Genomic DNA, 52084 nt, shown 5'->3' on the forward strand with positions numbered 1-52084 from the left:
GTGCCAAATGAGTTGTCATCTTATGGAAAAACTTTGGGCAACAGTTAAAAGGATTGGACATAAAGTCAAAATTAAATTCAATTGAAATAAAAATCCACACATACAGTTGTGATGTGAAAAATTTTTGCGACTCGTCAAATAATTTTTTAAATTTGATTTATGTTGATGTGATATAATAAGTATTAATTTTTAATTTATCAAACACTCAATCATATAAGATTCTACTTTCTTATGCATCAGTATGAATAATTTGAAAGTTTAAATTGTGAGTTTTTAGAATTTTTCATTTGACAATTAATCATACATATAGCTCAACTACGTGTTTGGATTGAGTACTATGTTCTGGAAGAAGAAAAAAAACTTAAAATTCATAAAATTTTATGTTTGAATTTATCCTCAATTACTTCAACGTTTGTATGTTCCATGCTGATTTATTTAAAAATTAATCAACTAATACCTAATCATATGCCACACCAGAGTGAATAAATATTTATAAATGATATTTTAGATATTTGAAGTTTTACTTGTAAAAGAAACGGAGAAAAAAAAAAAAAAAAAACTTTCATGATTTGTTTTAATGATTGAGGACGTAAAAAAATTGAGAAAATGGAAAAACAAATTGGAGAAAAACAATCTCTTATTTTGTCAGAATTTGTGAAATTTGATAAGAAATTCAGATTGATGTGTGTAAAATTTTTATAAGATTTAAATTATTCACTTAAATACAAAATAAATAAATTAAATTATAAATACACTCAATATACTGACTAATAAATAATTCATCGTCAATGCAATTGCGGTCTCGCAACATCTATTAGGCCTCGTTTGACAAGTGATTTTTTTAGTCAAAAAGTTATTAAAAAAGTCAAAAAATCAACAACTTATACTAAAAAATTAAAGATTTTCCTTTCTCTCTACTTTTTGCACATCTTTCCTAAAAAGTCAAAAAATTATTCCAAATATATTAATTTTTTTTACATTATTTTTTAATTAAAAAATTAACAAATTATTAAAAAAGCCTAATTCCAAACGAGACCTTATTTCTGCTATTTTCTCAATACAAAGTCAAGTCACTTGTCAAGGACTGATATTATCATTCAAATGTCAAAACATTTTCAGCAAAAGACGCATTTTAGAAGATTCTATTCATTTTGTGTATTTTTGTCACAAAATGGCACTACGAGGCTAATTTATAAATAAATTGAGCCGAGCTAAGGAACAGACTTCTTTGAAAGTTAGGTCAAACGACGGATCGAGGTAGGAGTTGTTGTGGCTCGGTCTAAAAACTAATGAACTTGGGCCAGGTGAAGTTCGAGCCGAGCTATGGGCTGAGGTGTTTATGCTTTACAAGTTGGACCTCGCCTTGTTATATCGGTCGAATATTGCAGCAGATAGCTCGGTTTAAACAGACAACCAAGGTATAAGTAAACAAGGGCCGAGCTAGGTATTGCATATGAAGGCAGCGGATTTAGTATGACAAAGGGCTAGTGTTAGCTCGGTTATACTGCTATTCAACTGTGGTAGTCATCTCAATTGGCTGCAGTGATGAGACTCCTAGAAATATTCTGCTAAGGAAAGCAGAGTCCTACTAGAATTGTGTAAACCATCTCACTTAGTTGGTAGTGAGTGGCGTGTGTGATTCTTACGAGGACTCTTATAAGGAGAGTTGGAATCCTACTAGGGTTGTGCCAGGCAAAGTATATAAAAGCTCATAGCAGGACCTATGTACAGGTATCACAATTTTAACTCTCAGAAACACAGAACTTTCAGTCTATTGTCTATTTGCTGACTTAGGCATCGGAGAGGTATCCGGCACACACCCGTCGGCTAGTTCACATTTGTGTTTTCAAGAATTAAAGCGACGATGTTTGGAGGAGCGCAAACTTGATCAACAGGATTATACGAGAAGATTATTCTGCGCTCGTACAGGCACTCTAATAGAATAGACAATACCATACAGCTTGTTTGGTTTTGAAGTTTTAGAATTTACTTTTAAAAAATTAATTTTTTTTATTTTTCGTATTTGTTTTATTTTTATTGATTATTTTAATATTTTAAGTAATTTTTTTTAATTTTTAAATACACTTAACATAAGTACATTTAAAAAATATAATATCCGTGGAAAAAAAATCTTTAGAAAATTCACTAAATACCAAAAATATAAATAAAAAAATACAATAATTCAATACATTTTTTATATTATTGTGTATTTATTGATTTTTTAAAATATATTTTTTATAAATATTTTACTTTTTAGATACATCTAAATAATGTGCATCTAAAAAAGTAAAAAAAAAAAAATGCTTAAAATTTTAAAAATATTCACTAAAAATAAAAAAATGCAAAAAATAAAAAACTCAATCCCAAAAAAATTAAATTCAAAAAATTGAAACCAAACACACTAATAGATATTTAGAAAAATTACATTATAAAAAGGTTATGATTTTTTGTAGTAAAAGTTATAAATGTTTATGGTTTGTTATGTAACTTTTTGATGTAAATTATTACAAATGATGAAATTATGATATGTACCTTAAAATTATGAATAACAAAGTTACACTTTCAAGTTCAAAAAAAAAAAAAAAGAAAAAGAAAAAAAAGTTACACTTTCTTATAATGAGCAAAAAATTATTCACCCAAAAAAAAAAAAAAATGAGCAAAAATTGTAGATTGTTTGCCATGAGAAAATATTATGTCATTTTATGATTTATGTTACAAAATTTTGTGAGATTATGATGAGGTGCCTTTCCTTAGGTATTTTGTTTAATTATTTCTTGATTAGCTGTGTTTAAAAGTCTTAGAGGTTACGCTAATTAAATTGAGAAGCAGAAAGTGTTTGTATACATTAGGCAAAGTGGTTAAGCAAAATACAATAATATGCACTATCGTAGGGTAAAATGTCTATTAGTATTGGAGTTGCTCTTACATATATTGACAAGAATTAATGAATCACATTTCCAGATCACATTTCAAGATCACGTATATTTGTTAACTGAGTTTTAGATTAAGTGATTGTTTCTACCTCCTATGTTTTATTGACTACAATCATCTATTTCACATTTTATTTTATATTTATCATATATTATCATGTTACTAAAATTAATAATTAAAAGAATACATAATAGACAATAATAACAAGAGTTGAACGAATGATCTCATTGTAAAGCCTCATTAGTAGTGTTTAATCTAATTAGTAAGACCCCTTTCACTTTATTCCTAAACTATGCTTGACTATTTGAAGTCATATTTTCGTTATTACTGGTAAGTAGTCCTTGCAAAGGGCACTTAAATGACTTGGTATGACAGTCTCTTAGGAGTCATTTCAACTTAGATAAGGATTGAGAGTGTTTATGACATTACATGTTGTTACTACACTTGCCCTTATCGGTTGGGTTCAATTCAGAAAAGGATTGAGAGTGTTTTTTCTTTTTATTTCTTTTTATTTTTTTTGAACTAGACAATAAAGTGACTTGAGCTCATCCTATTTAGCTAAGAAAACACAAATATATCACTTCTGTTACCCTAAAAGATTAGTGTCAAGAGTGATGTAAATTCACGCTAGCAAGGTTGACATTTTTTATCCATATTATTATATTATTTTTTGAATATAGATATTTTTTGTACTCTTAGGCCTAGTTTGGAAACATGCTAATTTAGTAATTTTGTTGCTATTTGACTAAAATATGAGATAAAAAAAAAACTAGTATGTTTGAGATGACTTTTTGACTTTTTACGAAAAGATGTGCAAAAAGTAGAGAGAAAAAAGAATTTTGACTTTTTGGTATGGGTTGTTGGCTTTTTGACTAATTTAGTAACTTTTTGACTTTTTTACTAAAAATGAGAATTCCCAAACGAGGCCTTAGTATTGCAATTATCTTTACTATTTAGTTATTCAGTTCTTCAATCACCGTCACATGTTCATCGTCGTTACCTCTCTTCCCGCTTCAACCATCACTACCATTTCATATTTCCCTTCACAACACCCCCAATAACTTTATTTTTGTATATATAAAATAACTCTCATATTTGTTCTATATGTTAAGTTTTTCTAATTGGCAATCTCGCTTGACAAAATTTCTTTCAGTTATAATTTTATTCGTTCTTATGTTTTAGTGAGAATGTGAGTGTTTAGATGTGAATTCAACCTGAATTGTGTTTATGTAGAGAAGTTTGTGATCTTAAAGCTTTCATGTTTGTCACTACGCTGACTATATGTATGAGGATCGAGCAATTAGGTCATCTCACAAGGGTCCACCCATGGCAGGTTCGGGTAGCACCCAGGCAGGGTAGAGGGGTAGCGCACCTGAAGCCAAAGTTATTTGACCGCTTGAGTGGTCATTTATGCGCTTGAGCGGTGAATGACATCATCTAATATTTTTACAGAGTAGACTGAACTTCTTAGAGAATTTGTTTTGTGTTCAAGCGGTGGAGTCTTGGCTCTAGCGATTGGCACGCGTTTTAGTGGGTTCGCTTGAGCGATGAAGTGGTCACTCGAGCGGTCTTCAGAGCTCTGTTTTCTATAAAGTGCACCGTTCGTTGTTTTTAGGGTTTATACTGTCCAGAATTTTAGAGAGAAAGAAAAGATAAAGTATTTTCTATTAGAGGCTGTTTTATATGAGTTTTCTCAGCGTATAGAAGGTGATTGATTGATTAACGAACTGCAGGTTGTCAAACATCAAGAATTGTTCTTATTATTTCGTTTACAGAAGAAAGAGGTGTTCTTTGGTGGATTTCAGAGAACTTGGGCTTGAAGCTTTGGTGGATGGAGTGGCTCATCGTCATGGATTCAAAATCGGGGTTGTAGATTCAACGTTGGACAAGATAATTCCGTAGTGAAAATGGTGATGGAAGAGGCACATCAAGGTAGGTTCAATTCGGGCATGGATTTACTAGGTAATTGATAATACACTTGTGTAATTCACTTTTATTTTCTTAGTGGATAGTTTTGTTTTTTTAACTCGTAATTTTTTTTATCACAATTGAAAGTGTCCAATTGTGATTTTTTTCACGTTAAATCGTTGTGTCCTGAACTGCGTTCTGAAAAAAACAGCCTACTTAAAAGAAAGGGCGAGCACTTTTGTGTGCCTGACATGCTCTTTACTTGACTTCTTTCTTTTTCCTCAATTGTATCTCCACGAGAAGAAAGCCAAGAAGAAGATGACTAATTATCTTCCTTACTTCAGTCTACTATGCTTGATTACAGGCTAGCGATTGAAATGGTACAAAAGAGCTTGTTTTTATTCCTTAGTCATCAATAGAGTTCTAAAGGAATGGGAAGAGAGAGATTGAATAAAAGGAAATGATTCAAATAACTTTTTGGTATTTCGTTTCTCCGGATGACGTGATGGGCTAATCATTTGCTTCATTGGTTCCAACGGTGGCAGTTGTGGAATCTGCACACAGTTCACTTACTTGATTGGCTGGCTTATAGTATTATGTGTTTGCCTTATGTCAATTTGTCTTTGATTGTTTAATTATTATTTATTAGTTAAAATTAAAATATAATCACAAATCAATATCTCGAAAATTTTAAATTTTTTACTGTATAAAAGATCCCTCATTCTCATCAGCCATCAATCTATTTTCTTTCAATTCGTGAAAACAATTGATATTAACTTACTCGTTTTGTTACTTTCTTTTTTTTGGGTACATCGGAAAGTAGAAAGACAAACAGAGGAAAAAAAACAACAAAAAACAAAAACAAAAACAACTTATGGAATAGAAGAGCTTTGCCTACGGGAGTTGCGCCCAATCTTGTCCGCCACAACTTGACTGCGGATGCCATCCGGGGCATCTTCCATAACAACAAGTGGTTCATCTTGATCAGCACCCATCTTAGCCAAGCCATCAGCACTTAGATTGCCCTCCCTCAAAACGTGTTGGAGAGTATAGCCACATCTACGGATAAGAAACTTCGAGTCCTCCACCAGGCTGCGCAAAAAAGAAATAACCTTCACTTTCTCCTTCAGCATGTGAATGGCGTCCGTGGAGTCAGTTTCTATGATCAGATCCTTGTAACCTTTTTCAAAAGCAATTGTCAAACCACGATATATGGCCCAAATTTCTACCTCAATGCATGAGCAGTTCGTAAGCTTCCCGTAGAAACCGCAAATCCAGATTCCTTTCTCATCGCGGATCAAACCACCAAAGCCGCCACCTCTTGGGTCACCTCTGGCGCTTCCATCCGTGTTCATTTTTAAAGTTCCTGAAAAAAGAGGGAGTCCACACAACCAGTCTGTCATATAAAGAAAGAGCAAAAGAATGTTTAAAAGCATCTTTTATATCAGAAGCATATCTCAAGATAGAAAAGATACTGTGCTGCAAAAAAGTCTGAACATGTTCAAAAATAAACTGATTTCGGTTTTTCCAAATTTGCCATGAAGTAACAACAAAGGTTGTATGGCCAATAACAAGTGAATACTCTTCAAAATTGATTCTAGCCAAGCATTAAAGGAAAGATGCCTGCAGTTAAACAGCCAACTTGCACAGTTTAAATTAACCCAAATAGGACGAGCTTTGGGACAGTTTCTGAAAATATGATCAACATCCTCCAATTGATCACCACAACCCACACAAACATCGGAGTCAGACAGCCCCATTCCGACTCTTAATTCATTAGTCAACAATCTATGATGCAAAACTAACCAAAGAAATCCCTTGAGTTTTTGAGGAAGCTTCAATTTCCAAAGTCAAAGCCAATTAATAGACTCCACCTCAGAGTCACAAACTAAATCATAAGCTGAAACAGTTAGGGGTGAGCAGCGGATATACCGATCCGTCAAAACCGACCGAACCAAACTAATCCGTCGCATTTTGGACGGATGCGTGATGATGAGCGGACGATTGTGGATTGATTTTCTTCAATCCGCCAAATTGGCGGACGGATGGCGGATTTAAGGTTCATTTGGCCGCAACCGAACCGCCAAACCGCAAGCACCCTTAGTAATTTATAAAACTTTGTGTTTTCAATTTGTTTAAATATTTTGCTTGTGTTTTTAATTGAAAAAGAGTTCAAATATTCTGTTGAAAAAAAGGTTTTCAACTTGAATATATTTTTTGAATTGAAAAAAATAAACGTATTATTTATCTATATTTTTTGGTTTTTAAATCTAACTCTAAAAGTAATAAATAGAAAATATGATATATGTTGGTTGATTTTTATTTTCAAAAATATATATAAATGTAACAATACAGAGACATAATCTCTACTATTGCTCTATTCATAGTTTTGGTGATTTGAATTGTTTTTATATTTTAAGAACCACAAATTGTAATATTTTATGTGGATGAGACATGTTGTGATTGTAATATGTGAATGAGGCATGCAGTGATTGTGATATTATAAAGTTTCAAACTTTCTTTCGTTGGATGAGGCATACAGTAATTGTAATACTTTTTTAAGTCATTGACTGTAATATTTTCTCTCTTTTTTTTTTCTTTTTTTTTTTTGTGAGGAAGTGCACAAGTTGAATTATGTTAAAAATTTATAAAATTTCAAACCGCTAAACCGATTCGCATCCATCCGCCAAACCGCCAATCCGCTCAATCCACATTCGCCGGATTGGCGGACAGATGCGGATTGATTTTTTCCAATCCGTCAATCTAACGGACAGATGACAGATTAAAAATTTCGTAACCACAACCGACCTGCGCCCACCCTAGAAACAGTAGTAAAAAGACCACAATTCTTTTTGTTACTTTCGAAATTATTAAACAATTGCGTAAAGCTTCTGTCAAATGTCAGTGAGCCTGATGTCGCTTGCAAGTTGCAAAATTAAAATGTGTAGTCTCACAATTCTTTGGCATTATAAAATTGGACTTATAGTCCAGCCCATGTCTCACTTTGGACTTCATCATATAGGGCCCAACGTGGTCACCTTAAAATACCATTACATCTATATATATATATATATATATTATTTTAGATGGACCTCAAGATACTTGGACCGACCTAGTCATATTCCGAAACTCTCAAAAGATTTACCGATGCATTGCTCTCATTACGGAAGGCTTGTAAACTTAAAAGAGTTAACTCATGCCTCCATCGTTTGCGAATTACATATTTTAGTTAAAAATTTTAAAAATTATTTTAAGTTATTACATCATTTTTTTTTATTTATCTATACATTTTTTCGTAAAAAATTAAAAAGTTATTAAAATAATATAAATTATTTAAGTTTAATTTAAAAAAAATTAAACTTTAATGTGTTGAAATTTCATTTATTTATCTTTTAGGATAGCATAACGTAGATCTTGATAAATTAGAACATCAACTATTTGATTTTAAAAAAATTGTGATTTATGTACGCGCATATAAATTATGAAAAATGTTTGGGAGCCCTAATTCTGTGGCTCAAATGTGGCTCAAATGGCCAAAACGACGTCGTTTTGGCCATTTTGATGTTGTTTTGTACTCAAAACGACGTCGTTTTGGCCATTTGAGCCACATTTGAGCCACAGAATTTGGGCCCTCTACCATTGCTCTATAAATTATACTTAAAATTTTATATTTTATGAATTTTTAACTACTCTCTCATTGCAAAAGATGGGGCCTTCCACTCCTCATCCCTCCTGATTAGGCTTCGTTGGAGTTGTGGATTGATTTTTTTATTTTTTGGCTACTTTAATTTGGGATTAAAAAAATCTTATTTAGGATAATTTTTTTTAACTTTTGTAAGAAATAAAATAAAATAATTATGAATTAAATGTGACATTTTATTTTATTTGACTAAAATAACCAATTTCATTCTATATGACTATTTTAACTCAAAGTGATATCTCAAACGGAGCCTATTAGTTGCCTGTTGTATCAAATGATGGCACTGACAAATATCAAGAACCAAAAAAGAAAAAGAAAAAAAAAAAGGAAGAAAAAGAGGGAATATTCAAAAATGAAGAATGCATAGTACAAATATTTTGGCAGTGTTTGGAGCAGCTCTGAAAACATAATTCCAAAACTTTTTTTCAACAGTTTATTTGGTTAAAATTTTTAAAAATTAATTCTAATATAACATCTCAAAACTCATTTTAGCTTTTGTTTGGAGAAGAGAGTTTTTTTTGAATTTTGAATTTTGAAAAACGTGACGTGGGTCTACCCGGTCATTCCCCCGGATGTCCGGACAGTTGATCGAAAGGTTGACCAGAACAATTTTTTTTTTTTTTTGGCAATTGGTACCTGTTATTTAGAAGGAAAAAAAAAGAAGAAGGGAATTTTGTTTTTATTTTTTTTAACAAAAATAATATATATTTTTTATATTTTAAATCAAAAATATTTTTAAAAAATAATTCCAACCAAATATACAATTAAAAGTTATTTTAAAGCAGTAATTGAATATTTATTTTGAAAAAAAAATTATTCTGTTTGCAATGTTTTCAATTAAAAAAAATTATGTTATTTTTTTAATAATTATTTTTTTGAATTGAATTTTAAAAAGAGTTTGGTTATGAGTTTTAAACATAATTTTCAATAAAGTTTTGAGCAGTGTGTTTGATTATGAGTTATAACTTTTTTAATTAAATTTTGATTTTTTTTTTTCAAAACTCATAACCAAACAAATTTTCTTATTTCACATGTCACATCAAATATTTAAAACATAATTCAACGCTCAACTCAAAACTCAATTTAAAAGTCTTTTCAAAACTCATTACCAAACACATTTTTTACTCTCAAATCATAATTTCAAAACTCATAAATTCAAAATATAACTCTATTCTCAAATTGTATTTCTAAAACTCTATTAAACACTATCTTTATTTTGAGTATGATTTATAAATTGATTTTTTTATTCATTACGAAAAAATACACATTAAAATATAGACGTAATGTCATAAAAATAAGTCAATAAATTAATAACCAACTTGTTTTTGTTTGAAAAGGGCTCAAAATTCCTAGTGGTTTGGTCTTTTAATGACAATGCTATGTAACTCAAATTTTGTGGCTCAAAAGTGGCTCAAATGGCCAAAACAACGTCGTTTTGAGTACAGAACAACATAAAAATGGCCAAAACGACGTCGTTTTAGCCATTTGAGCCACTTTTGAGCCACAAAATTTGAGTTACGAGACATTTTCCGTCTTTTAATTGACCAACTTTATAGTGAACAATAGGATTTGCATACAAGGACTCTTGCAGTGATAACTTGTTTGGTATAATTTTTTAAAATTGAAAATTATGAAATGGATATTAACATTAAATAATTAATTTTTTTATAAAATTTATTTAAGTTATAAAAAAAATTAAAAAAATTAATAAATTACAGCTTTGGAAGTCAAGCTGTGTGACTCTTTTGCCATAGAATTCAAAGTCATCTAGAGTATCTTTTTAACAACCACCACTTTGTTGTATGACAAGGCCATATATGCGTGTGTTTGTGTGTTCACATGAGTTATTCATATTATATTATTTTTATTAGGGATGTCCATGGTTCAGTTGAGATTGGAGAACCTCCAATCCGTTATTCGGATGTTGAATTGTCAGGTTGAAAAAAATTAATCTGCATCCATTTGTCAAATTGGTGAATAGATGAGAATCGATTTGGCAGTTTAAATTTTTATAAATTTTGAACATAATATAACTTATCAACATTTTTTTTTGTAACAATCTAACTCAAAATAATTAAAAGATTATTAAGTAAATTGTCAAAATACCAATAAGAAAATCATACATTATCAAAACTATTTAATTACTGTTTTTTTATTCAAAAACTATTTAATTTGATTTTTTTTAAAATGACAAAATTAACCCTTATATTTTCCACACAAAAAATTTTAAATATCAACATTTTTCATTTGATAAAAGTATTTCTAAATTGAAAACACAACAGAATATCTAAACTCTCTTTTAATTGAAAACATAAATAGAATATTTAAACAAATTAAAAATACAAAGTCTTACAAATTACATGGAGTACTCGCAGTTTGGCTATTCGGTTGCGGTCAAATGAAACTCAAAATCCGTCATCCATCCAAAACTAGGCAGATTGAAAAAAATAATCCGCAACTGTCTGCTTGTCATCACACATCCGTCCAAAATGCGGCAGATCAGTTTAGTTCGATCGATGTGTACGGATCAAAATATCCGCTGAACACTCCTAATTTTCATAATTGTAGGTTACGTTATAAGTAATAAAAAAAAATAATTTTATTATTTAATATAAGATGTGGGAAGTAATTTTACATGATTACCTTAATCTATCTGTGCCACAACCTAACCCTATGGGTTTAGGGTTAGAATCGCAACTTGATTGATTATCAGTAAAAAAAAAAAAAAAACAAAAGGAAGAAAAGAAAATAAAGAAAAAATAACGGATCAACATCAAATTCTTGTGTGGGTTCCACTACACGAGATTACAGATCTTCCTTACATCTTATCACCTAAAAGGGTAACAGCTATGAACACATAACAGAGTGAGAAATATTATGCCAAGAGTATAGGGGATACAAAATAACCATGGATAGTTAGTTAAACTAAAATATTTACATTGCTTAATTTGAATAAACAAATTATTTAAAGTAACAGAAACTGAAATACGAAAATTATGTAAATAAATAACCATGACCACGGTACAGAATAGAACAGAACAGAGGTCACAAGAGTGACAATAAAAAAAGAGGTCAATGGTGCTGGAACAATCTTCTATGTAAAATAAATAAATTGAAACAAATCAAACAAATAAAACAAATTATTTACCGAATTTATTTTATCGAATTGAATAAATATTTAAAAGATCAAGTCGAGTGTGTGACACTCTGTCCTTAAGACAGATTCACCCCGCTACAGTGCTTACAGAAAAATGGCGTCTATCTCCCAAGATACAATGATCTTCACATATTGTAGTAGCACTCCAAATAATTTGTATAGCAAACCGAACCTGAGTTCTATACTCTCAAATATTTCTTCTAAAAATAATATGAAGAATAGATAATGCAAATGAGACAAAGGAAGACAAGAAGAAGTATTTCGGATTGAAGAAAAATGCTGGAAGATGGTATGTACTTATAGGGCCGAACATGTATGGATTTAAACCTGAATAGGTATAATTTCAAACTGAACAGGTGTAAAAACTGTTTGAACCCAGTTTTGAACTTGTTGAAAAATCGAATCTGTTTGGATTGGTAAAAAATCTGTCTGGTTCAACTGGGTAGTTTCTGGCAATTTATCTGTTGGAATTTTGGACTGGAAGAGGCACAATTATGGACACAAAATTTGAATTCAAATTTAGTGCAAATTTTGAATTAATTTCCCGCAAGAATTTTTGAAAAAATTCAAATGAATTTTGTCTAGAAAATTAACATTAGAACCAACTCGACCCACAACCTACACCCGAGCCCGGTACGGTTTGGCTTGGCTAGCTGGTCGGACAGACGACGGCGGTGGCGCGCGCATGTGTGGTGGTTTGAGCCAAGATCCCACTTGTCCATAATTCCTCCTTTCTACAAACTTGGAGTGCCCCTTGGGACCCAACCCACGTGTTGCCACTTAGAACTTATATACACACATAAGTTCTCTTAAATTTCCAATGTAGGACAAGCCTTACAAGGAAACCCACATATTACTTTTTTAAATGTCCAATTCCACGAATCTGAAAACAGCGTCAACTTCTCATTCGCTCATAAATGGTTTTGACGAACCGTCTTCACTGTGTCACTTGCTAAGCGATAAGGAACACGTCACTTCTTTGGATCCACCCCAAAAGACGTGTAGGACCCACTCAATTTTGGGCTCAAAGTTGGCCCAAAATAAGCCTATAAAAACCAAAATTTCTAACAATCCCCCACATGAATGGAATTTGACGGAGAGAAAATGTAATAACATGATCTAATTACAGAGAGTACAGAAATTGGAAATATTTTGCAAAGGGTAAGTAGCTTTTGGCTTTGAACCTTCCATTGTGAGACACTATCGGATTTACTAGCTAACGAGTGAACATGATATCTTGAACTGTTCAGCCATTTATGTAAACTAAGACAATAGAACTCACACAGTATATCCTCAGACATAGTTTAGTTCTCACTATTGTGTTCATTTTGGCCCCGAACAACCTGGTCTTTCATGAGTGCTCTAGAGAATTGTAGTCCTTCACAAATCTCATAGAATCGGCCCAATTCACACTCATATAGGTGATTCTTATGAAGAATATCCTGTCATGCTCCACTAGGTATACTTAGATATAAGAATCATTAAAAGTAGTACTTAACCTAAAACGCTGCAGACATCACTATTTCATCATAGAAATAGGTAGGAGTTTGACTCCCTAGTGATCCTTCTAAGTCATACACAACTCGGTTGTCCCTTTAAACCTAGATCTTGAGATATCTAGTCAAATAGGTTGGGTTGCCATTGTGGTAACTCTTATTTAATAGGCTTAAGTCTCATTCCTCTTGATGAATTCTCAACTAACTCTCTTGTTAACCCTTTGGTTAGTGGATCCGCTATGTTATCTTTAGACTTCACATATTCAATGGAAATAATTTCATTAGAGAATAGTTGTCTCACGGTGTTATGTCGACGACGAATGTGTCGCAACTTACGGTTATACATATGACTCTGTGCTCTATCTATTACTGATTGACTATCACAATGTATGCATATAGCAGGAACCGGTTTTGGCCACATTGGAATATTTTCAAAGAAGTGACGAAGTCGTTCTGCTTCTTCCCCAACTTTATCTAAAGCTATGAATTATGATTCCATAGTAGACCTAGCAATGCAAGTCTGTTTGGAAGATTTTCAAGATACAGCCGCACTACCAAGAGTAAAGACATACCCACTGGTAGATTTTGAGTCTCTAATATTTGATATCCAATTTGCATCACAGTATCTTTCAAGTACTGCTGGATATCTAGTATAATTTAACTCAATGTTATGAGTAAATCTGAGGTATCTTAGAACCCTTATAATCGCTTTCCAGTGTTTTATTCCTGGGTTACTCGTATATCTACTTAATTTACTTACTGCATAAGCTATATCCGAGTGAGTGCAGTTCATCAAGTACATTTAGCTTCTAATAATTTGGACAAACTCTAATTGAGAAACACTTTCTTGTACATTATTAGAAATAAACAAATTAACATCCACAGGTGTTCTAGCAAGATGATCACCATCTTTGCTAAACTTGTCAAATATTTTCTCAATGTAATGTGATTGTAACAAAGCATATCGTTCTGATGTTTTGGTAATTTTCATACCAAGAATTACATCAGCAATCCCTATATCTTTCATGTCGAAATGTTTATTCAACATTTTCTTTGTAGTTTTAATCATGTCATTATTACTACCTATGATGAGCATATCATCCACATAAAGACATACTATAACATAGTCTTTGTTTGTGTTTTTAATATAAACACATTTGTCACATTCATTAATTTTGAATCCATTTAACATCATTGCTTTATCAAATTTCTAGTGCCATTGCTTTGACACTTGTTTTAAACCATATAATGATTTAACCAATTTACACATTTTCTTTCCTTTCCTGGAACAAAAAATCCTTATGGTTGTTCCATGTAAATTTCTTCATCTAACACACCATTTGAGAAAGCAGTTTTAACATCCATTTGATGAATTTCTAGATTATAAAAAGATGTAATGGCAATTAGCATTCTAATGGATGTTATTCTAGTAACTGGTGAGTATGTGTCAAAGTAATCAAGACCTTCTTTTTGTCTAAAACCTTTGATCATAAGTCTTGTCTTGTATTTGTCAATTGATCCATCTACTTTTATTTTTCTTTTGAAAATCCACTTTTACCTAAGAGATTTACAACCTGGTGGCAAATCCACCAATTTCTAAGTATGATTTTACAGGATGGATTCAACTTCGCTGTTTACAACTTCTTTCCATAAAGGAGCTTCGAGAGTGAACATAGTTTCTTTGAAAGTTAAAGGCTCATTTTCTAACAAAAATGTTAAGAAATCTGAACCAAAAGATTTTGAGGTTTTAGCACGTTTACTACGCCTAGGTTCCTCTTCTTCATTTTGATCTATTTCTTGCTCTTGTTCTTGATCATGTTCTTGATCTTGACTAATAATAGCATCATGAGATCTTTGTTTGTACTAGTCTCTTGTTCAGTTTTATTTGGATACACATGTTCAAAGAAAGATGCATTCCGAGATTCAGTAATAGTATTTACACGCATTTCGGAATATTCTGATTTATGAATCAAAAACCAATATGCACTACTATTCTTGGCATAACCAATGAAAATGCAATCAACTGTTTTAGGACATATCTTAGTCTTTTTAGGACTAAGAATAGTCACTTTAGCCAAACACCCCCACACTTTTTAAGTATTTGTAGGATGGTACTCTCCCATGCCACATTTCATAAGGTGTTTGATTCACTTTATTTCGGGGTACTTTATTTAAAATATAATTAGTAGAAAATATTGTTTCTCCCCACAAGTTCTGAGGTAATCCATAATTTATTAATATGACATTCATCATTTCTTTTAAAGTCCTATTTTTCCTTTCAGCAATTCCATTTTGCTGAGGTGAGTAAGAAGTGGTGGTTTGATGAATTATTACATGTTCTATACAAAACTCACCAAAAAGTGATTCATATTCACCACCTCTATCACTTCTAAGTTTCTTAATTTTCTTACCAAGTTGATTTTCAACTTCATTTTTATATTGAATGAAAGTTTCTAAAATTTCATCATTGGTTCGAATTAAATAAACATAACTATATCTAGTATAATCATCTATAAAAGTGATAAAATATTTTTTTTCCACCTCTAGTTTGAATTGATTTAAAATCACAAATGTCACTATGAATTAATTCAAATGGTTCTGTACCTCTTTCAATTGAATGAAAAGGAGTTTTGGATAATTTTACCTAAACACAAATTTCACATTTATGATTTAAATCAATGTCAAATTTAGGTAAACATTCCATATTAATTAATCTACGCAAAGATCCATAATTAACATGTCCAAGTCTACCATGCCATAAATTTGAAGACTCAAGCAAGTAAGAAGAAAATGTATTTTTATTAATAACAGAAGGTACAACAATCATTACATTTATTTTGAAAAGGCCATCAGACATGTAACATTTTCCTACATACATCTCGTTTTTGGTAAATACAAACTTGTCACTTTCAAAAACTAGTCTAAACCCATTTTTACTCAACAAAGATCCGAAAATAAGGTTCATGCGAATGTCTGGTACATGCAGCACATTATTGAGACTGAGTTCCTTTTCGGATATCATCTTCAGAATAATCTTTCCTTATCCTTCAACTTTGAAAGTTGAGGAGTTGCTCATAAAAAGTTGTTCACCGTTGTCTACTATAGAATAAGCTGTAAACATCTTTTTGTCAGCACAGATGTGGCGAGTAGCACCAGTGTCCACCTACCACTCTTTAGGATTTCCGACAAGGTTTGCCTCGAAAACAACTACAGAAAGATTTATAACATCTATACCATTGGAAATTTTATCTACTTCAATCATATCGACTTGAGCAACTTTCTTGCTTGATCTTCGTTTGCCTTTGAAAAAATCAGTTCCTAATAACTTTTCTGGTTTTTTACCATGATTCACTGGCACAATCCTAACATAAGGAGGGGTTGGCGCAATTGCAGGCACCATACTAGTACTGGTTTGAGCATTAGTTTGACTAGTTTTCTGTAGCCATGAATTCTAAATTATAAAACAAAATTATAATTAGAATTTTACACTACACAGAAAATTAAATCATAAACACAGAATTTTAAATTCTGTAAAATAAAAAAAACAAGAATTGTAACTTTTATTTCAAATTAATTTTGAAAATAAAATAAAATTTTATTTAAACAAATTAATTCCACACAAAAAATTAAGTTTCTGTAACACTTCAAAAATTAAAATACTGAAATCAGAATTTTAATTAATGAATACTCAAAAATTATTTATGAAAATCAAAATTAATTTCTGACAAACTTCACAAATAAATATTCTAAATTGTTAATGACACCAGGGCCGGCCTTTAGATTTGTGGGGCCTAAGGCGAACTATGAAAATGGGGCCCTTCTAATAGATATTTTTTTAATAAAAAATTTATGATTAAAATGATTAGTATTCACAAATTTTTTATTTAAGTATACTTGCACATATAATTATTAAAATTATAAACTAAAATTTACTTTCATATATTAAGTGAACAATGTTGTATATTGTATGTATGGTTTGGGTTGGTCCCAAACACTTTATTTGTTTTTTTTTTTTTTTTTTTATATATATATATTTTTTAATAAATATGGGCCAAACCACATAAATATGGACTAAACTAGACACGGGCCCAATCAAACATTTTGGGGCCCTTTAAATTGATCCTAAAACAAAAAACAAAACAAAACAAAAAAAAGTTGGCCCTATAACAATTTATTAAATTTGGGAGGGCCCTTTTTTTGGGCCAAAATTGTGGGGCCTAAGGCACAAGCCTTATTGGCCTTAGGCCAAAGCCGGCCCTAAATGACACCAGTAGATTATTACTAATTGTTAAAGAAAATGGACAGTATATTACTACTATTTGTCAAATAGTATATAACTACTATTTTTTTTTTAACCAGAATATTATTTTGTAAAATTATAGAAAATAATTTTGTAAGAAGAAGAGAAAAGGAAACAAACGAAAAATTTTATATAAAAAGAATTATTCGAATCTGTTTTGAGATTGTTGGAATAATCTTCTGTGTAAAATAAATAAATTGAAACAAATCAAACAAATAAAATAAATTACTTACCGAATTTATTTTGCTGAACTGAATAAATATTTAAAAGATCAAGTTGAGTGTGTGACACTCTGTCCTTAAGACAGATTCGCCCCGCTGTGGTGCTTACAGAAAAATGGCATCTATCTCCCAAGATACAATGATCTTCACAAATTGTAGTAGAACTCCAAACAATTTGTATGGCGAACTGAACCTGAGTTCTATACTCTCAAATATTTCTCCAAAAAATAATATGAAGAATAGATAATGCAAAGGAGACAAATGAAGGCAAGAAGAAGTATTTCGGATTGAAGAAAAATGCTGGAAGATGGTATGTATTTATAGGGCCGAACATGTATGAATTGAAACCTGAATAGGTATGATTTCAAACTGAATAGGTGCAAAATTAGTTTGAACCCAGTTTTGAACCTGTTGAAAAACCCGAATCTGTTTGGACTGGTAAAAAATATGTCCGGTTCAACTAGGCAGTTTGTGGCAGTTTATCTGTTGGAATTTTGGACTGGAAGAGGCACAATTATGGACAAAAAATTTGAATTCAAATTTGGTGCAAATTTTGAATTAATTTCCCGTAAGAATTTTTGAAAAAATTCAAATGAATTTTGTGAAAAAAAATTAGCATTAGAACCGATCTGACCCACAACCACGTTCGGCATAGCACGGCTCGGCTAGACGGACGGCAGCGGCGCACGCGCGTGTGGTGGTTTGAGCCAAGATTCCACTTGTCCATAACTCCTCACTTCTACAAACTTGCGGTGCCCCTTGGGGCCTAACCCAAGTGTTGCCACCTAGAACTTATGTACACATATAAGTTCTCTTAAGTTTCTAATGTGGGACAAGCCTTACAAGAAAACCCACATATTATTTCTTTAAATGTCCAATGCCACGAACCTGAAAACGACGTCAACTTTCCATTCACTCATAAATGGTTTTGATGAACCATCTTCACCGTATGACTTGCCAAAGGAACACGCTACCTCTTTGGACCTACCTCAAAAGACGTATCGGACCCACTTAATTTTGGGCTCAAAGTTGGCCCAAAATAAGTCTATAAAAATCAAATTTTTCAACAAATGGATCTATGACAAACAGAAAACTACAAAGTGGTCAAATAGAGGCCAAAGATATTTAAGTCCCCCAAGACATGAGACTTCCATGGTGGTACTTACAAAGCATACTTGTTTATAAAACTATTGTCAAATAATTTTTAAAAGTTAAACAAATATATCCATGAATTTTAATTTAAGAAAATAGAGTTCAAAAAATAATTAACGTAATCAAAATATTAAGATAATTTATAAAACATAAATTATATAAAATAATTTATAATAATCCAAAATATACATAAAATATATTATAATAATTTAAGATATAATATAACTTATCTTAATATTGACCCTTAACCATTCATCTCCACTGTCACAAACCTTCTCTTCCTATCTCCAGTATCTCTTTTGTGTTTTCTCATCGATTGTTTTTTCCTTTTTTCCCTATTTATAGGGAGACAACCGTGCCAACAAGTCAACACGTGTCCACAACCAAATCTCCTTAGATTTTGATCATAAATCTTCTTAGGTTGATAGTTATCTTATTAACATTTACGGTAATAACATTTACGGTAATAATCCAGGGGTGAGTGGCAACTTGGTAAGGGCTTGGGGTTTAAGTTGTTAGGTCCTGGGTTCAACTCCCCTCTGGGTCAATCTCCTGGGCGTAGCACAGTTGGTTAGGAGGTTGACCTCAAGGATGCCTTATCAGCTATTTGGTGTGGGTTTAATTCTCCCCCGCTGTGCGAGTCTTGACTTAAGCGGAGCTTGTCTTGGGAGGTCGGGACAAGCTTCCAGGTTATAGTCTCTTACTCGGAACGGACAACAGGACACCCTGGTGATCTCCTCGGGGCGCTGCCTTGGACCTGCGGGAGAGTGAGAGGATTTCCCTGTAACAAAAAAAAAAAAAAAAAAAAAAAAAAAAAAACATTTACGGTAATTACACTTTGACCTAATTTTTTAACATCATTATATACCACTCTTTTGATAAAAATAAACTAATTCCTAATTAAATTACACTTTATCGCATACTAATAAAAAATAATTATTTATTTTACTGTCACATCCACTATTATTATTATTATTATTATTATTATTATTATTATTATTATTATTATTATTATTATTATTATTATTATTATTATTATCGTGACTGGTTGTAATATTAATTAAATATTTAGGATGTTATAACAGTTGTTTAATCAAATATGTGATCAAATATAAATTTTGAATGGACAAAGAGCACATTGTGAAATAAGTCAAGGATAATTCACAAAAAATGAGATAATGCTTGTCATTTCTTTAAGAAGGATACGATCCCACTTAAAGATAAACCAATATAAGTAAGCAGCTACACAAAATTATTAAAAATAAAATAAACATGTACAAAATAGTACTCAATTTCAGATCCATGTATACAATGACTTCCACTCATTTGAATTCAACATGTAACTACTGAGTTAAGTAATCAGAGTGACTACAATCAACTAGAATTAAGCCTCGTTTGGCAAGAGGCTATTTTAGTCAATTAGTCAAAAAGTTACTAAATTAGTCAAAAAGTCAACAACTCATACCAAAAAGTCAAAGATTCTCTTTTCTCTCTACTTTTTGCACATCGTTTCGTAATTAGCCAAAAAGTCATCCCAAACATACAAGTTTTTTTTACCTATCTTTTTAGCCAAATAGCCAAAAAATTATTAAATTAGCCTGTTCCCAAACGAGGCCTTAGTTCTCATGTATTCATACTTGTGTGATGGATTTTTGTATCACACGTAACAACCACTTCATAAGAAAAAACAAATATGTTGTTGTTGAGGGGCAATAATCCATGGTGTAACACGAAGTGGGTTAAGGGAATAATTATTCAAAACCATTTATTTGCATGGATCTCATATAAATTTCACACAAATAAATGATTTAGGTTTAACTTGAAAATTAAATATTTTAATTAAAAAAATTATTATAAATTATCATATTATTCTTTTTATTTTTTTATATATTTTTTTATAAAAAATTTAAAAATATTTAAATAATTTATTCCCAAATGAGACTTTAGATTAAGATATTATTTGACATAAATTAAATAAATATACTTATTTAGATCACGTTTTCTCTTTATTTTTTTATATATATTTTATAAAAAAAATTAAAAAGTATACTTAGGTCCTCTCTAACAAGTTAGGCCAAGTTTGGCAAGTTGGAAAAAAGTTAAAAAGTCAAAAAGTTACTCAAAAAGTTAAAAAGTTATCATTATTCACCAAAAGTCAAAAAGTATGGCTGCACAACTCTCAATTCTAATTTTTTCCTACACACTAATTTATACAATTTTTTAATACATATTTTTCCATAAAAACTCAAAAAGTTAACCCAAACATCCATATTTTTTCCCTCTACATTTTAGTCCAAAAAAATAAAAAATACACTTATTTAAAACACCCCAAACAACCCCTTAAACTGCTATATGGGTCATAAAATAATGTTTCGTTAAAACGTGGTCGGAGTCAAAGAGGACGACTCTACCCAGGCTTCACACCTTATACACGTTTAAAAGTCGTTGACAACAACCAAAATTGAGAATTACTATTCACACCCCTCTCTTTCTCTCTATCTCATTAAAATTGAGAATTGCTATTCACAACCCTCTCTTTCTCTCTATCTCTAAATGAGATGTGAGAGGCTAAAAAATAAAAGACAAATTACCACGTTATTTATTATACTTTAGGCTGTATTTCTTTGGATGAAAATTATTTTTTAATATTTAGTATAATTAATGATAAAATTTAATGAAAAATATTTTTATAAGTAATAGAAAACAAAATTATATGGACAAAAAATGTTTTCTATTTTAAAAAGCTAAAACTATTTTCAGAACTAAAATCTTATTAATGTCATTACGTTCCTACCACCATTTTCACCTTCACCGCGACACTACCATTATCACAGCCACTATTACTATTATTGCCACCCTATCACCATGTTAGCCCCATTTGGTATAACTGTTAAAATAGCTTATAGATTATAGCTTAACAGATTATAGATTATGACTTTAATTAGAAGTTGTTAATCTGTTTGGTGTAACTGTTGGATTATAGATTTAAGTTGCTGAGTAGTATTTGTTAAATAAGCTGTGAAATAGTTTTTTCAATTAATTTTTATTTTTTGTTTGTCTACATTTCTCATAAAAAATAATAATAATAATCTATAGTCCATTTGAGTCTTTTTCTATTTTTAAAAAAATAAAAAATAAAAAAATTTAAGAGTATAACCATAAATTAACATGTCCACAGAAGAAGCTGATAATCAGAAGCAAGGGGTGAGCAGCTTCTCAGAATTAGTTTTTTTGAGTTAAAATAAGCTGTTAGAATCAGAAGCTGTTTGAAATAAGTTTAACCAAACAGTCCGAAATAACTTTTTTAAAGGTAAAAGTCATAAGTTAGCTCTGAAAAGCTGAAACAAACACCCCCGTTACCACCTCCACCTTCGCTTTCGTTTCACCACCACTATCAAACATAAAAAATTATTTTCTATTTGAAAATAGTTTCCGCCAAAATAAACAAAGCGTTAGTGCTTCCAATTGTTTTAACTTTAATATATTTTATAAAAAAATAAAATAAAATATGCACATAAATGACAAATGTCACATTTTTAAGGCATTATTTGGTTCAAAAATTTGGAGAGATATTTAGAAAGGGAAAGGGAAAAAAGACGGTGAAATGTAAATAAAATACACTTACATTTCACCTAATTTCACACACATTTTCCCTTTCCTTTTCTAATCTCTCCTTAAATCTTTTAACCAAACACAATCTAAATGTAAAATTATAAACTTACTAGTAAATTTAATGAGTTAATCTCAACTAATTCAGTGATCATTTTTAAACATCAATCAGTGTGTTTGGTTTGAATTTTCTGGACTAAGTTTTTTGAAAATTGCGTTTTTTAATTTTCGTGTTTTTATTTTTATTTTTAGTGAATATTTTTAAAATTTTAAACATTTTTTTTAAACTTTTTTAGATGCATCTTACTTAGATGTATCTAAAAAGTAAAAAAATTATGAAAAAATATTTTAAAAAATTAAGAAATGTATAAAAATACAAAAAATGTACTGAATTCTTGTATTTTTTTTTATATTTTTGGTATTTAGTGAATTTTTAAAAGATTTTTTTTACAATTTTTTTACTTTTTAGGTGTATTTATGTTAGGTGTGTCTAAAAAGTAAAAAATTTGCATAAAATATTAAAAAAATTCAGTAAAAACAAAAAAATACGGAAAATAAGAAAGTAGAATTTTTTGAAAACTGCTTTTAGAAAATGGAAACCAAGCAAGCTGAATTGCATTATATATTAAATTGAGTTAACATAAAATTTAAAATTAATGACACATGCAATAAAATGTAAGGACCACCGTTTTAATTTACTGTAAAGTAAAACAAATACCAATATTTATTTTTTCGGTAAATTACACTAACACCCATTGAGGCTTCTATATAATACAAATCATCTCACACATTTGAAAAATTACATTCATTTCCCTATGGTTTATAATTTCATTGTAAATTACCCCTGAATTGTTGATGTCACACCCTAAATTTTTCTAAATGACCATTTTTTTACAACTTTCCATGAATATATTCTTATTGACTGATGATATACAAACATAAATTTTATATATAATTTTGGACAAATTACACAAATAGTCCCTATAGTTTGGGGCTTGTGTCACTTTGGTCCCTGACTTTTCAATTGTGACACATTTGATCCTAAATTTTGAATATTGTTCCAACTAAGGACAATTGAAGTTATCATTGTTTAATTTCAAGGGCAAAATCGTCAATTTAATAAAATATGAACTAATTTGACAAAAATAAATGACAAAAAAATATTTTTAATTTTTTAAAAATTATTTTTATCTACCAATGATAAAATTATGTAAAATTGATAAAAATTAATAAAAATTACATGATTAATTTTTTTAAATTAATTTTACATGATCGTCATCCAAACACATAATAAAAATTAATTTGGTAAAATAAATAAACAAATGTTTAAAAGATTTATCAATTTTATATAATTTTATTTTTAGAGAGTAGAAATAATTTTTAAAAATCCAAAAATATTTGTTTGACATTTATTTTTGTCAAATTAATTTATATTTTATCAAATTGACAATTTTAGCCTTGAAAAATCTGATAATATTTTCAATTGTCCTTATTTAGAACAAAATTCAAAATTCAGGGTCAAATGTGTCACAATTGAAAAGTCAGGTACTAAAGTGATACAAGTCCCAAACTACAGGAGTATTAGTGTAATTCACTCTATAATTTTTAAACACAGGCTATAGGTTAGTGGTGACATTTCACTTTAAATCAAAACACGCATAAACATGATTTATATTTACAACAATATTACTATTACAACATTTTTATAATATTTTTTGTATAATTTTTTATATATGAATATAATTTTTCATTTTTATTTCCACTATTATATTTAGATTAGATCAATTTAATCTAGATATATTTAGAAAGTATAAAATTTATACAAAAAAATTTTTAAAAAATCCATGGAATACAACAAAATAAAATAATATATTAAATTTTTTGTATTTTTTTTATATTTGGTGAATTTAAAAAAAAATCACAAAATATTATATTTATTAAGTAGATGTATTTAAAAAATAAAAAAATTACTTAAAATATTAAAAAAATAGTAAAAAAATACGAAAAATAAAATAAAAAATTCAATTTTTTTGTATAAATTAAACTAAAGAAAATGATTGTCATTTCTCTTAAAATGGTATAAATAAAATATCTATATTATTTTATTATTTTATATATATAAAGATTAAGAGACAAATATATTATTTTAATATGATAAATGAATAAATGTAACTTTTCAAATATAAAAAAATTTATATTAAATAAAAACATCGAGGGTGTCAGTGTAATTTTCTCATATTTTTTTAGTGGGCACTGGAAGCAGCAAAAAATGGAGCGCACGTAGCAGCGAAAAACGTGGAGATATTTCCTTGGCACTTCCGAAGCAGTAACACCTACTACCACTACTGCTGGTATTGGAAAAGTTGGTACAATCACACAGAAACACAATAATAGCTTCCACTGAATTTCGTTAGAGGTCAATTAATTGCTTGGGTTTTTAGGGAAATTCAAGCTTAAATCGCAGACACATCGCCTTCCAACTTCCACTGAATTTCGTAAGAGGTCAATTAATTGCTTGGGTTTTTAGGGAAATTCAAGCTCAAATGGCAGACACTCGGCCTCCGTTGGGAGTAAATATTTTAGTTAACTTTTTTTTTTATAAATTGTTATTTTATTTATCTATATTTTTATATACTATTTTTATAAAAAATTAAAAAATTATTAAAATAATTTATTCACAAATAAAGCCTGACACTCATCACTGGTTGTTTGAAATTTTGATTATTTTAATTGATTTTTTTGATTTTTAACTATCAACATTGCTGCACAATTTGAATTTGAGTTTATGGTTCAAAATTCATCTTACTGTTCGTTCGATGAGAAGGTTAAGAGCCGCGGTAGACAAGTGTTTCACGCGGTTATCTGGGTGGTCATCCGATAAACACTCATTCGAGCCATTCAAATTTCTCGTTTTTCGAGTTACAAAGCATTTTTCTTTAACTATTTTAACTTGGTTAAAAAAATTATGTTTAAAAAGTTAGTTGACTTTTTTTAGTAATTGATTTGTTAATTGTGAAAAAAAAAATTTAAAATAATTATCATTTAAATGTAATATTTTATTTTATTAGTTATTTTACTCTATTTTATTTTTATTGATTATTTTAACGGATAAGAAAGAATTTTTTTTTTTGGTCAAACATCCCTATATATACATATAGTGCCGTTGCTTCCGAATTGGACATGCGAGAGAGAATTGCATAACATATAGAGGGAGAGAATTTAGAGAGAGAAATGGAGAAAGCCATTAACAGACAAAGAGTTCTACTGGAACATCTTTGTCCCTCTTCTTCTTTCCCTCATCAAGGCCTTGAATCTTCTCTCTCTGTAAGTCTATACTTTCATTTACTACCACCACCACCAACCTTCTTCATTCCAAATTTCTTTTTAAATCTGTTTTGTGTTCGTAGCTTGAGTTCGTACACTGATTTCTAATTGGCGATTTTTATGAGTTTGTTCGATTTTCACTCTCTCTTTGTAATTTGTTTCTTTTTCTTTGGCTTTGATTAAAGTGTAGATACATACTATGCTAGAATTATTGCTGGAATTCCGATTTTGCTCACACACAGTCGAAAGAATTGACGATTGATTTTTTTTTAATTGCGTAGATAATTTGCGTAACATTAATTTGTTAGTAAATATAACAGTTTTTCGATTCATCAAAACTACAAATAAAACTGATATGGAGCAGAATTAATGTTTAAAGAAAGGAAAACTTATCCAGATGGCTCTGGGTGATCTTTCTCAAGGATACAACAATTCAGGTTATGTTTAGATTAATTATGAATTTGAAATTGAAAGGATTTGGCACTATTAATTCAAAGAGAATACCTCAAATTTTATATTTTAATCGTTTAGATATGAATTTCAAGATTGAATTTGAGAGCTTTGTCACGATAGATTTAAAATAATAATGTAAAAGTAGTTATTAGAAATCCTTCACACTAAAGTTATAATTGAACTAGCAAAAGAGTTAAATTTAGAAACTTTATGGACGTTCTCCACAAATAGATGATCTCAAATCCTAACGTTTTGGATTTGCAATTTTTTTTTACCTTCCCATACATATCAATTTTAATTGTTTGCTGCTCCATAGCCATCTTATTTTTGTTGTTTTGAATATGAGGCTCTTTTGTTCTTAACCAGGCTTCAGTTTGTCTTGCTGGGGATAGTGCTGCTTATCATCGGACAGCTTCTTTTGGAGATGATGTTGTGATTGTGGCGTAAGTTAATTTGTAACATATGGAGCTCCAAATATTTAGTTGTTTAAAAACACTGCTTTGTACTTAGTTTGTAACATATCAAAACTTTAATTATTTCATTGTTTGAAAACACTTCTATTTGCTTGATTCATTTGCCTTGTCTTTTAATGTTTTTCTCCTTTCTGACAGTGCATATCGGACTGCCATTTGCAAATCAAAACGTGGCGGTTTCAAGGATACCCTTCCGGATGATCTACTTGCTCCTGTTCTGAAGGTAACTATACTTCCATAGGAATGAGTTTGTACGGTGTTGTGGGCCTTTTAGTTGAGTAGTGGATATGGAATTGGATTTTTTTTTATTTTATAGTTTGATCGAGTTAACAAAAGTTAGAATCATATTCATGGTGTTTTGAACTTACAAGATATATCTTTCTAGCTTCTCATGTGATAATTGTCCACTGTAGGCATTAATAGAGAAAACAAATCTGAACCCCAATGAGGTGGGAGATATAGTTGTTGGTACGGTTTTGGCACCAGGTTCACAAAGAGCAACTGAATGCAGGATGGCTGCGTTCTACGCTGGTTTTCCTGGTACTTCACCATTTTGTTCTTGTGATTTGTTTTTTTATTTATATATATTGCTGTATGCAGTGGCACGCACATCCTTTCTGAATCTTGTGGATCTCTAGGCACAACATAGAAATGATATAGTTCTACTGAAATGATATATCTATGTCACGCAGAAACTGTGCCCATCAGAACAGTCAATAGGCAATGTTCATCAGGCCTCCAAGCAGTTGCTGATGTTGCTGCCTCTATAAGAGCAGGATTTTATGATATAGGTAAGAGTAAAAATCTGGCAAAAATTAATCTACTTTGAGTGTTTTCTCCATGCTTTGCTTTAACCTTCGTTGTTTTCAAGACAGGCATTGGTGCTGGATTGGAGTCCATGACGGCAGACATGATTGGCAGGGTTCCCAAAGTTAACCCAAGAGTATGTGTGTGTGTGTGTTTCATATTAATCCAATTTGTCTGATTTGAGTGGCTTCTAAAACTGGATGTTATGGTATTAACAGGTGGACAGTTTTGCACAAGCCCGAGATTGTCTTCTTCCTATGGGAATTACTTCCGAAAATGTTGCACAACGCTATGGTGTTACAAGGCAAGAGCAAGATCAGGCTGCTGTGAGTCCCAAGAATCCATTCATGTGATTTTATATCCCAATGAGAAATTTGTACATTTTTTTTTTTTGAACCTTTTAGATTAAATCAACAGGTGGTATCTCACAAGCGTGCTGCTGCGGCAACTGCATCTGGAAAATTCGCTGATGAAATTATTCCAGTTTCTACGAAGGTACTGCTGAAATTCACTTGTATAATTAATATCTTTTCTATTGACATTTCTGACTGTTAAATATTTTTCAAAGATCGTGGACCCCAAAACTGGTGAAGAGAAGCCTGTTACGATTTCTGTGGATGATGGAATTCGTCCAAACACAAATATGACAGATCTGGCAAAATTGAAGCCTGCATTCAAAAAGGATGGATCCACGACTGCTGGTATTCAAATAATAGCCATTCTTCTGAAAATATTTACTTTGGAGTTCATGCATTTGTTGGATGCCATAAATTTGTAACTTTGACCTGAATTGTCACTGCTGCATTTTCTAGGGAATGCTAGTCAGGTGAGTGATGGTGCTGGAGCAGTCCTGCTCATGAAGAGAAGTCTCGCTATGCAGAAGGGGCTTCCAATTCTTGGTGTGTTCAGGTATATTATTTCCTTAAAATGTTATCCCAAAAATGAGGGGAAAAAAAAATAGAACCACAAATGGAACACGACAGTGACCTTTGTTAACTTGCTATCCACACTTCACAGATCAGAATTCAAATTTTTTATGAAGGTTTCTGGGTATTTAATTTTATTAGCCTAGTCAGTGTCTTTGTAATGATCCAAGATGTCTTGAAGTTGGAGGTGATCTTGTGTATCAAATGTCCAATGAAATAATACAAGTAGCCATCATTTTCTTCACTTGAATAAAATTCAGTAAAAACTAAAAAGTTTGAAGAAGGTAAATTCATGGATGTACTGTCACCAGCTTATGCAATTTTGGGTTTCTGAGTGTGGCAAATCTAAATCAGGGTGAACAATTTGTGTTGGAAATTCATTTTGATCTCTTTGTTTAAATATTTATACATTATTGAGAGGCCTAAATTATTATTAAGATAGTCGAATGTTGAAGTGTGCTATGCTGTTATTTAAAATGCAATCTCGTGCTATGCATGCAGGAGTTTTGCTGCAGTTGGGGTAGATCCCGCTGTTATGGGCATTGGCCCAGCTGCTGCAATTCCAGCAGCAGTGAAATCTGCTGGTCTTGAGCTCGATGATATTGACCTGTTTGAAATAAATGAGGTAGTGGATTCTCTTCATCATTACAATTCCCATGTTCAGTTCAGTATAAACACAGGAATTCATACATTGCAATTCTAATGTTCTTTCTGCAGGCATTCTCATCCCAGTTTGTATATTGCTGTAAGAAACTGGAGCTCGATACTGAAAAAGTCAATGTCAATGGCGGCGCAATGGCTCTTGGGCATCCTTTGGGTGCTACAGGTAAGCAAGAGGGCTTGTAGAAATTTATACGAACTTCTTAGGACCTATTATACTCGATACCTTTCAATATTAGCTAGATATAGTCTGCAAGTTAACCTACCTGCTTACCTACCTTATGTATCAGGTGCACGCTGTGTTGCAACTATATTGCACGAGATGATGCGTCGTGGCAAGGACTGTCGATTTGGTGTGATTTCCATGTGCATAGGTCTCTCTACTTGCCTTCTTCTATGTCATGGTTCTTCGTCTTTGACACCTGAGTAGTTCACTTATTTCCTTTGGTTGGCTAAACATTTATTTGTATTGGTGGTTGCAGGTTCAGGTATGGGGGCTGCTGCTGTTTTTGAAAGGGGTGACTCAGTTGATGATCTTTGCAATGCTCGAATTGTCAGAGAACACAATTTCTTATCAAAGGATGCCCGTTAGATTCATTATTCATCTAAAAGATGGCACTTGAACACTTCATTAGCAATCTGATAGTTTAATGGAAATAGTTAGACAATTCAATGCCGGTGCACTTTTTGATAATCCATGCATCAATAATTACAATGGATTCAATGTAATCTCAATTTCATAAGTTTGAGTTCGAGAAGTCATAAATAAATATTAATTTTCTTTTTGTGATAAAGTTTTGGATTTACCTTAATCATTTTTATCATACTTCCTTTAGCACAATGCAATTTTCCAATTTTGAGGCTGCTAAAAAACAGAACACCATGTTCGATGGCCTCTAACCACTTGACTTGCATTTCAGTTCAGGACATTCTTATATGTTTTCCTGGAAAATAACTTTACCAGCCAAGTCACTAATAAAGAAATGCATTAGGTGCATAAATTTTATTCAAAACTATGGAATTCATTCCCTCTTCCCTTCTCTTACATTATGATACCAAGAATACAGAATTGCATTAAGGTACAATTAACGGTATGGGTTTATACTACCATATCCTCTCGATATAATACATGTCTATCTTTAGAACCTCATCAGTTCACCCTATAGACCAAAGATTCAGCTCTCACACATCTTTATATAGCAACTGGAACTTTGGTATTTGCTCCGGGGGCAATGGACAACTTACTATCAGCTTGCCTTTCATGGCACCTCTATATATTGCCTGCGAGGAAGAAGGGAAAACAAAAAAAAAGAAGAAGCAAGGTTTAGACATTCGTGCAACCATAACATAAATCCGGAAGCATATTTGTCAAATACGAGGAGAACATTACTGATTGGAACTACTTCCAACACACCTAAGAACCTTCTATACAAAAACAAAAACAAAAACAAAACAAAGTGAAAGAGTCACTTAAAGGGCCATTCCTACCAACAAACCAATCATTGGCAAAGAGCAATCAACAATAACAGACTAATTCCAACACTCAGACGTAGTTTTAATTTATCCTTGAATGTACCTAAAAAATAAAAATAAAAAAACCACTCATGAAAAACACTCAAATGATCTGATGCATCTTCACAGCCATTTCAGATAAATTTAGAGATATCTTTTAAAAACATATCAATACCATGTCAAATCTTTGCATGTGATGACAGCATACCCGTAACAAGTAAGGATGACTACATGACAATGGTGTATGAGAAATCAGTACTAGCAGCATACCTCTACAACATCAATGAAGTCCTGTTTTTCATGAAATGCACCAACCCACTTGGTGTGATCTGCACTTCTGAATAACAAGTGAATGGCATAATGATGTGAACTTCAGGCCCTCCAAATAAAAAGGGAAATTACAGATAGTATTGCCACACTATTTTCTTGCTCAGAAAGAACACTATCAGATAAAAATGTAATAAAATGATGTAACAGAGTAACCCAAAAGAAGCAGTGGATGATAAGAAGAAACTGTACCCTGAATCCATCTTCATGTGATGAGCATTGAAGAAAAAAACTGTGGATGGTATCAAGGTGATGTCAAAATACTTGACATAGACTTGAATGTCCTCTGAATCTATATCTACCAATGCTATGGTTGCAAACTTGGACACCTCCCTTGCTGATTTAGAAAGCTGTTCTCAAACAAGGAGGAAAATATAACAAAGGAATCAAGATAAGCAACTGTACAAAATTATGAGCGTCTTCAACTTTCCAAAATTTAAGTTTGAAATTACTATGAGAAACTACTTTTATTTCCAAAAAGGTGGGTGTTTCCCTTTCCAAATCTCTATCAAAATTGATGATCCAAACACAGGCTTATGAGAAATGCTACACACTCACTTTTTACCTACTGTTTTCTTACCCATTAAACGCAAGGAATTGGGAACCATATTACTTGTTTATTCCTAGTAGATAAAAAAAATATGAGAAAGTAATGTGATTTAGGCCAGCAATTTTCTACTTCTAAATTTCAAATGATAAGTCATTTTAGCAAGGTTTAATGCATTTTACACATTTTTTATTTAAAAAAAAAAAAAAAAAAATTGAATCAAACTGTATCGCTTCATGATTATATGATAATTTCGGGATATAAACAAAACTGAGTTTCTTTTTTATCGGGTGCGTTTGAGATTCAAATTAGGTCTTCCGTCAACAAACATATAAGCCATTATTTATCTCAGAAAGAAAATTAAACGACTCCATAAAGAAATCGAATTGCGATTATATATTTAATTTTGTAGGTGAAGGAAATTCAGGAGATGAACAATGAAGAGAGAGAGAGAGAGAGAGAGAGAGGAAGACCCTAGACGTACGATGTCATCGAGCTGGAGACAGAGGGGGTCGGAAGATCGACCGAAGCGAAGGACGAGAAGCTTGTCGATGGTGTCTCTGATGATGGAGTCCACCTCTCTCTTCTTCCTCAGCGTTCTTAATTGGTAACTCATCTCCATCTCTTCCAACACGATAAAAGAACAGTGGGGGTGGGGGCTCTCTATACAGGCAAATTGATTAAATTAAAACATTGAATTAATTTTTTATGTTTTTTAGAATGGAGTGTCCGACAAACTTAAGTGCAACTTGACGAAGAATAATGTTATTTATATTAATTAATTTATTAATTGATAATGTGTTATAATTTAAGAGGTTCTTAATATTTGTAATGTGATTAATGAGTAGGGTCAATAATAATAATGTCATAACTAATGTTGCTACACTAGTTAATATTAATGGTGACACTATGCCTCCGTTTGGGAAGTGGGTTGGCTTTTTGACTTTTTTGACTATTTTAGCCTGGGCTAAAAAGTTTGGTTTGGGAAGGACTTTTTTGTTTTTTAGTTTTTTTGGCTTTTTTGTGAGAGAAGAATGTAATGATTATGAGTTGGATGTGATATTTTATTTTTTGTGGCTAAAATAGCCAAAAAAGCCCCGTTTAGCTCTTGCCAAACGGAGCCTATATGCACCAATTAGTGTACACACTAGTGTACTAACTAAGACTGTGCAAAATACCGCCTAATCTGCTAAAACCGCACCGATCCGCATCTATCCGTACCGCTCTAACCGCTAACCGCGGTTTAAACTTAAAAATTTATAATCTGTCAACCGAATCGCTTCGCTCCGCTATAGTTAATACATATATATTTTTCAACTTCCAATGAAATATCAATGTAAAAATGAATGTAAGATGAGAGGGTAATTTTTGGGAAAGAATTGGGCCGAGCTGTGAGTTGGGCCCTGCAGCCCAAAGTGTGAAGGAATCGGTAAGAAGCCGTAATGTTATTTCGGCCCAGTAGAGGTATAGATACTCCGGCCCAGGAGAAGTGAAGTTATTCCGGCCCATGAGAGGTGTGGTTACTCCGGTTCAAGAATGTGTAAAGCAACTCCGGTCCGGTGGCAGTTTGAAGTGAGTCCGGCCTTGCATTTAGTCCGGTCGTGACATATTATGGTTAGGTCGGTCAGAACTTGCTACTTAGAAGTTTGATCTAAACACACCATGTTGAATAGGGGAAAGCCGAGATAAGGAGTTGGAGGAGAAGACCGAGCTAAGGACAGTTCGGCCTTCTCTGTGGCTCTGCGTAGCCAAGCTTATTTCGGTCATATAGTAGTTCGGCCAAAGTGAAAACCATCCCACTTGGTTTAAGCAGTGGGGCAGGGTGTAAAAGGATAAGCATTATCCTTAGGAGTATGAATCCTAGGAGGACTCTGCATGGAGAAATAAAAGTCCTACTAGGATTGTGCCACAGGAAACTTATAAAAGCTCACAAACATCACATTGGAGGAGGTAATTGAATACAATTTTCCTGAGAACTTAGAGCTTTGTCTATTTGTCAAGTTTTCTGACTTAGGCATCGGAGAGGTTTCCGGCACACACCCGCCGGCTAGCTCACGTTTGTGTTTTCAGGTGACAAAGCGACGTCGTACGGAGGAGCGTGGACTTAGTCAACAGGATTATACGAGGAGAATTATTTCCTCCCCGTACATAAGAGAAATTTAAGATATAAAATTTATTATAAATTAGTGGTTATATATATGAAACATATTATTTAAAATTACATTGTGTTATATATCTAAAAAATATTATACAAATTAGTATTATTTATTATGTAAATGTATGATAATTAGTTAGAATATTCTTCAATCAGTCAATTCGCCAAAAATCGCCCAAATAGCAAATTGTCAATCCGTTAATCCGCCAACCCGCTATGCGGTTTGTAATTTTACTCTCAAACTGTTCGAACCGCACCGCGCACACCCCTGGTACTAACTAGTGTCATAATATCATTAATGACCTTATTTATTGTACAAATAACAAATATCCAAAACCTCTAAAATTATGTCACATTATCTATTAATACACTAGTGTATACACTAATTAATACATATAGTGTTATTTTAATACTAATTAGTGCATGTAACATCACCGCTTAATTAATCTTAACAACTTAATTAAATCCTGACCCGAAGTTAATCAAGGACCACTTCAGGTTTTGTTTGGCATTAATTTTTTGGGTTAAATTAGTTATAAAAAAGATAAAATAAATTAATAAAATAAAATATCACATTTAAATTATAATCATTTCATTTGTTCTTTTATAAAAATCAAAAAAATTAATCTCAATAAACTTTTTAATCGGAACTAAAATAGTCAAACAAAAAAAAAAAAAAAAAAAAAAAAACCCCACATGCCAATCGGCAGTTGAGCGTTGGGATGTTTGGCTTAATGAAAGAAAAAGACAGCAAAGGATTTATGGATTTCGCCTAATAATTCTATCTCAATAAAATGGAATGTGATCCATAAATTAAAATTTATAATTTTAAAATACCAATCTTAACTAATTAAGTCTGTCAAACAAACACGTTCATAGCACCGGGGATGGTGGCAATGTAGAAAGGTGTCTTCTTTTTTCACAGGTGAGCACAGCTCGACTCATGGGGCACAATTAGCGTTTCCCTTAATTGGTTGCAAGTGAGCACAACTCGATTTATGGGACACAACTAGCGTTTCCTTTAATTGGTTGAAACTTATCGTAATGTATTTTAACCGTGACTCTCTCTCCTATGTTGAGAATAGATACATTCCTCATTTGGGTTAGGTTAACAACTGATTATCCTAAGGATAGGACTCAGATACTATAATATTCTTACGAAACGTCTTTTTCTTTTTTTTGTTAGTTTGAAAAAAAAAAAAAAAAAAAAAAAAAAAACAACAACGTTCTTAATAAAGTTAAATGAGAGACTTTGGCAAATTGATTAAATTATAAAATTTATAAAATTTTATCAATTCATCCTCTTAAATTCTGAGTTAATCAAACAATGTATGTTACATAATTTAAAGAGATTAATAATTCCAAAATTAATAGCTGTAAAATGTTAATCTTATCTAATTTAATTTACTTAGTCAAACAAACATATTCTTACGTTCTTAACGTTCAGAATGAATTATCATATATATATATATATATAAGTAAAAAAGTTCACCAGCTAAACTCAACTCAACCTAATAAATTTGTTGTAATTACTTGATTTTCTTTTTTAAAAACATCTCCAACGGTTACTCAGATTTTTCACCAAATTTGAGTTAAAAATGACTCATTTTACCAATTTGATACCACTCGCTCCAACGGTGCATTTTCGTCAAATTTGTGCCAGGGACAACCGGTTGGTCGACCGGCCGGTCGACCGGTTAAGCGAAATTTTTTTTTTTTTTTTTTGATTTTTTTTTGAACTTTTTGAACCTTTTAGTGGTCAACCGGCTGGTCGACCGGTTAGGCAAATTTTTTTTTTTTTTTTTTTTATACTGTTTGAACCTTTTTTTTGAACCGTTTGAACCTTTAGGCGGTCAACCGGTTGGTCAACCGGCCGGGCAACCGGCTGGTTGACCGGTTGGTCTCTCCCAACGGTTAGGAACAGTGATTTGGTAAAATGCTTCGCCTGTTCTCATTTTGGTACAAGATTTGCTGAATTCTGGATTTGATATCGATTTGGTGAAACGGTTGGAGCTCAAAAAAGCGACTTTTTCATCAAATTTTGAATTTGATATCACGTTTGTTGAAGCGTTGGAGATGGTCTAAGAAAGGGAAAACTTTAGTGCACAAGGGTCAGATTTACAGTTAGCATCTTGATGGCCCTATACCTACATGCTCTTCAAATTGTTTCATATTTCTCACACCCTAGAAATCTCCATATGGTCATTGGAGAGTTATTAAGTCATCAATGTAAATAAACTCTCTTTCAAATACAAGAACCAACAAAAAAAATAAAAAAATAAAAAAAATAGTCATAACAACTGATAGTAATATTAGTCCTTGGACTACCAGGTCACCAGCTAAAGTCACAAACACCAGACTTTTTTGTTCATCAGCATGCTTCTTTAGATCTGCCACTTTGACGGTACTAACAAAAGCAATCTTGCACACCACCACACTCATTCTGGATCAGGAGAACCACCAGGGACAAGCTGCATGATGCACAAAATGTTAGAATTGTAGAGTACAAAATCAATAGGACTCAGCTTCTCAAACAAATTGTCAAGCCACAAAAATGATGGATAGCTATATATATATATATTAAAAAAAAGAGGAAGCAATGATGACTTACAATAGCAATGTTGTTTCCATTAAGCAATATCTGGTCAAGTTTTGTTATTCGTCGCCCTTCATTGGTAATTTCACTGTCATGTAGGAATAGATGTGCAAAGGAAACAGGAAAAGGATAATTACAGAAAGCCTTTCAACATTAACAGATCCCACTGGAACAAAATGAACACAATATGTAGTAGCAACTACACTGCACATGCGACAGAGAATTTGTGACACACACACACACACACACACACACACACACACACACACACACACACACACACACGCTCTAAGAGAGCTAGTGGAAAATGTGCGATGGTATTCAGGTCTGTACAAGCATACAAATCAAGGCAGCAGCGTTTGTCATATTGATACCAAACCAAATCAGGTCAAGTCTTAAGTCCCATCAAATATTCTTTTTCACTCGACTCTATCTAAAGCTATTTCGTTAGTCAAATTAAGAAAATTCATATCTCTATTTACTACACTAGTCCATGTCAATCTAAGTAGTTGTTTGGGATGTGCTATATATGTGTACTTTTTGACTTTTTTGTTTAAAAAGTAGAGAAGAAAAAGATGTATGTTTGAAATAATTTTTTAACTTTTTACGAAAAGATGTGTAATAAAATATTGTAGTAAAATTAAAATAATCATTTTATCCTTTTGACTTTTTGACTTTTAACTTTTTGACTTTTTGGGTAGTTGAATTTAAAGGGCAAAATCCCCATAGGCTACCCTTGAATAGTATAGATTTTGTAACTTTTTTAACAACTTTTTAATTTTTTGACTTTTTTAATTTATCCCAAACAAGGCCGAAGTTTATCCCTTCCCCAAACACTACCATCTACCATCACTATATCGCATCTCTTCACTAATACCTCTGTTAATCTCCGTTGTATATAACCAAACCATCTCAATCTATTCTCTCTCAACTTATCTTCTATCGGTACTACTCCTACCCATTCTCGAATATATTCATTCCTAACTCTATCTTTTCTAGTCTTGCCACACATCTACTTTAGTATCCTCATCTCATCAATACCTATCTTATCTATATGTTGTTTCTTAGTTGCCTAACACTCCGTCTCATACAACATCGTTGGTCTAATAGCCGTTCTATAGAACCTCCCTTTTAGTCTAATGTGTACTTGTTTATGGCACAGTATTCCAGACGTACTCTTCTACTTAAGCCACCCCGCCTTAATTCTATGGACTACATCCGCTCTAATCTCCCTAGTCGTTGTGATAATTGATCCTAAATAACGTAAATGTTTACTCTTAGGTAGTTCTTGGTTCTCAATCTTCACTTCTCCTTTACTTCCATTGTGACTGTTACTTAAATTACACTTCATATACTCTGTCTTAGTTCTGCTTATTGTAAATCCTTTAGATTCAAGTGTTTTTCCAAATCTTCAGCTTAGTGTTAACTCCTTCTCTAGTCTCATCCACTAACACGATATCATCTGCAAAAAGTATACACCACGGCATATCATCCTGAATATTGCACGTCAATTAATCCATAACTAAAGCAAAAAGATAAGAACTTAAGGTTGATCCTTGGAATAATCCTACAGTAATTGGAAATTCACTCGTCTCTCCAGCAGGTGATCTAATAGTGGTCACCACACCTTTATACATATCCCTAATCACATCAATGTAACCTTTTGTCACTCATTTCTTCTCTAACACCTACAAGATTATATCCCGAGACACTCGATCGTATGCTTTTTTAAGATCGATAAAAACTACAAGAATGTCTTTTTTTTTTCTCTATACTTTTCTATTACTCAACTCAAAAGATAGATTCACTTCCATTGTTGACCTACCAAGCATAAACCCAAACTGATTCTCTCACACCTTTGTTATATTTCGCAGTCGACGTTCCATCACTCTCTCCCACACTTTCATTGTATAACACATTAACTTGATTCCTCTATAGTTGTTGCAATTCTGGACATCTTCTTTATTCTTATATATTGACACTAAAATACTCTTCCTCCACTTCTTGGACATTTTTCTAATCAATAAAATCTTACTAAATAACCTAATCAACCAAACAACCTCTTCTTACCCAAACATTTTCACGCTTCAATAGCTATATCATCGGGTCCTAAAGCCTTATTCGATTTGGATTATCTCATTCATATTAAAACATAATTCTGATGCTTTCCTGTGAAAATTAAAAAAGCCAATATTTGACGAAGTTTTATCCCAAGACATAGATGGTAGAATTTTTTCCTATATTACAGCAATTTGGAGTGTGTTTTTGTTATGCCAGCGGAAGCTTTAGTACCACTTGTTGGGATTTCCAACACAAACACACACGGAAGCAAACCACAGTCACACACGCAGACCACAGAGAAAAAAAAACACAAAGAATTACTTGGTTCGACACAAACTTGTCTACAGGCATGGGTGAGATAGATCAATCTACTATGTATATATCTGATCAGTAAAATCAATCCACTACAAACCGTAGAGATTACAAATATAAATAAGACAGCCCACTGCACGAGGTCCCATCACTGTGAGGGTTTGGAAAGGATAGAGATTACAAATATGATTAAAAAAACTAAAAAAGCAACACCAATACCCAAGCGCTGAAACAATTTCCCAATCAAAGGTAAGTAAGCCCTAGGCAATCCACTGCCTCCATGCTCACTCCCGTTTAGCTTTTCAACATGTTTACACCCACCAGTGAAACTCTACAGTAGTTTTCTAGACCTCAACTTATTACATTCAAGCTTCAGTTGTTTTGGTCGCCAAGAAAAAATAAAATTTGGCTCCATGAAGGATATAACCGTAATTTCTTAACCAATGAAAATGATTCCAATAGTTTTGTTATTGAGAAAACTTATACAGAGGCAGATTTTTTTTTTTTAAATCTAGATTTAAATTAATTTAGAATCAACAAGGGAGTAGATTTCTTAATGACAACAAGTACAACATATAAGTAACACCAAAAATGTGTTTGTTGGCATGTTTTAAAAATGGAAAAAGACCTATGTCAATTCCAAACATAAATTATGCCTAAAAAATATGAAAAGTAAATCCAAAAAAGAGCCAATTGTGCAACATTAATGATACTCCATTTCAGCCAAATACAAAAGCCCGTCTGCCTCCCCCCAACAGGAAAAGAGATATTGGATGGGGAAAAAAAAAAGTTCATGAAAGATCGACACCAAGTCCAATAACAATAATTTTACAACAAGGATCGGCACTAAGTCCTTACATTTTTGCAATAATTATGGATGAATTTACCAAACAATCAATAGGATATCCCTGGACAAGTGTATGTTATTTGCTGACAATATAGTTTTAGTTGACGAAGTAAGAGAAGTAAACTTTAAGTAATAACTGTGTATGGATAGTTAAAAATATAAAGCATTCGGATTAAGTACGACTAAAACATAATATAGAAAGTGTGACTTCAATAAAACTAGAAACAGAGATGAGAATAAAGTAAAATTTGATGGGCAAGAGAGACCATTTTTGTATATTTTAGGTCAATTATTCAAAAAGATGGGTGAGGATGATGTGGCCCATAAAATTAAAGTGTGATGGATGAAATGGACGAGTGCATTAGAAGTAGGAATTTTTTTTATAAGACTGCTATAACACCTGTTATTATAATACTGAATGTCGGTGGTTAAGCAAAAAGCATCTTCAAAAAATTAGTGCAGCCAAATGATTGAAAAGTTTACAAGAAAAAATAAATAAATAAACAAATCAATTAAAAAGTTAAAAGTATACCAATTTGATATTAAACGAGGGATTATTGTTTGAGATGGAATGAATGTGAATGCAGCAGTCAAGTGGAATTCTTTGATCCAAATGGAGGAGATAAAATAAATAGAGGAAGACCAACATGGTTGAGGCAATAAGAAATGTCATGATTACCTTAAATGTATTTCTCTTTGATTTTGAATGAAATTGATTGAAGCAAATAGATCCATGTAGCCCGACCCTAAATAATTGGAACAAGGGTTTGTTTAGTAACCTACTTTGGTACACAACATGGTCTTCGCAACCTTAAACTTTACTATCCCCCATGTTTAGCAAGTTGGGAAAATACATTCAATTCAAGTTCATTTTGAATATTCTAAATCTATTGCGCTTTTGGAGTACTTACAAAAAGATCAAAAATAAAATCATAATTGTTAGCCGAGCTAACTTCTTTAAATTTTCCAATTATGAAGCCAACTTTCCCTAATTTCAGCCTATTGTATTCAATATATACATGTATATGTAATGAAAAAGGCCAAATTAATGAGAAGCATGATAAATTCTCTATTTTTTTTCCTTCTCCTAAACATAACTTTGCTGCTAATAGACTAATCCCGAGCTAGGGCTAAACTTTTCAAGCTTTGTCCAAATCAAACACATTGATCAATTCAAACATCAAATTCAATAAATTAAAGCCAATGTTGAGGGAACCTAAAAGTCTTGCTATCAATCCAGTGTTTTACTCTATGTTCAACAAAATAAAGAATAAATCATATATATTGGTCTCAATTGTGAATGGAAAAATTGAACAGGTAGAGAAAGAGGTACAGACTATTCAGTAACGTCTTCGAGAACCATGTTGACGTAGACGTCGAAACCCTTGAGAGTACCAACAAGTTCTTTGTCACCTTTCATTATCACCCATATTTTCGACCCTATACATCGATCGATCAGCTCTGCAACGCATATCAACAATCTTCTGTTTATTTTGCCCTTTTTAAGTTACATCTATATATATAGAGATAGATATATACACAAACACATACATGAGAGAGAGAGAGAGAGAGAGAGAGAGAGTGTGAACCTGAAGGAAGGAGCTGCGAAGGATTGTTAGCCATGGGAGTCTCTTCAAGCTTTGAAGGTCGGTCGAGAGTGGGGACTTTGGAGTTTTTTATTATTATTATTATTATTATTAGGCTTTTTTGGGAGATGGGTTGGTTTTTTGAATTTTTTAGTTATTTTAACTTGAGTTAAAAAATTTGGTTTGGGAAAGATTTTTTGATTTTTTAGTTTTTTTGATTTTTTTGTGAGAGAATAATGTAATGATTATGGGTTGGACGTGATGTTTTGTTTGTTATGGCTAAAATAACTTATTTTATTTTTTGTAGCTAAAATAGTCCCAAACCTATCCAAACCCACTTGCCAAACCATGCCTTATTTTTTAGGAAAATTTAGCTATAAACCCCCTTTATCTTCCTTTCATTGTTAAAAGAACTAAGAAAAAAATTATACTTTCTAAATCTCCTCATAATTATAAAGTCTTACATATATGACAAAATTTATTATTTAAATATTTTATATGACTATTACACCCTCAGCTTCTGCATATATAATCAGCTTTGTCATTAACTGTATCATAATTACCATAGTTGCATCTTTCAAGCTTTAGCAGAAGGTCGTCGACAAGCTGCCGCCATAGTCGCGTCTTCCAAGCTTCAGCAGAAAGTCCTCTCTTCATCTTCATAATCAGCAACGTCATCATCATCACTCTTCTAGCCAAGATCGATGAGGCTTTGAGTATGTTGAAATTAAATGAGGATGTCGTTGGAGATTCGAAAGCTAGGGTTTTGGAGGAGATGAAGGAGATTCTGAGTGCGGTGGAGATGGCTCAATTGGAAGCGGAGAAGAAACATGATGAGGTTGTTGATGAGATGCTGGCAATGTTGAATGCGAAGGCTGAAGCTTCGAGATTGAAAGAAGTTGAATAAGAGGTTGGGAAGGATGTGGATGAGAATTTTTTTTTTTTTTTTTGGATCTAATTTCATTTGATTTTACTCTGATTCTATTGCTCTGTTTTTTTCATTTGACAAAATCAGAGTAAAATTTTATTTTTATACAGAGTAAAATTTTACTTTTGTGTAGAGTCTAACATTTTACTATTTTTTCAGAGTAAAATTTTACTTTCATACAGAGTAAAATTTTACTTTTAGTTTCAGAGTGTAACATTTTACTCTTATTCAGAGTAAAATTTTACTTTTATACAGAGTAAAATTTTACTTTCATACAGAGTAAAATTTTACTTTTAGTTTCAGAGTGTAATATTTTACTCTTATTCAGAGTAAAATTTTACTTTCATACAGAGTAAAATTTTACTTTGAAATATATAGTGAAGATGGCTTAATAGGAGAGCTGATAGATATGAGGGTAATATAGTAAAAGAAATAAGTTTTAAAATATTAGGGGGTTTTAAAAGTACTTATATAATTCTTGTCCTTTTGAAAGACAAATTAGATAGTGAGGAGGCTATCACCAAATCCCCCTATTTTTTAATTTACGCTTGTGGACTAATTCAGTTAAAAAAAGGGAAATGATTTTTTCCCCAAAATCCCCCCGGCGGCCGAACAGTCCGAAATTTAGATCAAGTTTGGTAATTTAAAAATAATCTATCTTTTTATCTTTTTTTTTATCACATCACTTCTTTATTTTTCTATACATCTTTTCGTAAAAAAATAAAAAGTATACTTATTTAGGTCATCCTAAATAACCCCTTAAGAGAGAGAGAAAGAGAAGAGAGGGGAAGAGAGAGAGAAAAAGTCAATTTGTTCTCTTTATTTTTTATATATTTTTTTTTGTAAAAAATTTAAAAATTATTAAAAAAATAAATCATAAAATCACCTCTTAATAAACAAATGAGCATATGGATATAACATTGATAAGTAAATTATATGTACCCAATTTTACTTAATTGGTGCATTATGTTTGTTTTATTAGTTACTTTCAATCACAAATATTAGAATAATGTTATATTTGTAATTTGTATAATAGGTGAGATTAATAATAATATCATTACACCAGTTAGTATACTAATTAGTATATGTAGTACTACGCAAATACTATTATTAAGCATTAAATTAAAATAATAAATAAAAATCTAGGTTCATTCTTGCCCATATGTACTCGTACCTCTCATTCTATCACCAACGCTTATAGCTTCTCTCTTATCTGTTTCGTCGCTTTTCAAAGCCCCTCTTCTTTCATCCATCGTACCTTCTTTCATGGTATATAGCACAGACAGAGAGAGAGAGAGAGCTTAAAGCAAGCCTGGAATAAAAGGTGAAGGGTATCACTTCAAATGTACATGAAAGAGAGAGCGAGAATGCAGAGTTGGGGTGTGAAATAAAATATGAAAGTGATGTAAGGCTTCATATATGTATAAAAGATAGAATGACAAAAGGAATAATGAATGGCGGCACTTGTGATCCTGGTATGATGATATGTAAAGAGTGAAAATGTTTATGGATTAAGATAGATATAGAAAGAAAAAAAAAAATTACGTTTGATATACGAATGTTAACAAAAATAATAATAATAATAAAAAAATGATAAAATTTGAGCATATATTAATAAATTATATAGAACTCAAACACAAATACTACACTTTAATATGTGAGGGCCTCATTTATGAAGTTAAAATTTTAGGTAGCATTTGGTAGATTTTTTTAAATATAATTTGAGAATAGAGTTACATTTTGAGTTTGTGAGTCTTGAAATTATGATTTGAGTGTAGAAAATTTGTTTGGTTATAGTTTTTTAAGAGACTGTTGAATTGAGTGTGGAAATGAGTTTTGAAAGTTTGATGTGATATGTGAAATAAGAAAATTTGTTTAGTTATAAGTTTTGAAAAGAGTTTTCAAAACTTAATTAAAAAAGTTATAATTCATAATCAAACACAAAACCCAAAACTTGATTGAAATTTTTGATCAACATTCATAACTAAACTCTTTTTAAAATTCAATTCAAAAAATGAATTAATAAAAAAAAATTCAATTAATTTTTTTTATATAATTTTTTTTCAATTAAATTTTTTTTCTATTAATTTTTTTTTTCAATTACTTTTTTTCCAAATAAATTTTTTTGAAACAATTTTTATTGCAATAATTTTTTTTCAATTAATTTTATAATTAATTTTTTTTCAATTATAATGTGTATGATCCCATTGTCATAAAATAATAAAAAATAAATATAAATATTTTAGACCTGAATAAACATATTTTTTTGTTATGTTTGTTAAATTTAGACAATAAATATTTTGTTCAAACCAAACGCCTTTATAATTTATATTTTTTAAAAAATAAATAAAAACTAATTAATAAAAAAATTTTGTAAATAAAAACCAAAAATATAAACGTTACCAAATGCTACCTAAACATTTTTCATTGTTAAATTTTATCACTTTTATGAAAAATCCGTGAATCTATATTGTTGTCTTCACCTTCATTATTGTACCTTACATGTCCATTTCACTGTCAATTGCACTCGTGAAGGTCTCACCCGTGAAGTGGAAGTACCATCAATAATATTAGTGTGTGATGTGTTTGAGATTGAAATGACCACATTACCCATCTTTCAGTGAATACTAAATTCATATGTTAGGAAAAAAATAAAAAGGACAATATGGTAATTTAACTCATATTCTGCAGAGCCCTCAACCCTCTGCAAAACCTCAGTTGGTCAACTTTGATAAAAGAAAAAAAAAAAAAAAACCAAAATAGTTGGTCAGCATTCGATCAAAGTAAAAAAAAAAAAGAAATGAAAAGAAAAAAAGTCAAAACTCAGCAGTATGTTTTTGATCATTTGTTTGACCGAGGCTGTTTATATCACTCTACTAACCAACAATTTCACTTCACAACTTTTAGCAACACCATCTTCATTCCAACAGTTTCATTACTTCACAATTTTCACTAACTTCTTCACCATTTCATTGACATTCATTATTCAAATAGTTTCAAAATAGTATCAACACTCAAATGATACAACCACCTCTTCCACCACCTACCTCAATTAATTTCACAATCAATTAATTTAAAAAATTCAGTCTATATTTTTACAATTCATGTTCGTGTAAACAAGAGACCAAGAGCTTTGATCAAAGGTTTTTTCAAATTTGTTCACAATTTCAGACCTGTAGAAGTAAGCCGAATAGTTCAGCAAATAAGTCGACCCGGCGGTCAACCTATGGGTCATCCGACCGGACAACCGGTGGGTCATCTGGTAGGTCAACCGACCTCACTTGTTCCAACTTCCTACAAGTCTCAACCCGAGGCTGTTCCAGCTTCCAGCAAGTCTCAACCGAGGCTGAGCTTTGGTTATCTGTTGCTTACCTTTTGCACACCATTTTCATACATTTTGCTATACATTTTTCATACATTTTTGTTACCTTTTGCTATCCTTTTGCTTACGTTCATAAGTCATGCCAAGAACAAAAAGAGCCAGACCAGAACGTGGCCAAACCTTTAACCCTCCACTACGCCAACAAGAGCAGACTTATCCAACTATTGATTTTCTCACGTTCAATCATGAACAAACTTATCCAAATTTTGCCAACCGACCAATTGTTCCTAGGAGAAGGGTAAATCTACATTCTCATTATGATCCTTTGTTGGTTGGCACACTGGAGACAATGGGATAGCTACCTTTAACCAATTTACCATAAAAGGTATATCCACGTCTTGTGTATTTATTTTATCTTCACTTAAGACCTACTGAGGGAGTAGTTTGAGAGAATAGTTTGACATCTTACGTCAAAGGTAAACTAATCACACTAAACCCCCACACTTTGGCACAAATTATTGGAGTTCAGTCAGGGGATTTGCAAAGTCATTTTCAAAGTGAAACTGACTTAGTTAACATGGTTGGTGATGTAAGTGAAGTTTATACTACAATTTGTGAGAACCAATTTACCGGCACTAATTTACAAGAACAACATTTGAAACCCCTCCTTCATAGTCTTCATCGATTGATAGTCGAAAATGTCACTCCCAAAAAATGACATTTTGATGTTGCTCAATTTTATAATGTTTATTTGTTATATTGTTTTGAAGTTGAACAAACATTAGATTTATGCTACATACTACTGAAGGAAATGGTAGTTAAAAATCTTGGTACTCTCAGTGGCCGGTCACTACCTTTTGGAGCTCTGCTAACCAAAATTTTCAAAGCTCATAATATCAGCCTTGAAGGTGAAGCAGTTGTGAAAATCTCTTCACCAATTTCAGAGTATACACTGACCTGAGCTGGTGGCGCTGACAACTTATTGGGATCTATTAATGTTGCAAATGCATCAATAGTTGATGATTCCGAAGACCCCAATGACAATGCCATGCCACCAAGTCAACAACCCCAATACTAAACTGATTATTTGGCGCTGGAACAAGCAGAATACAATCAATGCGTACAATAGGAACAACAAATGGAGAATCAGTTCAATGCATTAGGTAATGGGTTCGATGCATTTGTCGTCGCTCAGAACTTATTAATTCAACAATTTGGTGAGTTTTGTGTAGACACTAAAAGACGTGATGAAGTTACAAGCAACTGCATTTATCATATTGACCATCGAGTGACTCAGGTCTACCATCACTACTTCCTTCCACCTCCACCACCACCTGACAATGACGCTTAATTTGTTTTGATAAGCGATTAAATGGTTGACGCATGTTATGGTTTTTAGTTGTGTTGCAGATGTACTTGTATTTTTTGTTCTTATTTGTTTGTTTCATTTTCTTTATTTCTTAATTTTTTGGTTCATGGATGTACGCACCATTTGTCATTGTATTTTGTTTGTGTATTTTTTTTTATATAATTTACTGCTGTCTATTTTTATTTTTAAATGATATACCTATCAGTTTATTTTTTTTTTCATTTTTTTTTCATAACCAAACTCTTTTCAAATTTCAATTCAAAAAATATTTATTAACCAAAAAAACATTGTTAATCAAATTGTTCTTAAAATTTAATTGACAAAATCAATTATTAACAAAAAAAAAAAAAAACAGTTATAACCAAAATGTTCTTTTTTTTAATAATAGTTAATTGAAAAAACACTGTTAACCAAACTAGTTTTTTTTAAAATAATTTTCTTTTATTGAAATATTTTAATATTTTACAACAAAATTATTTTTTAAATATTTTTAAAAAAAGTATAGTTGATTTTATAGAACACCAACGGGGTAGATGAATTTTTCAAATGTTTTTTTTTAATAATTTTGTTTTACTAAAATATTTAATGTTTACACAAAATTATTTTTTTAAATATTTTTTTAGAAAAATTATGGTTGATTTTGTAGAATGCCAACGGCGTAGATGAATTTTTCAAATGGTTTTTTTTTTAATAATTTTGTTTTACTAAAATATTTTAATATTTTACAACAAAATTATTTTTATTAATATTTGTTTTAAAATTATGGTTGATTTTGTAGAATACCAATGGGGTAGATGAATTTTAAAATATTTTTTTATATTATTTTTGTTTTACTGAAATATTATAATATGTTACAACAAAAATAAATTTTTTAATATTTTTTTTTAAAATTGTGGTTGCTTTTGTAGAACACTAACGGGTAGATGAATTTTAAAATGTTATTTTTATTATTATTTTTGTTTTATTGAAATGTTTTAATATGTTACAACAATAATTTTTGTAATATTTTTTTAAAAATTATGGTTGATTTTGTAGAACACCAATGGGGTAGATGAATTTTAAAATACTTTTTTTATTATTATTTTTGTTTTACTGAAATATTATAATATGTTACAACAAAAATAATTTTTTAAAATTTTTTTTTTAAAATTATGGTTGCTTTTGTAGAACACCAACAGGGTAGATGAATTTTTAAATGGTTTTTATTTTTTAATATTTTTGTTTTACTGAAATATTATAATATGTTACAACAAAAATAATTTTTTTAATATTTTTTTAAAAATTATGGTTGATTTTTTAGAACATCAACCTTGTAGATGAATTTTCAAATGTTTTTTTTTTTAATATTTTTTGTTTTACTAAAAAATTTTACAACAATTTTTTTTTAAATTATGGTTGATTTTTTTAAAATATTTTTGTAATTTTTTAATATTTTCAAATGTTTTACACATTAAAAAAAAAGGTCGAATGTAATAATACATACAATACTACGAAATTCACATTATTTCTTCACATCACAAATTCATCCATGGCCATCATGATTTTGCCACATAGCAGTAGCAATTGCATCCCTGAAGTTCGATTGGTACGTCAACCCATGTTATGACATGTCAACATAGTCAGCTTGGCCTCTAACAAATTCGTTTGCTGCCGCTTCTGCCGCCATTTCATTATCAGCTTCCATGAAGAATGGGTCCACAGCTGCATGCAAATGGATCCAATTGTGCACTACACAACATGTAATCACGAGGGGTCCTTGTCTTGTGGACTTATAATTTGAAATGGACCGCAATATTGGAAAGCGCTTTTTCAGAATACCAAATGTTGTTTCTATGATATTGCGTAACGATGAATGTCGATGGTTAGACAATTCCTTGGGTCCAGAATAATGACGGCCATGAAACTCTTGCAAGTGATAGTGTTGGGAACGAAATGGGGCAAGAAATCCAAGCATGTTTGTGAAGCTGACATCCACTAAATAATACTTGTTTACATGTAAATAATGTAGGCAATGCTCTATTAAATATATGTACACAAAAATCAACATTTAAGACAGTACAGTGTGTTATTTGGTGACACTCACCATGGGGTGGGTGTGGGAAATATAAATTAGCTCTTGTAATTGAGTCAACTAAAATTGCATTGTCGTGGGCGCTACCTTCCCATCCAAAATTGATAAATGTGAACAATATGTCGAAGTCGCAAGCTGCAAGTACATTTTGCGATACCGTAGCTTTGCGACTATGGAATGTATTTTGTCTTGAGGCTAGGACCCACGCATCTACCAATGTGCCATCGATAGCACCGACACAATCCTACTTGAAATATATTAGTTTGACATTAAACGTGAAACAAACCTAGATATTACTTGTAAAACATTAAAAAAAAAAAATTTAATTCGTTACTGTTATTAAAAACTTACAAGACAAACATGTAGTCATACCTTGAACCAAGGAAAAAACCTCCTATCATTTAAAATTTTTGCCGGTATCTCATCTTGGTTGCGTGATTTGATAACCGTTGATGCAAGCTTGCACAATGCTTGCATAATGATTTTGATATGCCGACAAATAGTTTAGTTGAGTGTTGAAATCTATCGGTTAGTAGTCTATGCAGGGCATTTTGTGCGAAAGTGTACAAAAAAATGCCAAGCGATTCCTCAACACTGATATGCATATGTTCAATTTCGACAAAGCCATTTTGAAGTAAGGTGTCTTTCAATAAAATGAATGTTTGGGCATCCATTCGCATGATGTCCATCATTATTTCTGGATGGCCATTTACTAAACTGAAGATGTAATCATCACCTTTGAATGGACAAGTTCACTGCGGTCGTCTACTGGTTAACGCATTCATATGTTCATTCATAAAAGCAATCATCAAAAAGTCTGTAAAATCTTCAATAACCTCATCCTCCTCTGATGACCTCTCCATTGCATTGTTTTCTGTGTCGGATGACATATTGTTTCGGCTACATGGAGATAACGCATAATTATAAAAAAAATGATTAACAACATGCTAACTGTTACCATTATTGGTGAAACTAAAATAAACCACTGCCTACAATTTGTCGGCCTTAGTCATTTATCGAACTAAATGGAAACATACATGAGAAGAAAAAGCATATTAATATTTAGTCATATTGTCATTACTATCTTTTAATATTGTATGCTATGTGTAAAATTAAAAGTTGAAGCAGAAATAAGAAAAAAGACATGAAAGAACACAGAAGAATAAAATCACATCTAAATGTAAAATAGAAACAATTTTAAAAAATATAGAAATAAACAGAGAAAGATGGATAAAAAAGAGCATGTCATCAGGTGAAAAAAAAAATTAATAAGAACAACATAGACATCATCAAATCATGTTGGACAACCACAAAGAGAACCGCAAGCTCGATCAAGCCATAACTTCTCCATTCATTGCAAAGCTAGGATCATAGCTAGGTGTATATGGGCAGGAGTACGCATAAAAAACCTCCGTCATTCCTTGTCTTTGAATAGTGTCAATGCCTTAATGTACTGGACTGGTGGTATGTCCCCAAGTTTTAACAGGGAATCTTGACATGCATCAAGAGAATAGTCATCACCACCTGCACTTGCAGCCTTTGTGTCTGTTGATCGGGCACAGAAATGTTCCATTTTTGCCTGTACATAGGTAGTGAAAGCTGCGCAGACATCATCAAAGCCACTTGATCGTGACCTTTTAGAATAACCACTATCAGTCTGGATATTTGTAGGACCCCTCTTGTGACTTTTACCCTTCGATGGTTCTATGTACTCATCACCAAATAAGTCAACAACCATAGGTTCGGCCGCATTACTCCCACCCGTTCCAGGAGACCAAAATTTGTTAAGCATTTCATTCTCTTCATCAGAGCCAGGGGCTCCTTGTGTGGATGCACGAGCCAAGGCTCCTGTGGCACAAAACTACAACAATTGAAAATGTTAAAAATAAGCGTTTTGTATGTGTGATCAAATGTTACAAAAAAAAATTGAAAAGGGTACAGGTTAATTCAATACCTTATCCCAAAATTCATCGGGTGCAACAACCGTTCCTACAATGGGATCCCATCCTAGACCGGTCTGTGCCTGCAATCGTTTGAAGGTTTGGTAATCAGCTTTTAGTTGCTGATATTTCTGTCTCACCTGTTTTGGTATGTATCGAAACCTATACAAATTTTGCAACTTAGTTGCAAAATGATTCCAATGCCTAACTGTCCACACAGTACTACGATCTATTGTCTGATGTTTTTGTACCTCGTCTCTCAACATGTTTATTGGCTTTATTTCAATTCTGGAACTCCACATTCTTGTGTCCTAATTGTTATCAAAATTGTTGCCATCTATCTAAAAACACACAATTTATATCGAAACAAATCTGAATTGGATATTAAAAAATAAAAATGCAAGAATCATCTCCAATTATGTTTCGGTAGGGAAAAAAAGTTCATCAATTGAAGTTGTTAATAGTGTTGGGAAAAATAAATACAACAAGAAAAAATAGAATATTGGTAGGAAAAAAAAATTCATTAATTGAAGTTGTTAATAGTGTTGAAAAAACAGATACAACAAGAAAAAAAAGAATATTGCATGTAAAAAGTTTGTGAAATAAGTGTACACAGTAGACAATAAGCAGAAGGAGAGCAAAAGAAGAAGAGAAGCATCAAAAGGGGAAGTGGCAGTCAACCAAGAGGAGAGGGAGCTGGGCTGGCGGTCGACCGGCCGGAAGACTGGTGAGACGACTGGCCAGTTGTCCTGGCGGTTGATCGGTTTGACTGATTAGCTATTACATAGCAGATCGATTGAAGGATATATGTACCATAGCAGTAAGAGTGGAATAGTTGTCATCGGTGACGGGGTGGGTACAGTGGGTAGATGTACGCTTCTTCGGTAGGTGTCTGATTTGAGAATACGCTTCACAAATTTGGCCTGACACATATAAATTAGGAATGAATTTGGGGATGTTTGAGGAAATCAGTGAGGTGTAATTTAAAATTTGAGAGAAATTTGTGATTTAGTTTACCTCGATCTTGTCGTTGTTTCGTTGCTCGGAGAGTGAATCTTCCACAACGCACAAACTACAACTCACTTGATTTGTGGAAGCTGGTAGATGCGATTTTATGGATGGAGATGGGGTTCATAGACATAGTTTAGATTTGAAGGTCTCAGTTCTCTGAGAGCAACACAACCCATGAAGAATCTTGAGTTGTGATCGTTGAAAAAAAGGAAGACGACTCGTTAAGTTCAGCTTTAAATTTCTTTCCAGGTGAAGCTTTTCAGAAGTTCAGCTTTAAATTTCTTTCACGTGAAGCTTTTCAGAAATGGAGAATATTGAAGACACAGACTATGTACCGTTGGAAGCTTTTTACAGTGGAGAAACGAAGAGAGAAATCTCCCAAA

The 52084-nt window shown here is 31.8% G+C and overlaps 4 protein-coding genes across 4 annotated transcripts; 1 reads left to right on the plus strand and 3 right to left on the minus strand.

Annotated features, from left to right (window-relative positions):
• Window positions 1-5711: 5711 nt before the first annotated feature.
• On the minus strand, window positions 5712-6599 carry LOC114273785 (putative ribonuclease H protein At1g65750). The gene is made up of 2 exons (XM_082904817.1): window positions 6482-6599; window positions 5712-6235 (listed from the first exon to the last, which is right to left on the minus strand). The coding sequence occupies exons 1-2, from the start codon at window positions 6597-6599 to the stop codon at window positions 5712-5714; spliced, it is 642 nt and encodes a 213-aa protein (XP_082760943.1).
• Window positions 6600-24962: 18363 nt separating this feature from the next.
• LOC114273746 (3-ketoacyl CoA thiolase 1, peroxisomal) lies at window positions 24963-29911 on the plus strand. Its single transcript, XM_028215559.2, has 14 exons — window positions 24963-25798; window positions 26618-26694; window positions 26863-26947; window positions 27138-27264; window positions 27417-27515; window positions 27600-27667; window positions 27750-27857; window positions 27949-28026; window positions 28100-28232; window positions 28344-28440; window positions 28959-29082; window positions 29175-29283; window positions 29408-29491; window positions 29600-29911. Exons 1-14 carry the CDS (start codon window positions 25706-25708, stop codon window positions 29707-29709), a joined length of 1392 nt encoding a protein of 463 aa, XP_028071360.2. The 5' UTR covers window positions 24963-25705; the 3' UTR covers window positions 29710-29911.
• Window positions 29912-30090: 179 nt separating this feature from the next.
• LOC114273747 (mRNA splicing factor, thioredoxin-like U5 snRNP) lies at window positions 30091-32247 on the minus strand. The gene is made up of 4 exons (XM_028215560.2): window positions 31988-32247; window positions 31149-31306; window positions 30900-30966; window positions 30091-30398 (listed from the first exon to the last, which is right to left on the minus strand). Exons 1-4 carry the CDS (start codon window positions 32123-32125, stop codon window positions 30300-30302), a joined length of 462 nt encoding a protein of 153 aa, XP_028071361.1. The 5' UTR covers window positions 32126-32247; the 3' UTR covers window positions 30091-30299.
• A 3493-nt stretch (window positions 32248-35740) lies between these two features.
• Window positions 35741-41211, minus strand: LOC114273745 (sm-like protein LSM5). Its single transcript, XM_028215558.2, has 4 exons — window positions 41064-41211; window positions 40812-40935; window positions 36270-36342; window positions 35741-36129 (listed from the first exon to the last, which is right to left on the minus strand). Exons 1-4 carry the CDS (start codon window positions 41095-41097, stop codon window positions 36097-36099), a joined length of 264 nt encoding a protein of 87 aa, XP_028071359.1. The 5' UTR covers window positions 41098-41211; the 3' UTR covers window positions 35741-36096.
• Between the last annotated feature and the right edge of the window lie 10873 nt (window positions 41212-52084).

This window comes from Camellia sinensis, chromosome 14, assembly GCF_055761805.1.
Source record: "Camellia sinensis isolate YWXY chromosome 14, ASM5576180v1, whole genome shotgun sequence".
Lineage (NCBI taxonomy): Eukaryota > Viridiplantae > Streptophyta > Magnoliopsida > Ericales > Theaceae > Camellia > Camellia sinensis.

Coding starts and splice junctions, on each gene's coding strand:
- LOC114273745 (XM_028215558.2), bottom strand. CDS start 41,097: ATGGCTAACAATCCTTCGCAGCTCCTTCCTTCAG. Junction 40,936..41,063: donor TTCGCAGCTCCTTCCTTCAG/GTTCACACTCTC, acceptor TATGCGTTGCAG/AGCTGATCGATCGATGTATA. Junction 36,343..40,811: donor CTCGAAGACGTTACTGAATA/GTCTGTACCTCT, acceptor CCTACATGACAG/TGAAATTACCAATGAAGGGC.
- LOC114273746 (XM_028215559.2), top strand. CDS start 25,706: ATGGAGAAAGCCATTAACAGACAAAGAGTTCTACTGGAACATCTTTGT. Junction 27,668..27,749: donor TTCCCAAAGTTAACCCAAGA/GTATGTGTGTGT, acceptor TGGTATTAACAG/GTGGACAGTTTTGCACAAGC. Junction 28,233..28,343: donor GGATGGATCCACGACTGCTG/GTATTCAAATAA, acceptor TGCATTTTCTAG/GGAATGCTAGTCAGGTGAGT.
- LOC114273747 (XM_028215560.2), bottom strand. CDS start 32,125: ATGGAGATGAGTTACCAATTAAGAACGCTGAGGAAGAAGAGAGAGGTG. Junction 31,307..31,987: donor GTCTCCAGCTCGATGACATC/GTACGTCTAGGG, acceptor GTTTGAGAACAG/CTTTCTAAATCAGCAAGGGA. Junction 30,967..31,148: donor CACATGAAGATGGATTCAGG/GTACAGTTTCTT, acceptor CTTGTTATTCAG/AAGTGCAGATCACACCAAGT.
- LOC114273785 (XM_082904817.1), bottom strand. CDS start 6,599: ATGGGGCTGTCTGACTCCGATGTTTGTGTGGGTTGTGGTGATCAATTG. Junction 6,236..6,481: donor GGTTAATTTAAACTGTGCAA/GTTGGCTGTTTA, acceptor TTTATATGACAG/ACTGGTTGTGTGGACTCCCT.